General features: G+C 33.9%; 5 protein-coding genes and 3 long non-coding RNA genes across 31 annotated transcripts in view; 1 reads left to right on the top strand and 7 right to left on the bottom strand.

Moving 5' to 3' along the window:
* LOC102620195 (putative disease resistance protein RGA3) overlaps positions 1 to 5,633 on the bottom strand; it is a 15,926-nt gene extending 10,293 nt beyond the window's left edge. For all 14 annotated transcript variants that reach the window (XM_052444585.1, XM_052444590.1, XM_052444588.1 and 11 more), the window contains exon 1: positions 4,434 to 5,633. In XM_052444585.1, coding sequence (XP_052300545.1) covers positions 4,434 to 5,451 — 1,018 coding nt within the window. In that variant the 5' untranslated portion in view covers positions 5,452 to 5,633. The remainder of the gene's footprint in view (positions 1 to 4,433) is intronic.
* Positions 5,634 to 25,859: 20,226 nt separating this feature from the next.
* On the bottom strand, positions 25,860 to 28,085 carry LOC107176477 (uncharacterized). The gene is made up of 3 exons (XR_008050635.1): positions 26,812 to 28,085; positions 26,488 to 26,718; positions 25,860 to 26,338 (listed from the first exon to the last, which is right to left on the bottom strand). It is a non-coding gene; the product is annotated as an uncharacterized LOC107176477 (long non-coding RNA).
* Positions 28,086 to 28,923: 838 nt separating this feature from the next.
* LOC107176400 (putative disease resistance protein At3g14460) lies at positions 28,924 to 30,420 on the bottom strand. Its single transcript, XM_015528849.3, has one exon. It carries the CDS (start codon positions 30,418 to 30,420, stop codon positions 28,924 to 28,926), a length of 1,497 nt encoding a protein of 498 aa, XP_015384335.3.
* Positions 30,421 to 30,743: 323 nt separating this feature from the next.
* Positions 30,744 to 31,910, bottom strand: LOC107176401 (putative disease resistance protein RGA3). The gene has a single exon (XM_015528850.3). It carries the CDS (start codon positions 31,908 to 31,910, stop codon positions 30,744 to 30,746), a length of 1,167 nt encoding a protein of 388 aa, XP_015384336.1.
* Positions 31,911 to 33,943: 2,033 nt separating this feature from the next.
* On the top strand, positions 33,944 to 36,348 carry LOC102622599 (uncharacterized). The gene is made up of 2 exons (XR_008056720.1): positions 33,944 to 34,326; positions 34,814 to 36,348. It is a non-coding gene; the product is annotated as an uncharacterized LOC102622599 (long non-coding RNA).
* A 2,452-nt stretch (positions 36,349 to 38,800) lies between these two features.
* LOC102622892 (putative disease resistance protein RGA3) lies at positions 38,801 to 44,582 on the bottom strand. Of its 7 annotated transcripts, XM_025098699.2 has the most exons (7): positions 41,237 to 44,582; positions 40,549 to 40,762; positions 40,359 to 40,430; positions 40,080 to 40,224; positions 39,857 to 39,961; positions 39,514 to 39,729; positions 38,801 to 39,418 (listed from the first exon to the last, which is right to left on the bottom strand). In XM_025098699.2, the coding sequence occupies exon 1, from the start codon at positions 44,145 to 44,147 to the stop codon at positions 42,153 to 42,155; it is 1,995 nt and encodes a 664-aa protein (XP_024954467.2). In that variant the 5' UTR covers positions 44,148 to 44,582; the 3' UTR covers positions 38,801 to 39,418; positions 39,514 to 39,729; positions 39,857 to 39,961; positions 40,080 to 40,224; positions 40,359 to 40,430; positions 40,549 to 40,762; positions 41,237 to 42,152. The 7 variants fall into 7 exon arrangements, with proteins under 7 accessions (XP_024954467.2, XP_024954466.2, XP_006465037.2 ...); XM_025098698.2 differs by having other exon boundaries at positions 39,814 to 40,224; XM_006464974.4 differs by having other exon boundaries at positions 39,857 to 40,224.
* On the bottom strand, positions 41,259 to 41,876 carry LOC107176402 (putative disease resistance protein RGA4). Its single transcript, XM_015528855.1, has one exon. It carries the CDS (start codon positions 41,874 to 41,876, stop codon positions 41,259 to 41,261), a length of 618 nt encoding a protein of 205 aa, XP_015384341.1.
* Positions 44,583 to 56,314: 11,732 nt separating the features above from the next.
* On the bottom strand, positions 56,315 to 60,355 carry LOC102623369 (uncharacterized). Of its 5 annotated transcripts, none has more exons than XR_008050654.1 (11): positions 59,741 to 60,355; positions 59,394 to 59,462; positions 59,064 to 59,230; positions 58,854 to 58,979; positions 58,621 to 58,706; positions 58,418 to 58,519; positions 58,170 to 58,334; positions 57,146 to 57,804; positions 56,861 to 57,049; positions 56,689 to 56,762; positions 56,315 to 56,548 (listed from the first exon to the last, which is right to left on the bottom strand). It is a non-coding gene; the product is annotated as an uncharacterized LOC102623369 (long non-coding RNA). The 5 variants fall into 5 exon arrangements; XR_008050655.1 differs by having other exon boundaries at positions 56,861 to 57,012; positions 58,170 to 58,317; XR_003065408.2 differs by having other exon boundaries at positions 56,861 to 57,012; positions 58,170 to 58,249.
* Positions 60,356 to 72,089: the final 11,734 nt, after the last annotated feature.

The following is a 72,089-nucleotide window of genomic DNA, read 5'->3' as shown; positions in this document are numbered from 1 at the left end:
TAAATAGAGGATCCAAAAAATAACAGTGTACTCCTGTTTATTAAAACAAGCCACCGAAATTAAATTCCTCTAATATAAAGACAAATATCAAAACTAAAGTCTTGTAAAATTGATCTAGTCTTTCAATTGATATAAACTAGCATGTCCTCAACTGCTGTTTGATGTTTTCTTCACTTAATCTCTTGGTTTCCTGAAAACCAAATAAATGAATTACAAATAAGATTAGTTATCTCAGAATTCATTATTGTATGATGCAATAGAAATCTGAACTAATTAGGAAGCTTAAAGATTTCCTATACCTGATTTTAATAATCTTAGGACAATCTTTCTTCCAGTGACCCTTCTGTCCACATTTGTAACACTTGCCTTTTGGCTTGCCACTTCTTTTAGTGGACAGTTTGCCGATCCCAACTCTTGCTTGCTCATTTTTGTCTTTCGACTTAAGCTTTAAAGAGAATCCTTTTTCAGGAAGTTTTCTGCTATGATAAAATTCTTCTATAGCATGTAGTTCGTGCATTAATTCAATTAAGGTCATATCTTTATTGTTTAAGATATAACTGACCTTAAACTCTTTGAATGTATCAGGTAAAGATTCAATCACCATGTTAATCTTTGATTTATCATTGATTTGAACACCATGAATCTCTACCTCATTCAAATAGTCTATCATTTTGAGGACATGATCACGAACTTTTGTGCCCTCTTCCATCTTAGTATCCGTAATACATTTCAATGCTGCTTCTCTGGCAAAATGGGTATTTTGCCCAAACATCTGATGAAGACTAGCCATTATTTCAGTGGCTGTTTCCATGCTCCGATGTTTCTTATGCAGTTCCACAGAAATCGAAGCCAATATATAGCGCTTAGCCATTTTGTTAGCTTCGCACCATTTCTCATAAGGCTCCCTCTGATTTCTATAATCGTATAACGATGGTTCAGGAGGGCAAGGCTGAGTCAAAACATATTTGCTTCCCTTAGCAGTGAGAATATTAAATAGATTGCGTTTCCAATCTAAATAATTTTCGCTAGTGAGTTCATTTTTAACAAGGATAATTAATAATGGGTTGATGGAAGACATTTTCTGAAAAAAAAAAAAATAGACATGCATAAATACTTTGAAACAATATTCACAATAAATGACAAAAATGCAAAAAACCATAAATGCATTTTAATTTATTGTAACGACAATCTAGTACCGCTTTGACAAGCTATCCGTTGGGGAAGTCATGTCTACACTTACTAGACCCAATTATCCATTAGATTATTTACTTTCATGTAGAGACATGATAAATAATTATCGTTATCCCTTTAGGCCTAAATTTGTTAACAGAGCTTCGTTGGGAAGGTTAATAACAAACTTTAGTTGAGTGTATAACCATTGTTTCAATCTACGTATTTTTCATATCAATAGTCACCGTTGGGGTGAACAATCGATTAAAAAATATTTCAATTTTATCTTTGAAGAAGTTCATCAAATAAAATATCTAATATATATACCCTCCGAAGGGAGCATCACCGTATCATGAAGTCGAGGTATATATATAATTTTATTATTGAACTAACAATGGAGCCCGTGGGAAAATTATCTTGAATTTTCCCTCTCCCACTCAATATTTTAAAATTGGTTTTTTTTTTTTAAAACATACATATTGTTAATTGCATGCTTCCTATAATATTATCTAGATGATATCAAATATTATTAAGCATATGCAAATTTCAAACAATATAATGAAATTCATTATTAATGAATGACATGTATCATTATGCATAGAGTGGCACTTCCTATTCTATATGACATGTTATCATGGCATATTATCATCCAAAACATAACATATAGAAAAATAATTAAATAATCTTAATTCATGGCTTTCCTAATAATGAAAAATACATTAACCTAAGCCTAATCTTCATTGGGCTTCTTGTCAATGTCCATCTTCCATAATCTTGTCTTTGTTAATGGACTAGGGGAAATTGGACTTTTAAATTTATAATTGGTCCAATTTTACTTTTGAAAGAAAATAAAAAAATTTTTTTTTATTAAAATAAAACTTTTAGACCAAAAATAAATTTAATGTATTCAATTTTATCTATGCATTTTAATCCATTAAGCCCAATTAAAATTGGGCCTAAAACTAGGATTCATTAAGCCCAAAACTGTTTTTAGACTTAAATGCAAAAAATTAAAATTTTCTGCCCAAGTGAAAACTTATGGAACCATAGGGACCTCCATGATAAAAACCATGAAACCCTAAATCCATATTTTTCTTTCTTTCTTCCCCAGCCGCCATCTCCAAAAACCTCCAGCCACTGTTCACTGTTTCACACCGGACAGCCGCCGATCTCCGACACATCTCCAACCGCTGCCGCCTCGCCGGAAACGCATCAAACCCGCGCGTGCAACTGGAAGCCCTTGCTCACGCTGCTGGTTGCACGCTGCAGTTGCTGGTCACAGCGTGCTCTGCGGGCTTGCAGCGCGCACGTGGCAACTGCTGGGCGTGCAGCGCGCGCTGCTGCCCATGCGGGCCGCGCGCTGCTCGCGCAGCAGCGTGTGCTGCTGGCCGTTGCTGAAATTTCCGTCCTCCATTGTTTGCGCTCGTTTTCCAGTGATGATGCTTCGGTGATTTACAAATTTTCAATTACAGTAAAATAAATCAAGAGGGAATTATGGTGATAAAAAGCCACCCCTCTTGTTACAGATCCAAACGAAAAATACAACGGAAAATCTAACCATGAATTAAGACAAATCAAAACATGCTTTATTCATATATTAAACAATTAATATATATCTGAATAAATTGTGTCACTCTAATACATAAATTTCAAGAATGATTTCATACGAAATTCTTATATATTAATATGAGATGGCTCTGATACCAATTGTTGGGGAAAAATTAGGTTTTTAAAATTTTTATAAAACCTTTTGAAGATCGCTCTCATATAATATATAAGAATTCGTATTCTAGAAATCGTACCTTGAAAATCCGAGTTGGCTTTTTCCGCTGAAGTGATTTAGGCTCCTAGATCACGATCTGCCACCACCACTCCTGTTAGATCACGATCCGTCGCCACCACGCTTGCTAGATCACGAACTGTCACCAATGATCTTCCAGGTTATGACTCAGGTTCGATCTGCACTTGACGTGTGGGCGCCTTTATCACTACCAAAGCAACTAGCATGAGAAAATTTTTCTCTCAATAAATAGAGAGAAAAATCTTTTTCTCTGATCTGTATAAAGTGGCTTCCGTCTGTTTCTTTAGAGAAAAATAAGCCTTTTATATCACCCTTTAGTGAAAACCCTAGGCTCCAAATAATCAAAAAACAAAACCCACGTTATTTGCTTTTTCAATAGGGGACCTACCTTGTAAAATAACATAAGGCCCCTTATACAAAAGCTAATTAAATGGAGCCTCCCACTAAATGATATATTTAGACTTTTGACCCAAATAACTAGTTATCTTACTTATTAGTCCAGTAGTGGTGCAGTCAATTAAATGAGCTAACCCGAGGATCATTTGGGAACATACAATAGTGGCTACAATAATTAGGCCTGTAATTAAACTAGCCCAATTATTTAATTCCAAATCTACTCCACTAAAAGATTGGAACTGACTTCCATAATTGTATGCTCGAATAATAATTCGTCCCAAGCCACATTGATTTCTTTACTGCACAATCCTTTGTACCACATCGTTAATTAAATTGATATCTCAACTGTCCAATCAATTTAATAACATCTTATTCCTTGATCCTTACTGGTTTTCTCTAATGATCATTTTCAACATACTAAATATGTCGACACACTCTGGCCAGAGAATTCTATGATCAAGTGCCGAAAACCCATCAAGAGATGTGTTGTACAAATTCTATATTGTTAATCCATAACTCCAATACTCATAATTGCTCCCACCAAGATACCGGGTAATCTTGACCACAAGGATGTGTCGTGCCCATTGGTAACTCAAATGGAATAACAATTACAATCATGAAATCATAATTAACTCAAGATTAAGATTACAGTAAAATCAACGCCTATGAGATTTAATAAGTCTGACAGTTATTACAAAGTTAATTAAATCTCATATGTGATCCTGTTCAATGTAGTCGTACTACATCAATAAATTCATACATGATTAAGACAAATCATTCAATGAATTTATTACAGTCTATACCTAAATAAAGTGCCCAACTTTATTTATCAACTGCGAACTAAATTTATTTAATCATAAGATAACTTGTATTTATGTCTTCTGTGAATCCACATGGTGATCACATAAATACATATAATATGATTAAATGGACTTTAATACAAGTATTAATGCAATTAAGATATTTGAATAAAATACCTCATTTATTTTATTAATCAGAAAAATAGTTTATTACAATTAAATAAACACATATGCTTTTAAAGAGCATATTTTCCCAACACATTCTGGTTCAGACAATTCTTCAATGGAGATAACATAAGTGGATCCAATCATTCGAGCAACTGTCTCCTTACGGGTGGTAGCTAAAATCTTACTTCCACGATGTCCATTTATTAGACAACGTTGGAATGATTCCCATTTATTGCCATCTTCTGTCCACACATCATCTAAGACGAGCAAAACTTTTTTCCCCGCAATAGAATTATTAATGCGTTGATGAAGTGAATTCAGTTCACCTAAATTAGGAGTAGAACCTTCTAAATTTTCGATGATGGCTTTCGCAATTCGAAACTCATCGAAAGGGTCCGAAACACAAACCCAGATCCTAACATTAAAATTGTTGATTACATCTGCATCGTTGTAAGCCAATTGAGCAAGAGTTGTCTTTCCGATACCACCCATCCCTACGAGAGAGATGAGTTGGATGGCATTTGGTTGTTCAGCAGTCTCACTTAACAACTTGCCCTTCAGAGCATTTTTCTCCTCATTTCGACCACACACTTCAGACACATTAATTAAGGCAGTACTTTGCGTCCTCTCAGATTTATCCTCCTTACTTCTAGTGACACTCAAATTAAACGTATCTTTCTGTCGGGAAATATTATCTAAAGTTTCATTCATTTCTTTTATCTTTTTAGCAATATCACGACGCAGAAAGAGTTGTTCGAAACCAAAGCAAGAGGCAGCAGGAAAGAAAGAGCTGCATAACTTCTGCAGGAAAGAAAGAGCATTATCAGCATCAACTCCCTCGTTTTGCAGTTTGCCCCTGGCAGTATTCCACTCATCCAACACATCATCAATGTCGTAGGATGCTTGTTTGAGCTTGTCTAACCAGAGTCTCACGTGTTCCTCCTTCACTTGCCTTCGCTCTGCATCAGCCAGCACAGCTTGAATGGCTTCTAAATTGTCTTGCAGCCTTTTCACTTCTTTTTCGACGCCCGTTACCAGCCTCACCTGTTCTTTTGCCTCTTCAACTGCCGTTGAATTCAGCTGCTTTAAGACAGCGGACACGATCGCATCAACCATTTTGAAAGTTGGAAGCTTAAAGATGAGAGAATGAAATTTGTGAGTTATAATTTCTGGACTTACATGTATGCAGGAGAAGACTTAGATAACATATAGGTGAAAAACAATCGGAGTTGACTCCGAACAATCGAACTGATCGCTTGAATGGGTTCGGTTTGGTTCGGTTTGCTTTCGTTTCAGATTACGAAATAATAAATTAAATAAAAATAATAGTAAGATAAAATTATTATGAAATAATTATAGTTATGTGAAATGTTCATTAGAATAAATTTTTTATTTCTCCACTAAATAATTTTTTTCTCTTATAGTTTTTTATATTTCTTACAAATTTATGATCAATGATATATTTATTTTTAATTATTTACTTCATTTTATTTATGTGTTATAAAAAATACTTATTTCTTTATTTATATAGATAAAAATTATTTTTAAATTATTGTTGAATCTATTATTTATTTTTTTTATTTTTTATATTATATTTTTAATTGATAAATAATTTAATAAAACTATAAATTTTAAAGAAAAAAATTTAAAAAAACCGAATGATCTGCCCAATTAACGTCGCACAAATATCCACATTTTCCTTCACATAATTAAGTGTTGCATCAACTTTTGTTAAAAATTCTCCCCTTGCGACTAAGTAGGGCCCATCGCCTAAGCCGCCGCATCAATTATTAACTTGGAATGGGGACGTGTGGATAAGCACGAGTATCCAACGCGTGGGGACAAGATTATATAATGCATTGAATTATGTCGATGTATACAGTACCGGCTCTTTCCTTACTGGCTGTTGCTTGTTTTTCTTTCATCTCTCTTGCGTTTTCCAATTGATTAATCTTATCATGCAATGGGGTTTCTACATGTATGATCATCTTTTTGAATAAAAAATTCTCAGGAAAAGAAAGAAAAGTCAAATAGTTTGTTTTTAAAAAAAGAAAAAGAAAAATCAGGGGTTTCAGCCCCTGCTAGCTTTGATGTAGCAACGCCACTACATACAAATATTTTAAAAAATGTTGAGATTTTAATACCATTAATTGATTATAAGGTGATTAAAATTGTTGAAGGATATGATGTTAAATAAGTTATACTAAGGTTAAACATAGAACCTTCATATATATATTGCAAGAACACAAATTTTTAGTCAAATATTTCAAAATTTTGCATTAAAGCATAAATTTATATGTATAACAATATACATAGCGGCTATAAGATATCATGCATATTTCTAAAACTAATTGCATTATATTGATGACATAACGCAATACTCTCTTTAATGAGTGTTTTATATTTACAGAGTTTCAAGTGGGTATATTATTAATAGGATCTGTCTATTATATTTAATGTAATTTGCAATAAGATAAAATTTATCTACTTACTCATTTCATTTTATTATTCTATTATTCTTTTTTGTACTAAGAAAAATTAATTATAAGTTACGATAAATATAAATTAAGAAAGACCGTTACTGATGTTATTAATATATTACGAGGCATATGTTGTTTCTCTTCCTATCGGTCTAATGTGAACTGCAAAATCTGCAACTGCAGTATTAATGGCGTTGAGTGAACAAGTCCCCACATGTCACCCTTATCGGGTTCATTTGCATGTGATGATGTTTATGTCACATCAACATTTATAACATTGCTTTTTGCTCTTTAACTTAACTCTAATTTATGGCCAATTAATCATAAATAATTCGACTGGGTATATATTATCGACGGTATATTCTTAAACTATATTTATGGCGTGTTTATTTTTTTAAATGTAACTTAAAAAAATCCAATCGTTTAAAAATTTGTAAACGCAGTATCAATAGTATTGAATGAACAAGTTTCCAAATGTTATCAGGATGACAGAATAACTTGAACCCGAATGAATTCGGATAATTTGGGCCAAGTTGAACTCATACCAGAGCATAAAAAAATTCAAATCCTAAATAGATTTTAATGACCCGATATATCCGAGTCCGGTTTTAAATTTGGATAACTCCAAATATACAGAACCCGGACCCGGACCCGGATTATTTTATTTTAATATTTAATTAATTATTTTTAATTATTATTTATGAGTACAAAAAGAAAAAAAAGAGAAAAACTAAACAAACCCTACATCCCACAGCCGTCGTATCTAGTCCTATTCATTCCCCAAAATTCAACAAATAAATTCAACATCATCACCGTCGCCTGATTCATCATCACCGTCGCCTGATTCATCATCACCCATCAATCATTAGCAACACAACATCGCCACTGTGGCCACACGTCTCTGCAAGTTTAAAGAATGGACTTGACACCAATGCAGAGAAGTCAAGGAAGCAATTGAAGAAATGAAGAACATGGTCAAGAAGATCTGTGGTGTAAAGAAGACCAAGGCCTCAGATGCTGCCAAGAAGAAGTGAGCAATCCATTCTTTTGTGGTCTCGAAGCCTAACTTTATGTGATGGAGCTCTATGATAGTCTTTTTTGGTATAATTTTTGAAATAAAATATATTGTGTTGTGGATTTGGTTTTTATGTAGTAATATTTCCAGATTTTGAGTATTAAAAAAAATGGCTATATACTAAGATTTTGGTTGTTGGAATCATTGGGTTTTATTTCCAGTTTACATGATTCCCCATCTTCCTCATCTATTTCAAGAGCTTCTGCAACTGCTAAGCAGCCCCAAAAGCCGCATGCTTGATTTTCTTTTTAGTTTTTAATTTCAGGCATTCGCTACATCTATCCAAGTTGAACCCGTATTGGATCTGGAACTTAAAAATCTGGGTTTATATTCAGGTTCGGTTTGTTAAATTATCATCCGAGTCCAGAATCAGAAAGCCTAAACCCGGACCCAGTCCCAGATTTTGTCATCCCTAAATGTTACTGTTGATATTTATAGAATATAGTATTTTACACTAATGATATTTAAGGTGTTTTAATTTTTAAATTTCCAATCACGTGACTTTTTTTACTAATTTATTAGATATCCTTTTAGACAAGAAAATAAATCCGTTAATGGTAAGGATATTAAAAGGTTTGCATTTATAAATACTCCTCTTATTTATTTATTTATTTTTAATCACTAAAGCCTAACAAAAAAAAAAATACAGTAAAAAACACAAGAATAAACCCTACTTTTTTTGGAATAGGAAGAAGAGAAGATTTTGATTGTGTTCTTGTTTTCTATTAAAGAAGTACTTGAGTTTTGATTTAGTTTTGAAGGTAGGCAAATATTTATAATCTTTTAAACTTCTATTTTTATTTATGATTTTATGTGATTGATTAAATGATTTTGTGTGTTATATTGATAAAATTATGAAATCATGATCATGTATTGATTTATGTTGTTATTGAGTGGAAGTTGTGCTATTGTGTTATCCTAAAACCTATGAATAGTATAGATATAATGTTATACAACTACTGCTTTCATTGAGTTTTATACACTGCTAGGGATATATGTTTGTGGGGAGTGGCAAATGTAGACAATTGCGGTAATAATGGTGGAATTATAATAAAATAATATATTAACTACTCTGTAGGTACAAAGAAATTGATAGTAATTGATAAACTACAGAAAGATAATGTGTATTTCAAGACACGCTACAAATGTCGTTTTTCTTAAGACGTTATTTGTCATCATCAATTAAGTGATGCACATGGGTTAAGCAAATATGCCTTCAGGATACAATAAAGCACTTATTTGTTTGCTTGCATTGCACATCAACGAAAGCAATCTTGAACGTTGCATGCCTGCGAAGAATCAATATATTGTTCTTGTATATAACAATATATTGGATATTTTATGCATAAAAAATAGATGTTATATGATGAAATTCGCCCTAAGAAAGAGGGCTAAGAAAAGAGTATTGTAGGATCATTATTTTCATGTCTAAATGACTCAAACATTGCCTCTATTTATAGATATGCTTGTAACCCTCTATTTAGATTGTCGTCTTTCATGATATCCCTTCATTTATAACTATTGGATCAAGATTTGATTTTAATTAATAGTCCTAATTGAACAATTACCATTTCAAATGAAATGTCACCATGAAAGGATATATATCCTTAAGTTAAAAGATACCTCTTCTATAAGGCACAATTAATTGGACATGTCTTTACAATAAGAGACTATTTATTTTAAAAATTGTTCCAACAATCCTTCACCATTTTCAAAATAAATGAATTTTGAAAAATTATCTCGCGCAAGCTTGGAAAACGTATGCATAAATGAAGGTGTCTCTTAGACTTTAACCTTTACTTAATGACAACACATCAAAATTAATCAAGGTGGCATGGTAGACAAAGCTTTGAATCAGCGACCTTATTAGACTAACTGGATATATCTTATACAAAAGTTTTCAAATTCTTAAGTATTCTTTAGCTGGCATGTGGATTGGCTCTGTGTTTATATCCTATTTTTATGAGCGCTTTAGTAACCAACCGAGTTACATAGGAAGTGACACCACCTTTTACACTCACTTAGGTAGACTTATCTAGAATGTCCCCATCACTAAAATATTTATAAGTATATTAAAAGCTAAGTATCTTAACCTTTCTCGCATGTTATAGGTATCAAGCACTCATCTTTGAGACACATATTAAAATATTATAGTGCTTGCTATCACAATATATGATGTACTTTTGCTCATTGAACCCTAGATCTTAATATTTCATGTGTTGGGTTGAGTTTCAATCATTGTTGATAAGATGATGCTAGCTTCAGTCCCATCCCCTTAGTAGTTTTTAATACAATGTCCCCTCTAAACGTTAAGGAGTCTAGAAAAGTTTGGCATGATCTCTCAAAGTCAATTGTGATTACTCAATTTTTAAACAATTGTTTCACATAACTATGTCTTAAACCAATATGCCTAGAATTTCTATTATAGATTTGGTTGTATGCTCTTGACAAAGTTGCCTCACTGTCACAATGAATGGAAACATGAGGCATTGGTTAAGACTAAATAAGAATTTCTATAAGAAAATTCTTTAACCATTCAGCTTTCTTACTACAAGAAGTCAAAACTACCAATTCTATAGCCATAGTGTAACACCCAAATTCACCCAAGAACACCAAGAGCAATTTGGAATGAAACCTCATAATATCAATCTTATTACTATTTCCAAAAGAAAATTAATATTGTCTATAGTCAAAATATAGTCTCTAAAATAATAAATATAACAATAATTTTCCACAAAAATTTAGCTCTAAGCAATAACTAAAGTAACAACAATTTATTCATCTAGAAAACGCCAAAATTTTTCAGGTAATAAAATCCTCTTCTCTAAACCAAAAAGCCCACATCTCTATAATCAATCTGCAAAATATTAGAAACGAGAGGTGAGCCATCAACTAAGCAGACTCATGCATAAGGTTAATAACAACGATAAAGTATATAATAATCATCATGAAGTATCATAAATTAGAAACCAATAATGATTTCATAATATAATACATATGTACAGTAAAATTCATAATCAATTAAATCATAACGTAATAATCATTTTCAAAAATAATTATTTAAGAAATCATTTATCAGTAAAACCTTTCGTTTGTTTAATTGCTCATGCTATATAGTGTCAATTGTATTCTTGGTGATCTGGCTAGTAGTTCAATATGTCATCTGTGATTCCGGTGACTTGCCAATAGTTCAATATGTCACTTGTAATTCTGGTGACTCGGCCAATAGTTCAATTAGGATACTTTACCCCGCAATAATCATCAATAGGTGCACACAATATAATTAGCTATTCTGTCATTTAAGTTAAAGTAACTATGGGCAATGAGCCAAAACTTTAATAGTGCGTTTACTTCATAGAATGTGAATGAGGTGAAATGAGAATGAGCTGGAATGTGAATGGGGAATGTGAATGAGGAATGAGAATGAGATTCTAATGTTTTCTTGGTAAAAAAAAATTGGAATGAAAATGTGCTGGAATGTTATTGATGTGTTTACTTGGCAAAAGAAATGAGAATGAGGAATGCAAATGAAAATCAATTTACCAAAATACCCATAATATTAAATAATATAATTTTCATTGACTAGATACATGTATAAATATTATTATAAAAATTATATTAATTAAAAAATAAAATTAATAATTATTATTATTATTAATAATGATAAGATTAATAAAAATAAAAATAACAATAATTAATAATAACTAAAACAATAAAGTTAATAAAATTTAATAATAATAATAATAACATTTAAAATAATAAAATTAATTGTGATTTGAACGAGATAATTTAAAAAATATGAAAAAATTAGAGAAATACAAAAGTCAATTCAGGGAATGGGAATCGACATTCCCATCCTTCTCCCATGAGAATAAGATTCCCATTCCTTATTTCCAAATTGTGTGGAACCCATACATTTTATTCTAATTCCCAAATTACATCTTGCCAAGTAAACATGTGTTTCATTCTCATTCTCTAAGCCCTCAAGTAAACACACCATAAATATAGTTTTTAGACTTTCAATATCAATCATTAAGTAATATTTCAATAAAACGCTCTTATAAGACAATGAATTGGCAGGGCCTTATAAATATTTTTAAGGAAAACAATTTATGGTAAAGTCATTTTTAAAACAAATTTAAGAAAACATTTTAAATAAACTTTTAACCAAAATATAACTCTTTACCATAAATTATTACCGTAAAATAACTTCAAAACTAAAAAATGCCAATCCACATGAAATATTTTCATACATATTTACATCCATACATGTAATAAACATTATGCATGTCGATTCAAAAAATTAATAATAACCAAATCACACAATCTCACTCTTGGCCTACAATTATCAGGACACGATTATTATCAATATTTTATTCAATTCTAAACTTGTTAAGAAAACCTAAAAACTCTAAAACTATTAACTCTTACTCAAGCACATCAACTCACTAACCTACACTCAACCATCATACAAGAGATGATTTTTAACAAGTTATAAATATATTAGAAAAATCATAAATATCATAAATAGCTACTGTGAACACGTTTACATTCAATATAAAATTTCACAAGATTAATCAGTGTTCATAATCATCACTGAAAACTAATTTCCAACAAAAACATCAAAATTTTCCCGTGCTGATATAAACAAAGGATTGCTGATTCAAAAATTCATAACTTTAGTTATATATGCTCCAAAATAATGATTCAAGTTTTGACAATTAGAGGAAACAATAATAAATTAGAATTAAAATTATAAGACATTTACTATTGAAAAAGTAACCCAAACTGACTTCAATATCAGCCTTGGCAATTCTAGAGTTTCCAGTATTGCGGTAGCCTAACTCTATGATTTTTAATGATTTTTATATAAACCCAAAAATTACAAATTTAAGTATACCGAAACTAGACATATATGTGCCCAATGATAAAAATTTCCAAAATTTTCAGAAGTCATTTATGTTGTAAAGAATTGAGAATTATGGCTAAAAATCAGAATTTTCCAGCACTAGTGTTCCAAATTCAAAAAATCATTACAATTAATATACAATGAAAACATATGGATAGAAAGATAAATATGTGTAGTTTAATAATTTATAATGTTTTATGCATGATACTAATTAAAACAACAATCATATGGCATTCGATCTACATTGTTCACAGTTTACAGGATAACATAATAGCACTACTTCCACTCAAAAACAACAAAATCAATACATGATCATGCTTTCATAATTTTATCAATATAACACACACAAAATCATTCAATCAATTACATAAAATCACAAATAAAACTAGAACTCCAAAGGATTATAAATTCTTACCTACCTTTAAAATAAAATCAAAACTCAAGAACTTGTTTAATGGAACATAGAAACACAATCAAAATTTCCCCTCTTCTTTTTAAAAAACATGACTTTACTCTTGTATTTGCTATTGTATTGTTTTCTTTATTAGTCTCTAGGTTTTTAAGAAACAAAATAACGTAAGAGGAGTTTTTATAAGCCAAGCCTTTTAATACCCTTACCCATTAAGGAATTTATTTCCTTTTTTAATAATGTGTTTAATAAATTGGCAAAACAAATTAAGTGATTTTAAAAGTGAAAAATTCATCATCAACCTCAAACACTATATTCTATAAAAAAACAAATAAAACAAAATAATACTAATAATGAAACAAAATACGGTTGTTACACATGGTGGAGTTTGCTATGCAAGTTTGCCTCTTTGAGCCCCATAGAATAGCTCCTCCACCATGATTAAATATCCAATCACTTATGAATGTATGATCATATTGATCAGTAATCTAACTATCATCTGAGAATCCTTCCAAAAATGAAGAATATCTATTGTAGATAATACTATAATCCATTGTCTATTTTAAATATTTTAGAATTCTATACATTGCTTGCCAGTGTGCTTTACTTGGATTACTAGTATATCTAATTAGCTTTCCAACAACGAAAGCAATAAGAGGCCTAGTACAAGTCAGAGCATACATAAGACACTTGATAACACAAGCATATTCCGATTAGGATATTGCTCTTCCAGTGTTAGGTACAATCTTTTTAGCTACTCTATTTTGTTGTGGTGTATATGCAATACTAGTTTCATGCACAATGCTAACATATTAAAAAATTCAGGAAATTAATATTCACCTCTTTTATCACTTCTGGGGCACTTAATTTTAATGTCACAAAAATTCTCAACTTTATTTCAATAAATTTTAAATTAATCTGACACATGATCTTAGAATGTAAATACACATAGCAATATTTTGAAAAATCATCAATGAAAGTTACAAAATATTTTTTACCTCTTTTAGTAGGATTACTATATATATCACATACTTCACTATGAATCAAATGCAACAAAGAAGATTTTTTTTTCTATTTTTGGAAAAGAGGTTCTTGTGATTTTAGTCTGTGCACACACTTTACATTTTTCATGCATATCATTTTTATGTTTAGGAATAATTTCTAAATTAGTCATATCATGCAATTTTCTAATATTCACATTTCTTAAACAATTATGCAACGAGGATAATGGGTCATCATGTAAGCAGAAGAAACATTTATTTTATTAATATTGAATTCCAACATTCCGTCATACATGTATCCTTTCCCAATAAAGATACCACCTTTAGATAATACAAATTTGTTTGATTCAAATACAAGTTTGAAGCCTAACTTAGTAAGAAGGCTATCAGATACAAGATTTTTCCTAACTTCAGGTACATGAACTATCAATAACAGTTAAGATTTTTCTAGAAATGAACTCTAGTTGCACATTGCCTTTTTCTTTAATTATTATAGCGAAGGGATTTCTCAGGTATAGAACACTTCCATTATCCATGGCGTTGTAAGATGTGAAAAGGCTATAATCCTTGCACACATGCTCGGTTGCACCAAAATCTATCCACCATGCTTTATCATCCACGATAACATTGATCTCGGATATCATGGCCACAAAATTTATGCTTGGCCAGGCTTTCCACAATGGTAGCATGTACCTTTTTTTTTTAATTCTATTTGGAATTGAACTTTTTCTCATGATTATTCTTGGGGTGATTAAAATACTTAAACTCCTCCCCCTTCTCCTCCTCCTCCATAACATTAATTTAAAGGACATAGCAGCTTGTTCCTTAAGATTATTAAGCTTGAGTTCCTCTTTAATATGAAGACTTTGGCCCATGCATTCCAGGCTAATTTCCTCTTTGTTATGTTTAAGACTTTTCTTATAGTCTTTCCAAGAGGGAAGAAGTTTATTAATAACAAAAGGAATAATAACAGACTCTTCTATTTTCATGTTGTGTTGGTTGAATTCATAAGTATATGCAAAATCTCATTATATTGTTCAACCACAAGTCTATTATTAACCATTTAATAATTAAAAAATTTAGAAGCCATGATTTTCTTATTTGTGGCATCTTTCATCATGTACGTAGCCTCTAATGATTATCATATTTCTTTTGCTGTGGGTTTGTTGTGGTACTGATCAAACAAAGTATCATCTTGCTCCCACTTCCACTGCACTCTAGTTTCTGCTAGTGTCTCATCCTCATGCTCTCGAGGCTTTGATGTTGTGAGAACATAGATCACATTGAGGGTCATTAACAAGAAACACAAATTTTTTCTACCAACGTATACAGTTGCCACCATCGAACCGCTCCAATTTGACAAAATCTACTGCAAATTATCGAAGAGATGAACTTGGTGCCATCGTTTCAGAAATAACCTCTTAAGATTGTTAAGGATATATATTCGTGGGGACAATTGCAGTAATAATGGGGGAACTATAATGAAGTAATGTTTTTACAACTCTGTAGGTATAAAGAATATAATAGTAATGGGTAAACTATAAAAAAATAATTTGTACTTCAAGGCACATTATAAATGTCATTTTCTTAAAATGTCATTTGCCCCACCAACTGAGTAGTGCACATGGGTTAAGCAAATACGCCTCCAAGATAGAATGAAGCACTTATTTGTTTGCTTGTATTGTGCATCAACGAAAGCAAACCTGAATACTCTTAAATGTTGCAAGCCTGCCAAGAATCAATATATTGTTCTTACGTAAAACAATTTATTGGATATTGATGAAGAGTAGGAATCCATATTATACTAGGATTAGTTTCCTTATTAACTAAAGTTTAAGACTTTTAAATTCCTTTCTAATTTAGAATTTTGTTTCCCTTTCAATTTAGGATTTTGTTTTTACTTCATGAATTAGGATAATTACTACTACTACTATAAATAGCTCCCTCTTGTAGCCTTTGAAGGTAGAATTTTGAGTTCAATAATATTTCAATTTTCAAATCTCTTTGTGAGTATTTGAACAGTTAATTCTTGGTATTCTGCGGAATCAACGAGTCTTAATCCCTAAATTCGCGGTATTATTTTGAATCAACGTGAATTTAGTTCTTCTTTTGTTCCGGTATTCTTTAGAATCAACGGAATATTTTGAACATTAAACTTTCGCTGCATTAGCTTGGTATCAGAGCCAAAACCTGGTATCACGAATCTAACTCCATTTACCACCACCATCAGTCCATTCCTTTCCATCAACTGAACCTTTCCCACCATTCCTCACTGACGATTGACGCTCAAACCACCGGAAACTGAAGCCCTCCAAAATCGCCAGCTTTATCTACAATTTCCGACCAAAACACCACTTTTTCAGACACCACCACCACCATCATACTTACCAACCCAAAATCTTTCAGATCCACCCATCCTTACTCGATTTTTGACCACCGTCATCGGAAATCTAAAACTTTTGCTTAATTACAGTTTCGGCCTAAAATTTTTATTTACTTTCAGTTTAGTCCCACTACTTTTTTAAACCCGAATTTGAAAAAATGCCTCCAAGAAAAGCTCGTGACGCTCATACTGCAACTTACAATCAAGAAGATGTTTCGAAAGATGAAGCCCTAGCTAGTATGACAGCCAGAATTGATATGTTAGCTGCACAAATGGCACGAATGGCAGAGTTACTTGACGAACGCCATCGTACTCCAGAACGTGAAGACAAATCAAGTGGAAGCTTTGCTAACCCATTCTTTGGGCATCGACCTAGAACTGAGTCTACTGATGACAGAAGATGGGAATTTGGGTTGAGAATTGACATTCCCGAATTTCAAGGAAGTGGTCTACCTGAAGAATTATTGGATTGGATTAACGCCATTGAGGAGGTTTTCGAATACAAAGAAGTTCCTGAAAATAAACTAGTTTCGCTTGCTGCAACTCGATTTCGTGGAAGAGCAGCAACTTGGTGGCAATAAACTAAGCTCACAAGGATTAGGCAAGACAAAAAGAAGATTGATTCTTGGGAAAAGTTCAAGAAGCACTTGCGTGGAGCATTCTTGCCTCATAATTACGCCAAACTATTATACCAACAGCTACATAATTTAAGGCAAGGTAATCAATCAGTGGATGATTACACTATAGAATTCCATTGGTTGGTGGCACGCAATGACTTGACAGAGACAGAAGAACAACAGGTTTCCCGCTACATTGGAGGCCTACGATCTCAATTTCAAGACCAATTAAATTTACTTGACTCATACTTTGTTTTAGAGGCACACCAACAAGCTTTGTAGTTGGAAAAGCAATTTAGTCGACGTACTAATGATTCAAGCTTTCGGGGTGCTCGAAGTGTTGTTCGTGATAATTCAAACCCGACTTCCTAATTTCGTACTTTCACTCCTCCAAATCCTCTAAATAAAACTAGTAAGCCTAGTGAAATCGGTCAAAGCAGCAAAACCCAATCCTCGGGTTCGGGATTACGCTGTTTTAATTGCGGAGAAAATGGGCACCGAATGACAGAATGTGAAAAGGGAGGAAAATATGGTAAAGGCTTATTTGTAAGCACAGAGGAAAGCGAAGACTATCAAGAGGAAGAAACTAAAGAGTTTGCTGTAGAGCCAACTTTTGATAGTAGTGGTAGCGCTCAATCTGTTAAAGAACATGGTGATAACGGACCAATGTTGATCGTGAACCGTGCATTCTTCATTCTTAAAGGTCAATACAAAGACAAGTGGCTACGACAAAATATCTTTTAGACTACTTGCACAATTGGGGGTAAAGTATGTCGTATGGTCATAGACTCCGGCAGTTGCGAGAATGTCATTTCGGAAGAAGCCATAACAAAGCTAAATTTAAAGACAAAACCTCATCAAACTCCATACAAGCTCACATGGTTGAAGAAGGAAAATCAAGTGACAGTATCGAAACGTTGCTTAGTTTCCTTATCCATTGGTTCAATTTATAAAGACAAAATTTGGTGTGATGTTGTGGCTATGGTTGCTTGTCATCTATTACTAGGTAGACCTTGGCAATATGATCGAAATGTAGTGCATGATGGGAAGAGAAACACCTACAGCTTTATGTTTAACAACACCAAGTTCGTTTTCCTACCTAACAAGGAGTTTACTCTCCAGCAAGACTTGGGTAATTATTTGTTAGGCAAGAAACAATTTACAGATGTTGTAGCAGAGACAAAGAGAGTCTACATTTTATTGGGAAAAGAGAGTAACGGTGATTTGAAGATTCCTAAAGCTGTGACACCTATTCTGGCGGAATTTTAAGATTTGTTCCCCAATGAGCTACCATAGGGTTTACCACCTCTTCGGGATATACAACACCAAATTGATTTGGTACCAGGTTCTACATTATCAAATCGACCTCATTATTGTATGAGTTCTACAGAACATGAAGAATTAAGGCACCAAGTGGAAGAGTTACTAGAAAGGGATTTATCCGTGAAAGTCTTAGTCCCTGTGCAGTCCCTGCTTTATTGACTCTAAAGAAAGATGGTTCTTAGAGGATGTGCGTGGACAGTCGAGCTATTAATAAAATTACAGTTCGATATCGTTTTCCAATCCCTCGATTAGATGACTTGTTAGATCAACTCAGTGGAGCAACAATTTTTACCAAACTTGATTTGAAAAGTGGCTACCATCAAATTCGAATACGACTTGGAGATGAATGGAAAACAACTTTTAAAATTCACAAAGGCTTATACGAGTGGTTGGTAATGCCGTTTGGCTTATCCAATGCTCCGAGTACTTTTATGCGAGTCATGAATCAAGTTCTTCGCCCTTTCATTGGAAAGTTTGTGGTTGTTTACTTCGATGATATACTTATATATAGCATTAGTCACGAGTTACATCTACAACATTTGATAGAAGTGCTTTCAGCCTTAAGAGCAGCAAGTTTATACACAGCAGTAAACAAGTGTATTTTCTTGACAGAGAAAGTATTATTTTTGGGATATATGGTGTCGAAAGATGGTATATCTGTTGACCAATCAAAAGTGGATGCTATTCAAGATTGGCCTCCGCCAACTACTTTATCCACTACCAGAAGTTTCCATGGATTGGCCTCTTTTTATAGGCGATTCATTCCTCATTTCAGTACTATTATGGCACAAATCACGGATTGCATGAAAGGAGGATAATTCTCTTGGACAGAGGCAGCTACTAAGGCATTCAAGATTATCAAAGAAAAGTTGATTACTGCCCTAATACTTGCTCTACTAGATTTTTCGCTCACTTTTTAGGTATATTGTGATGCTTCTAAGGTCAGCATTGGAGCTGTTCTTAGCCAACAGGGTAAGCCTATAGCTTATTTTAGTAAGAAGTTAAATGGAGCAAAGGCACACTACAACACTTATGACGTGGAATTTTACGCAGTAGTCCAAGCATTAAAACATTGGCGACATTATCTAATTCATAAAGACTTTGTTTTATACACTGACCATGCTGCGTTAAAATACCTCAATAGTCAAGACAAGCTCTCTCACAGACATGCCACATGGATAACATTCCTTCAATAATTTACTTTTGTGGTGAAGCATACCTCTCGTGAATCCAACCGGGTAGCAGATGCACTTAGTCGATGGACTTCTTTATTGACACAGATGCATAATCAAGTTCTCGGATTTGACACATTTCGAGAGTTATATGCTTATAATCCTTTCTTTGCTCCGATATTAAAAGACGTTGTTGCAGGGTTTCGCTCAGATTATCATGTACATGACAAATTCCTTTTCAAGAGTAATCAGTTGTGTGTTCCTGACTCAAGTTTAAGATTGAAAATCATTGCAGAGTTACATAACGAAGGGCACATGGGTCGTGACAAAACTCTGGCTCTAATAGCCAACATTTATTTTTGGCCTACTATGAGGCGTGAAATCTATCACTATGTCGAGACGTGTCGCATTTGTCAAGTTTTGAAGGGCGCAGCAACTAATGCTGGGTTATATATGTCACTGCTGATTCCAATACAACCTTGGGCTGACATTAGCATGGATTTTGTTTTGGGATTACCCCGCACTCAGAGGGGTATGGATTCAATATTTGTTGTTGTTGATCGATTCTCGAAAATGGTTCACTTCATTGCTTGCAAGAAGACTACAGACGCTTTGACTGTTGCTCGCCTATTCTTCAAAGAAGTCTATATGTTGCATGGTTTACCAAGTTCTATAGTATCTGACTGGGATACACGATTTCTTAGCCATTTTTGGAAGACATTATGGAAGTTGACTAACACTCGCCTGAATTTTAGTAGTGCTTACCACCCACAAACAGATGGTCAAACTGAAGTTGTCAACCGCTCTTTAAGAAACCATCTACGTAGTCTAGTTGGCGATAACTTGAAGATGTGGGATCAAAAGTTATATCAAGTCGAGTTTACTTATAACCGTGCAGTTAAGCGTAGTACTGGTTTAAGCCCTTTTCAGGTGAATTACGGATATAATCCACGAGCTCCCATCGACTTGGCTCCAGTTCCAAATTTAGTTCACAAAAGCGGTAAAGCAAAAGACTTTATTGAGCAGCTTCAAAAGATTCATGAAACTACGCAAGAGTCTTTGAAGCAGACGACCAAAGGTTATAAAATTATGGCAGACAAAAAACATCGAGCTTTGGAATTTCAAGTGGGAGATTTTGTTTGGGTTGTCCTAACTAAAGATAGATTCTCAGTTGGTGAGTACAACAAGCTTTCTGCTAGGAAAATCGGCCCTTTGGAGATTATAGAGAAGATAAATCCTAATGCCTACATATTAAAGCTTCCTAGTCATATCCGCACTGCAGATGTATTTAATGTTAAGCATCTTATTCCTTACAGAGGTGATCATGATGAAGATGTTGTTGCTGACAATCCAAATTCGAGGGCGAATTCTCTCCACCCGGGGGGGAATGATGAAGAGTAGGAATCTATATTATACTAGGATTAGTTTCCTTATTAACTAAAGTTTAAGACTTTTAAATTCCTTTCTAATTTAGAATTTTGTTTCCCTTTCAATTTAGGATTTTGTTTTTACTTCATGAATTATGATAATTACTACTACTATAAATAGCTCCCTCTTGTAGCCTTTGAAGGTAGAATTTTGAGTTCAATAATATTTCAATTTTCAAATCTCTTTGTGAGTATTTGAACAGTTAATTCTTGGTATTCTGCGGAATCAACGAGTCTTAATCCCTAAATTCACGGTATTATTTTGAATCAACGTGAATTTAGTTGTTCTTTTGTTCCGGTATTCTCTAGAATCAACGGAATATTTTGAACATTAAACTTCCGCTGCATCAGATATTTGATGCATAAAAAATAGATGTTATATGATAAAATTCCTTTGAGGAAAGATGGCTAAGAAAAGAGTGGTGTAGGATTAATATCTTCATGTTTGAATGGCCTAAATATGGCCTCTATTTATAGGTATACTTGTGTCCCTCTATTTAGGTTGTCATCTTTCATGATAACTTTTTATTCGTGGTCATTGGATGAATGTTTGATTTTAATCAATTTCTAGATTGAACCATCGCCATTTTAAATAAAATGTCGCCATCAAGTGTGTATCTTCAAATTAATGAAATGCCACCATGAAAATATGTATCCTTAATTGAAAGATATTTCTTCTCGAAAACATAATTAATTGGACATGTCTTTACTATTTATTTAGAAAATTATTCCAACATACTCAAAACTTTAGTTTATTAAACTAGATATCTTTCTGTTTCTATCCATATGTTTATTGTTAAAAAACTCATTATATATTAATTATAATAATTTTTTGAATTTGGAAAGCTGATGCTAGAAAATTATGATTTCCAACAACAGTTCTCATTTTTATAATTTATTTCGTAACTCAAATGACTTTTGAAAATTTTGGGATATATATACATTAAAAATAACAAAGTTGGGTCGCCACAATCCTGAAGATCATTTTCCAGACTTGCGAAGGTTGATATTGAAGTCAATTTGAGTTACTTTTTCATCACTAAATGCCTTATAAATTCTTATTCTCATTCCTTATTGTTTCCTCTAATCATCAAAACTTAAATTACTCTTTTTGAACGTGTGACTAAAGTTATGAATTTTTTAATCAATAGACCTCTATTTATATTATCACTGGATAGTTTTGACTTTTTTGTGGAAAATAAGTTTCTGGGAATGTTTTTGAACTCTAATTACTTTTGTGAAATTGTATATTGAATGACAACATGTTCATAGTAGCTATTTGTAATATCCATGATTTTTCCAAATATTTGTAACTTGTTAAAAAATCAACTATTATAAGCTGTATTAGGAAATATGTGTCCTTTTTCAATAAGGATTTCCTAGGGTATTTTTCTCTTTAGTAGAATTCTTATTTAAGGAATAAGTAATTTCTCCTTTTGAACATAACTTATCCTATAAGAAATAATCACTATATATAGGAAAGTTGAGTCTACTTGTTTGTATAATAGAGCAATTAGTTCTTTACAAGTAGACAGTTTCTAGTGTGAGAGAAATGATAGGTCTATTGAAAGATAAGATGTTATTGTGGTTTTGTGTGTAGGAAAAAATATTAGAGTGATTACAATAATTTTTCACATAGTGAATTGATGATGCTAGCTTTAGTCGTATCCCTTTAGCAGTTTTTAATACAATGTCCCCTCCAAGGCCTTTAGTTAAGTAGTCCTTTAAAATTTAGCCTGATCTCACAAAGTCAATTGTGATTACTTCATCTTTAAGCAATTTTCTCACATAACTATGTCTTAGACCTACTCCATCTTTAAGCAGTTGTCTCATATAACTATGTCTAAGACCAATATGCCTAGACTTTCCACATAAATTCTTATATTATGTGATTGGTTTTATCCTTCATCTATTTTTTGTTTATTATTTTTTTTTGGTAAAATCTTGGGCAAGATTAAAATTCCCCAATAAGTGGTATCAGAGCTAAAGATTGTTCTGCAAAGTAATAATGTTTGCATATAAAATTTCAAACCCTAAAAAGATTGAGATTTAATTGGAAGCGATTAGACTTAAACTTGAAGACAAGGACAACTTCTTACAAGCATTTATTGCCTACTTAAATATATGGGAAGGAGACTATAGATCTTGAAGAAGTTACTATTACTTTACTTTCAAAAGAAAGAATGTTGAGTGATAGAAGTAATGAAGTTTCTAATGATTCGACATTGCAATTGGTAATTGGAAGAAAAATAACTTCAAGAAGAAAGGAATTTGTTGGGTGTCAGGATAATCAAGACCTTAAAAGGGATTGTCAGAAAGTAAATAGAGCAAATTTGGCAAGTTGCTCCAAGTCAATAAATGAAGATACTAATAGTATAGTTAGCGAAAAGTCTCTCATCATTGTGGAAGACAACGTTTTCCTGTAATGGATGACTAAGAAATCTTCATGTCAAGCCTTTAGTGCCATGAAAAGGATGTGTTACTGCTAGAGGTCCATAAGATTTGCACACAAGGTATGGTTTGGCATTTATGCAAGTTCTATGGTGGAATTTTTATATCGATGGCCATGGACTCTCAAGGAAGCCAAACATCAGAGTGGGTATTGTTTTAGCAAGATATTCGACATGTGCCGAATAGGTGTACTCTAGATAAGGTGGAGTATGATGATTCTCAATATAGAGAATTATGCCTGCTAGATAGCAGAGAAGATTTTACCTATGGTGAAGTGATTCTCATAAGCCCTATGTGAGTGTGGTTTTAGTGAAGTAAAGAAGATAGAGATGACATGGTTGTTTGGATACATAGTAGATCACGTTTTATCGCCTAATTGGAAAAATCTTGCTAAGGTGGAAATTTTTAAAAAATATGTCTCTTTTTTAATAATGATTTCCTAGGATATTTTACTCTTCAGCAGGATTCTTATTTAATGAATAAGTAATATCTCCTTTGGATTTGATTTATTCAAGGAGGAATACAGGTAGAATAAGAAAATGAATATTTCTCCTATAAGAAACAGTCGTATACAAGTTAAATTCACTTATTTGTATAACACATCAATCATTTCTCTAAAAGTAAATAGTTTCTATCTGAAAAAAACAGTAGATTTATTGAGAGATTTGGTGCAATTGGGGATTTGGGTGTGAGAAAAAAATACTAGAGTAATTATAATAATTTTTCACATAGTAAAATTTTTCTCTTGTCGTCCTTGGCGGCTGTGGTTTCCTTCAGTATAGGAGTTTTTCACGTAAATTCTTATGTTGTGTGATTAGTTTTATTTTCTATCTTTTTTTTATTTATTATTTGTTCGATAGTTTTGCTTGCAAAATCGATGGGCGATATTAAAATCCCCTAACAGGATGGTCGGGTGTAGTTTAGTAAATTGATATGCGTAAGTAAGAGATTATGGTTTGAGGATGTTATGTTTCCTATCAAGGTCATAATTGAATATAATATTGATAAAAATCTTGTTTTGATAATTACGGGCCAAGAGTAAACTCATGTGGTTGGAGTTATTATTGATTGCTTCAGATTGAGGTAAGTGAATTCATGCATAATGTTTATTATAAGTATATATGTAAGTATTAATGAAAAGAATAATGTTGTTCAAATGGATTGGCATTTATGATTTTGAAATAATTTTACCATTATAGTTTATGATAATAATTTATATTTTGGTTAAAAGAATTCAAAATGTTTTCTTAGATTTGTTTTAAAAAAGACTTTAAAATAGTTGTCTTTCCTTTATTTGTTTTCCTTCAAAGTATTTGTAAAGTTTTGGTAATTAAATGTCTTTTAAGAGCATTTTATTGATCGATTATTGAATGATTGATATTAAAAAATTGAAAACCACATTTAAGGTTTTAGCTTATTATCCGTAGTTACCACTACTGATACGACTGAACAATTAGCTGTATTATACACTCCTATTAATGAATATTGTGGGGTACAATACCTGATTGAATCACTGGCCGGATCACTGAGAGTAAAGGTGACACTATGTGGCATGAGCAAATGAACGAATGAAAGGTTTCATCGATAAATGATTTCTTAAATGATTTATTGAAAATTATTATTACATTATGACTTAACTGATTGTGAATTTTACCATACATATATAATAGATTATACAATGATTACTAGTTTTTAAGTTATGGTACTTCATAAATGATTATTATGTACTGTATCGTTTTTAGTAACCTTATGAATGAGTTTGTTTATTAAGTTGATGACTCACCCTTGTCTCTATGTGCTTTTGGGTTTAGAGAAAATGATTTGTTAGCTGAAAACTTTGACGTTTTCCTGATGATTAAATTGTTGCTACTTTGCTATTGTTTTATTTATTGTTTTAGAGACTATCTTTTGACTATGGAAATTATTGATTGATTTGGGATAGCAATAAGGCTAACATTATGAGGTTTTATTCCAAATTGCTCTTCAGATAATTGGGCGAATTTGGGATGTTACAGTGTTCCTGTTTTTCAAAAAATATTTGAGTAATATTTGATTTAAAAGTATTTGTATCATGTTCGAACACTATTTGTATCAGCTCGCATTTTAATTATCAGAGCCAACACGTAACGAATTAGATTCTCCAGCCATAATATATGTAACAATGTATCCAATGTTTCAACATTAATATAGTTAAAATCCTTAATTGATGAGGGTTAAAAGAAAGAGCTAGAAACCAATGATTGCCACATTCAAATCATATATACAAGAATCAAGATGAAAAATTAATGTATTAATAGAAATTCAACGATTCCCAAATAATTCAATTATTGTTGGTCATGATCACTACTTGAGCTCATGTGATCTGAAGCAGAAGCTAAGTGGTACTCTGGACGAAAGAACAACCATAATACCGGCCAGTGTTTCACTAGTAAATTTCCACGGGACACTGTTTCATTGGGTTCTCTTCCTCCAATGCCCTAAAATGTTCCTTCAGAAGGCATGTGATCAACCCACTTGTAATTGTGTCCCCTCAGTTTTGTCTATGTGCCAAAACTTTTGCGGGCAGCGGAGGGAGAGACCCCGAAAAAGTGGATCAATTGAATCATCCTGGATTTGTTCAATCAAGTGGTTGATCAATCATCAAAAGAGTTTGTGACTAGGCTGATGAATGATGTACATAGTGTTGATTGATTAAGAGGCCCCAGGTGAGGATGGTGAGAATTGCAGAAACAGGTTGGAAAGAGTGAAATTTTTCCCTGCAAAATTTAACCACATATACATCAATATTTCTTGGACTAATTTATCAGAGTCAACCAACATTTCATAATGCAAAGTAACATGTATAAAATAATAAAATTCCAATTTTACAGAGACAAAAGTTTAAGTATGAAAAAAATTAACAAACCTCTCGTTCAGTTTTGAGCGGCATTCTGGTGCTGAGTTCAGGATGATCGTTTGCAGCATTTGTTCTTTGTTTCCCTTTGCTCATTTGTTGGCACATGATTCTAAGTTGGCAGCAATGAAATCAGTCATGGTCATAGATTTCAGCAATGAAATCAATATCCAACACTTTAGCTTCGGCCAGGTTCATGTCACTTGTGTGCCGTCCTCCAAACGCAATGTCATCTGAATTCACCTGAATTTACAAGCATATTAAATTGAAATTTGAACTTAATTTAGAAACAATTATGAAAAACTATATCAACCATTGTCATTCTAACGCAATTACCTTTGGGAGAATGCTTTCGAATGTAACAAAGAAGCCAAGAACACCCTAGACCACGAGACTCATCAACTGCTCAGATAAGCCAAACAGACTGCTATCTGAGGCCTTTCAACAGTAACTGGGTTAATCATTTTTCTGCAGACACTTCGAAATTTATTGAGAAAGCAAATGAATCACAAAGCCATATCAGTATCAATTTATCAAAAAACAACAACAGTCATAAAGCAGTCATTAAAGTAAGAAATCAAATCTTCTTCTCACCTCAAGTTGGTCACATCACAAGAACCATGCATACCACAAACAACCACAGCCGCAGTGATCAGTTGCCATCCTGTGAAAGATTAATTCATATAATTAACGAGTAAACTTGAAATGATACACAAATAACAATCTGATAAGTGTTTGTTTGTATACTCCCAATAGAAATCAGATTAATATATTTGTAGATTGTAACAATTTCTAAAAGTAATAGTCAACTAGGAATGGTTGAATCAAGTGATTTATCATCATCAAAACAATATGTGACTAGGTTGCTTTCTAGTACTATAATCTATAGAAACTTGAAATTTCCTGCCTTGAGACCTGACAGTACAGTTGTTGCGCTGCAAGCTCTTGTTGACTCGATGCTTCAACAACTTAATAGAGTCAGAAAGTCCAGAAAGCAGAGAAATTAAAATTGTTCAAAAATTGAAGAGATAAAAGATTATGCAATAAACAAACCTCTCCTTCAGCTTTGAGCTGGCATCCTGTGCTGAAAGCATTATGTTAGATTCTGAAAAATGAAAAAATGACACACTTCCCATAAAGCAACTGGGACTAAATCTTCAGCTTTGACGTCATAAAAAATCCATGGAAGGTGTCCTGATAAGTTTTTGATGCCCTGCAGGCAACAAAAATTTCAAAAATATGTGATCACTACAAATGTGAGACGAATGTTTTTATTGAAGAAAACAAGTGCTGCTACATTTCAATAGTATGGAGGAAATTAAACCAACTGCAGTGCATTTCTATTGAGCTCGCGAGTGTTGAAGTTCAGGTAATGCTGAAATCTCCAGCTGAATTTGACTAGTTCAAAGAGAGGGAAAAAAAAAGAAAAAAATCTGAGTACAAGCACCCCAGTAGAATTAAAACTGTTACTTTGAAGCAAACAGAGACCATTTGACTAACTCACATGTCCTTGGAATGGTCAGGTTTGCAAATGTTTTAGGCAGAACTGGTATTGTTAATCTTTCATACTGGCTACACCATCCAACTTAAACACAACCTGCCACGCACCAGCCTAAAGTCTGAACAATACTCGTATTGTGCATATATTAAGCATCGCAGAAGAAATTCTTAATTGCATCTTAATCAATCGATGAACATTTAAAATACCAAGTCTAAACCATGTATTCTAACTTGCAGGAGCTTCAAAGAAAGCAGATTGCCTATATCTCATTTGGTATGCGCCTTTTATATTGTTCCTCAGAAAATCGCTGGCAACAAAATAGCTATTGAGATAAAACAAGAAGTGATAGCTCGGTGAGTGAAATAGTTGTAGATTTTCATCGCGCAAAATTTGATTTCTACTTGGTAACTATACAGACAAACCTCACCTCTAGCCATCAGATGATGTGATGAAGCTAGCGGCAGCCTATTTGAGTAACTCAGGATTGGGTTCATCTGAATTTACCAGCAAATTGAATTGGATTTTGATATTAATTTAGAAGCAGCTAATCAAAATTAACGACAACCCAGTTCATTTTAACAAAATTACCGTGCGCTTCCCTATTCATCAGCCGCCTGGATCATAGAGAAAGCAAAAATACATTAGTCCGTGCACGATAATACCCATTGATTGTATTAGATAAATGCACAAACTGTGCAGTCATTGGACACTTCAACATTGTTGGCCATAGCAGCATGCAAATATAAACATAGTTAGGAGAGCCAACAAGATTAATAGCTCTTTTGGGAGTGTGGTGGGGTAACTGGGCTGCCAAAGCCTAGTTACTAAAGTATTTGGTAACACTTGTAACTAGAATTTGATAGCTTAGTAAATTTTTTTTTTTTAACTTCTACTCCACAGCTGTAGCTTTTATTTCACAGCAGCTACAGCTTAAAAGCTACAACACCTCACTTCCAAACACACCCTAAATAACAAATCAAAACATTCATCATAGACAGGCAGTCAGAAATTAACCTTGCCATTAATGTAAAGAATCCAGGCCCTCTTTCATAAATTTGGATGTCAGGAATGTGAGAGATCTTCGACCGATCCTTTTTGAAATGTTCTTCTAAAACACGACAACGATTAATCCTTAATGTCTTCAGTGTTGAGCTCTGAAGAAGTTGGTCTGGCAGTGACTTCAACTTATGACAACCGTAAATGGACAAGGAATTTATTTGGGGCATTATTGTGATATCTTCTTTTCTAAAATCCCAGTCTTCCCATTCTTGCAGACCCGAAAATTCGAGTTCTTTTAATTTAGGAAAGGCAATATTATTAACTGATGAAGATGAAGGCGCACCATGATCACCATTGGCTATTCCTAAGGATTCATCACCCACTCTTTCCACGCTCGTCATATCCTTTATGAGGAGTATTTCAAGGGAAGGCAATTTTCCTAAAGGAGGCATAATCTCACACGTTGGGCAATTTAAGAGTCTTAACTTCTTCAGCATGTTTAATGAAGCCATCCAATTAGTGGATAACATCATCTTCCTTCCTCTAAAGCCTGCTATTTCTAATGACTCTAGATTCGGAGGTGGCCATAAGGCCTCACAAATTGCTTCATGTTTTGCTGCATTTTCATTGCTTATCGCCTCTGGCCATCTTTTGACAGCTTTATCTATATCTTTAAACCTTAAAATCAAACGAACGAGATTCTTCTTTTTCTCAAGATGTGCATTTTTAACCTCATCAACATCTGCCACATTCCCCAACCCTCGAACTTTAAGAGACCCTCTTAAGTGATTCAAATGTCTGAGACCTTCAAGCTTACATGCTTCACTACCATATCTGCCTCCACCACTTGCAACAACAAACTCACTCAATGTGCGAAGACTAGTTAATTTCTCTATTCGTTTTGGCATGTATTCTAAAAGATCCTCAGTAAATATTAAATGCCTCAAATTGATTAACTTTCCTATTCCCTGAGGAAATCTTTTGAAATGGGAAGAATTTTCAAGCTCTAAGGTTTGCAAATTTAACAACTCGCAACATTTTTCAGGTAAATCCCCAACCAGATTCAATTTAAGATATCTTAAATGTATCAGTTTTTCAACCCCGTTAAGAATTTCATTGGTTTGATCTTCTTCCAACTCCCAATTATCCGTTCCCTCTATTCTCAATGCCCTTAAGCAAGTCAGTTGATCAAATATTCCTTTTAGGACCGGTAACATGGCATCTAGATTTGGAATCCAATAAAATAAAATTAGGCTACGTAACTTGATGGCATTAAATATTGAAACAAGAGATGGAGCCTCGTAGCCGAGCACTAACATTAAATGACGAAGTTTCTCCTGACAAGTATTAATCAACAACATCGGCTCTTCAACACCTTCAACTTCTACTGCAGCACATTCCTTTTTATTGAGAAATAGTGCAAAATCGTGCACTATATCATGCATTTTACATCTTTTTACATCTTTTTACAATACCTTCTTCATCTCTTTGAAACTCTTGGAAGAGAGATCTCGTGGCTATGTAATCAAAATATCCCCCAGCAATAATCTCCATCTCCATATTTTCTTTTTGCCCAATATAACCTTGAGCCATCCATAATTTAACCAATTCATCTTTCTGTAGAGTGTAGTCTTTTGGAAAAGATAGCACAAAATGTGAAACAACGTTTTATTGTGGGTGGCAAATCATTATAACTTAATAGTAAAGGGGCCAAAAGACCTTTTTCAAATTCTTCTAGTTGCCACATCTGACTATCTAATATACTTTGCTACTCTTCTCTATTTCTTTTAAACCGCAATAGACTCCCAAGAGTTTTGGCAGCAAGTGGCAAGCCCTTACACTTGCCTACAATTTTTCTACTAATTTCTTCTAATTTTTCACATTCAGAAAGGGGTCTATTGGCAAAAGCAAATCTTTTGAACAATGACAAGCACTCTTGTTCAGACAGTTCCTTGATGGAGATAACATCAGCTGACTCCATCATATGAGCAACTGTCTCTTTACGAGTGGTAACTAAAATTTTACTTCCATGAAGTCCATTCATTAGAGAATAACGAAATGGTTCCCACTTATTATAATCTTCTGTCCACACATCATCTAAGACGAGAAGAAATCTTTTTCCTGAAATAGATTCATGTATGTGTTTTATAAGTGAATTGAATTCACCTAAATCACGGACAGAACCTCCTAAATCTTCAACGATTGCTTTTGCAATCCTAAACTCATCAAAAGGATCTGACACACATACCCATATTCTTTTTTCAAAACTATCAATCACATCTTTATCATTGTAGGCAAATTGAGCAAGGGTAGTTTTGCCAATCCCACCCATCCCTACCAGAGAGATGATTTGGACGGCATTGTGTTGTTCACTACTCTCACACAGCAACCTGCTTTTAAGAATATTCTTTTCCTCATCCCGACCACGTACTTCAGACACAATAATTAAGGAAGTACTTTGTATTCTCTCAGATTTCTCGGTAGTACTTCTAATGACATTAAAATTAAACATATCTTTCTGTCTGGCAATATCATCCAAATTTTCGTTTATTTCTTTTATCTTCTGAGCAATATCCCGACGCAAGAAGACTTGTTTGACACCAATGCAAGGGGAGACCAAGAAGGAACATACCGGCTTCTTAGGAGCAGGAGCCTGATCAATTCGCAATTTGAGCCTGGCAGTGATCCACTCATCCAACGCATCCTCCATGTCGTAGGATGCCTCTTTGAGCTGATCCAACCAGAGTCTGACACTTTTCTCCTTCACTTGCCTTTGCTCTGCATCATTCAGCACAGCTTGAATAGCTCGAAGATTGCTGGTGAGCTTTTTGACTTGTTTCTTAACACCGATAACAAGCCTGACCTGTTGTTTTGCCTCTTCATAAGAGATTGAAATCAGCTGCTCCAAGAGAGGGGACACAATTGCATCAACCATTGTGAATTCTGAGTTTAATTAGGTGGAATTATTTGTTTGTGTTTATGTTGTGAAATTAAATGCTACCAAGACCATGGTTCCAGTTCTTCATATACTAGTTAATTAACGAATATTTCACGTGATACGCAAAGTGAAAATTTAAAAAAGAAAGAAAAGTCTGTAAAGTAATTGATATAACTAGAATTGGTATACATGGGCGCAGGCTTTAAAACAAAGCTAAGAATTTTAATTCGGTTGATACCAAACGTACGTCGTCGTAAATCAATTCGCTTGTGCTAGGTTTACTGAATTTATTTGGATTCGCATAGCACTTAGCTTTTTTGATTGACAGTGTATCATTGATTTTCTGTTGGACAATTTATTTGTTTAGAATTTCCGGTAAAATATGGGTAGTTTCTATGGAAAATTACGCTAACAATATGTAAATGAAAATTAACAATTATATGTTCCAAAGAAATTTCTATTAGGAACCATTCCTTCTTTTCTATGCAAAAAATTTGCACACAGTGTAAGTGCTATAAATCAACAATGTTGGGATCATATAAAATCTCTAATTCTATTAATTAAAAGAGAATTAACTAATTGATAAATTAATAATTTATTAATGGAATTTTATGATTTCCCCTTACTGAAATCAATACAGGAAAAAAGATACCTACATCATTAAGGTTTGGAAAAATGATCAAGTAGATATCTAAGCTTTCTATAAGGAATACTAAGATCCCCTTTTATTTATAATATCCTTAATAAATAGAAACAAAAAAATTTGACATTAAATTATTTTAATAAATATAAATAAATTTACATAGCTTAATTAGTCTAGTAGACTAAGAATATTAGAATATTTTCTAATATATAAAATAATTTTTAAAATGTAAATTATTATATTTATTTTAATAACATATTTGTATTTATCCTAACAATTTAAATAAATATTTGGGTTAAATAGATTTTACAATTAATAAAATATATCTCATGTACTAATATTAAAATTATTTTATCTAATATTGAACAAGTGGGATCATGTGTTTATGTTTGTGTTGTGAAAATGCTACCAAGGACGATCATTCTTGTTCTTATTGCATACAAGTTAATTAACGAATATTTTACGTACGCAAAGTGAAAATTTAAAAATAAAAGTCTATAAATAATTTATTTAATTAGAATTGGTGGCGCAGGCTTTAAAACAAAATTAAGAATTTTAATTCAGGAGATACCAAACGTCGTCCTAAATAAATTTACGTCCAAACTTCTCTCGGCACAATATCCAATCTAAATGACACAACCTGACCTCCAAACTTCTCTCAGCACAATCTCTAATCTAAATGACACAACCTGACTTCATGTGTTGCTCGTGGCCAAACTAAGAAGAAGATTTTCTTCTTCTTCTCTTTTTCTTTTCTTTTAATTTATCTCTTATTCTTTCTTTTTCTCAACTGATCACTATCTCACTCTCTCTCTCTCTCTCTCTCTCTCTCTCTCTCTCTCTCTCTCGTGTTAATGGGAAAGACAAAATATTTTATTCTTTTTATACTAGGGTACGAAGATTACTAAGAAATTAAAAAAACTAAAATACTCTTAGGAGAATTAGGGTATTACAGTGTCCTAATGTTATTAAATCTATTATCGTGTGACTAATCAAGTTATGAATTAACATACTCATTGTGTTCTTTCGTGTTTCTTATTAGATATTTCATATCTATATTTAAGTAACAATTATATTTTTATCTGAAATTTGAATGAGTTTGAATTTTTCTAAAGTCTGAATGAGTTTGAATTTTTCTAAAGTTTCAATGGGTTGAATAGGAATATTAAAATGAGATGTTTGTGTGTTTTTTTTAAATATCTAAGTATAAGTGACATCATATTTATTTTTATAAATAAAAATAAATAAATAAAATTTTTAATTAATTAATTAATTTTTAAAATAAATAAATTTTTTAAAAATTTAAAAATAATAAAATTTTAGACTTCAAACGCTTAATAAACAAGCACCAGATTTTTGACGCGCATAAGTGAATGATTAATTTTGTTATATTCTACAATTTGGTGTAACAATAATTTAGTGAAAACAACAGGGTTTAAACTGAAACAATCCATCTCGCTGAGTACAAACGTTTATATGCTGCTGCAGAACAGAAGTGCCGAAAGAAAGTGCTGAATTTAATAATATTAAGCAAAATCGCTCTCATAACTTAAGCAAATTATACGAGGAAAATTACTTTTATCTATCTCTGTGGCAAGTCACATGATGGTATGAACTCAAATTCAAGGGGCTATCTTTTACAGCAAATTTCCGATGTGAACAAAATATGTGTAGTGCGCGCCACCCGTTCGTTTAAATGTCTCCGCGAAGCAGTTATATGTGTTTTGTTCTTGCTGCAGTTTTGAAGTTGGACAGAACATCATGTTGCTGGTATGTAAGGATTTACGCATAAGAAGTATTCTGTATATGAGTTTGCATTTCTTGTTGAAGCTATTTTGCAGTAAATGAAATTTGAACAACTTTATTTTTTTTTTGGGGAGGGGGGGGGGGGGGGGGGGGGGGGTTTACACGAAAAGAAAAGGACAATGGGCTCTGTGGGTTTGTTGAAAGTTTGCAAAAAAAAGAGAAGCTCATTCCAATAGTTTCAATATGAGGACTGTTGTGGGTAAACTTATATTTCTTTATTGCAGTTATGTATGTGCTAAAAAGCATTGCATCATTGGACTGTGTAAAAGTCCTGAATATGATAATGTTTGAGATGGGTTTAGTCTTTTATATCTGCTGAGTCTAGTGAGTTAAAGAATTAGAGTAAAGCTTCTGGGCATTCTTTCATGCATAACTAAAAATCTTGAAAATAGTTGGCTTTGAGTGATCAAGAAAAAGAGATATGAGGCTATCACTTCAAATTTTCATGTAGGTGGATATGGATCTCATTCCAAGCTGCGCACTTGGTTCAGGAGACAGATAAATGACAATGACCTGAATCATATGGTTGACAGTAAGACTGGTCCAAGAGTTCACACTTACCGTTTCATGGATGAGATGTTTCTTGCTGTTTCTAAATCTAGAGAAATTGCTCAAGCCTTCAAGTCTTATATTGTAAATTATTTGCAGAATTCTTTACACTTAAATGTTGATAATCGAACAGAAATATTACCATGTGAGGGGCATTTTGTAGTTTGCTTTGTAGTCACTTTGGCGAGAAGACAAGTGAAAGAGAGCCCTGCTATAAAGGCTATTCACAAGTAGAAAGATAGGGTCAAGTTGTTTGCTTTACAGAAATGAGAGACTTGGGATGCTGGGACGGTTAGAATTGGGAATAAATGGTTGGCTCATGGTTTAAAGAAGGTTAAAGGATCAGAGATCAAGCATTTAGCCGCTAGTGATTCTACTTTGTGCCAAATTTCTAGCTTTCGTAAAGCTGGGATGCAAACTGACTAGTGGTACAATTTCTTGTTAAAAGTATGGATGCAAGACATTAAAGCCAAAGCAGCAGAAAGTGAGGAATTAATCTTATCTGAGTACATTGCAGAACAAGCCCTTCCTCAAGAACTAAGAGAATCCTTTTATGAATTTCAGAAGCACGTGGAAGAGTATGTTTCTTCTGAAACAGTGGCTACTCTCTCTCTTTTGCTAAATTCATGTTCTTCCGCCAAATCTGTCCCCGTTACCAAAACTGTTGCCTCTGTCAATGCTATAAAAAAGCATCTGTTACGGTATGGATTGTTTACGTCTGAAGGATACATCTGTACGAATTCTCTGCTCATCTTGACAGCCAAATCATTGACTGGTTTTCAGGAGTAGTTCGGCATTGGTGTGCATGGTATAGAGAGTGTGACAACTTCAGTGAGATAAAACAGTTAATTTCTAATGAACTTAGGATATGGTGTATTCGTACTCTAGCTGCAAAGTACCGAATTCGTGAAAAAGAAATAGGAAACCGGTTTGATTCAGAACCGAGCAGAATTCCCCTTACACAGGAGACAGAGCTTGAAGTGGCAGATGAGACAGCTGAAGCATTTACTGCTAATGAGGCATTGATTTATAGATTTCCTTACAATGGCTTGTGCTTATTGTCACTAGCAAGAATGGTAAGCCAGTCCTGGCCTTGCAATTGTTTTGTTTTTGGGCGCTCAGAAGCAGCACCCAGTGTTTATTATACTCTTCATGTTATGGAAAGGCAGAGATTTCCAGGCTGGAAGACAGGTTCTCAAGTTGAATTCTTCCTAGTTTGAATAAAAGGGGAATTGGGTTGTGTACGCACCTAAAGGATTTGTATCTTGGTCATATATCACTTCAGTCAGTTGATTTTAATGTATGGAAATGAGGGGCTCCTGTCAGTTTGGAAAATCACTCTATTATATAGAAACCATGAAACCTGCCATCAAAGCTTTAAGTTGTCAAAATACTTTGTAAATATGCACAAGGGAACATATGATATGATATTTTGCACTCCTGGTTTCATTTTTCTTGCATGAAAAGCTTTTTGAGGATCTTGCTTTTCTGGTTCATATTCTAACTGTTGTTATAAGCACTAAAATGGTATATTTCTGATCAAACGTCTTCACAATTAATGGTTGGTAGCAAAAATATTAGAGATTAAAGATATTTGCACATTTTGAAATTCCAAAAATATTTTAAATAGTGGGTACTCTATTTGTAGTGAATAATGTCGAGGATGTTTTCAGTAGTGTAAAATGTTGATATTTACTCCAACTGCATTGTCAACACGCCTCCTAAAATGGTAATGTCTGCTGACTTTAACCTTCTTGATCGTGGCTTTAAGAGAGCTTCTCCGATGTACTGTTGGTTGAAGCGGCAGCTGTTGAATTACACTGGTACATTTTTTTGTTTGTCAATTTTTGGACTACCCACTAAACAGCTTCCAAAAGATGACCAGTAGTTCAAATGTTCAAAATACCCTTGACATCTATGAGAGTTGCTATAAAGTCGAATATGGCGATCTCGATTAATGAGCTTTACAAAATATCAGTACTAGGAAACAGAGCAGATTTAAGTTCATGCTTCTATTCCAGTGGTATTTCATGAAAGGATTCATAGCCTGTAATGCAGTCTAATTATGTTGTTTTCTTTCTAATTTCTCTGTTCCATGAGCTTAGAAGTTTTAATTTGAAACTTAAATTAAACTGAAGCCGCTATTCTGGCCTTGACAGTGAAGAGCTATTCTGCTTCTTCCTTGCTCTGGTAGGGTACTAATTAATTTATCAGTTGAAGTTAACGGTTTCTCTGTTTGATTTTTCTTCTTTTATCTCCTAATTTTAATCCAGATATGACTCTTTAAATGTGTCTGTATGTTTTCATGAGCATGTTCATATGATATTTGCAGAGTTATGTTCTGGGTCTGTACAATATGTAAATAAACTTGTTTGATAAAGACTTTAAAGATTGATATGATTTTCTGATTAAGGAGTCATTTGTGTGATTGAGTACCGTTTTAGTTAATTGCTTGACTTTTCCTTAAGAAGTTGAAATTACAGTTATTACTTCGGCAAGGACAAGAGATAAGAACTGATGTCAGCAATTAAGGGTAAATGTTTACTCTCACATGACCGCAGCTGTTAGGTGCATGATAAAAACAGAGGATTCTCCAGTTTAATTTTCTTTCAGAGAACAATTGCAAGAAATTTTTGTTAAATTCACGAGTCTTGAAGTTCAGGTAATGATGAAATCTATAGTTGAATTTGACCACTGATTGAATTGTGATTCAAATGACTGCAGTTGAAGCAAACAACCCTGAATAGTTTCTTTCAAAGATAGCAATGTAAGCTTGTGCAGAACAGACAGCTCCATTTTTTACGGCTGCAAACACCAACAACATTAATATAATATCAGATTTCGTACTTACAAAATTGAGCTTGATTGAAATCAAATATTAATATGAGTAGTGCAATATTTTCTCTGTATTGAACTTTATTGCAACCAAATAATCAGTAAATTTGAAAGTTCTCTGCTGCAAAATTTTCTGAAAAATCTTTCCTTAATCTAATCCATGATTAAAAACAGCAGCGGTAGAGGTGGCAAAAATACCCGCCCGGTCCGGACCCGGACCATACCCGGGCGTTGCGGGTCGGGTAATACCCGGTCTGGGTATGAAGCCGGGTCGGTCTTGGGAATCACATGATAAACCCGGAACCCGGATTTTATTAAAAAAAATTATAAAATATATATTATTTTAAATATTTTATATTTATTTGACTTATTTATTATACATATATAAAGTTTTAAACACTTAAAGTTTATATTTTCATGTCAAATTTTATTGAAATAAATTTAAAACTTATAAAATTACCAAAAAATAAAAAATATATACACATAAAATATTAAAAAATATAAAATCCGGGTACCCGGATTAAAACCCGGCCCAGACCCGGACCCGGACCGGTTGCATCCGGGCAGGGTCCGATCATGGCAATACCCGGACCCGGCCCGGGGTTTTGCCATCTCTAAGCAGCGGCTTCCAAATGATATCATGCCTTAGAATTTTGTATTATTTAAAATTCAATGAGTTCAAAAAACAAATAAATTAAAGAAGGGAAAGGCGGGAAAAAAAACTGTAGCAAAAAGGAGGAGAAGAAAATAGCTGAGAGTGATGGTAATTGCAGTCATTTGCTTGCGAAGACCATATGCAAATAGAGAATTTGTCAAGGCATGTGCGAAGCATTGTCCTAAAGACCAATTTTCGCTCCTCTAAGGAAGATTTCCCGGCCCAAATTAAAAACTTCTGCTCATACCTGCGAAAGAGTTGCATTCATTTTAACCGAATTGAACTTTTTGCATCCTACCACATTAAAAAATCCGAAACTAATTTGTCTAGAAATTTCTGAAGCCCCTTCCAAACTATATGATAGAATTTGATCCAGATTTTGTTACTTTAACTTGTTAGTTTATAAAAGAAAATAATAAATTAAAGAAAGAATGGAAGAAAATACCAGTGGGGGTAGGTAAATGGCAGCTCATTGCTGCTGTGAAGAAGATAAAAACAGAAGCTAAGTGAACCTATAGCTAACAGAAGATCTGTAATTAAAATGAAACATATTCTTGTGAAAAAGAAAGAAATAAGCCAGAAGACAGATCTTAATCTTTGCTTCTTGATATCAAAAGTTTAGACGACCTTGTAATATATACAGAGTAAACATATGTTCAGGATTCGTCAACAAGAGTGATCTTTGGCTATAGATACGATATCTGCTTGGCTGGACTGATTCGAAGTTCCTGGAAGTATTTCAGAATTTGCCGTATTAAGCTTGACTGAAGACATGGCATGTTCTTTATTGTGTTGACTTGGTAGTTTGAGGGAGAATCTGCTGAGATGGATCATCTTGGCAAGACCCGCACAAATTGCCATGTTTGACTCTGATGGCCGTGTGTGCTTAGTTTCTGTTGCTTAGACTTGCTTATCAGTTCCTACACCACTTTTCGCCTTAACAAGTTCTTCACTTGTTATTCTCAGGGGCCAAGCCCTCAGAATGTTATATGCTTCGACAGTGGAATTACACCGCGGCTGAAAAGGGAAAAGTCCAGAAAAATTCTCCACGTTAACCATATCCATTAAGCGATCATATAAACAAAGCGGGATTATGCAATGAATTAACGAACCTTTCTCCTTTAGCAAGAAGAACCAAATCTAAGATGATGGGAGCAGCCAAGAAATAGTGTTGTGCCAACAAAAATACCCGTCACGACAAGAGTGATGGAGACCGCGTCATCAATGACATTGCCTTCGTAGACCTCCTCGCAGCTGAAGGTTTTAAGGGCTGTGAGATTCTCCCCATCATTGTTTCCCACGTAAATATAGCTCATTATTGATGTTGGCTGTGTATCAAACATATCATCATAATCACCCAATTCAACCAGTCAGTATCATCATTAAATAAGAAATAACTACTTCATACTCACACTCAAAAATCAATTTCTCAGTAAAGGCGTAAAGCTAAACTACATGTATGCCTTGATAGTTGATTCCAGCCACAAACTGAGAATCAACCAAAGCAGATTTCATATCCACCAATTGAATTTTTCCTTCTCACAGCCAAATCAACCAGCCCTGCAGACAAAAACCCAAGTTAACAAAACAAAAGCAGTCTCATACCATTCTACAAATCTTCAACTGAACCTACAAAGCTATTTAAGAGAGAGATCAATAAATTTAAGAAGCTGAAAACCAAGTCATGCTTATTGTGAAGCTGGATTTAGAAAAATTGGGCGTGCATCATGATGAAATTTCTCTAAGCAAGTCACAGTGACCAAGTCTGGTTTCCAAACTTCTAGTCTTTTATACACCTCCTGAATTATGTGACCACAACATATCTGCCAATATTGTCTTGCATCAGTGATAATGAATACACCGCGGCAAGGACTAGATCTCATAGCCATGCTTCAGAAAAAACAAAAGACAGTAAAATAGTTGTTAAATAAGATGCTTCAAGGAATGGGGAACATACAAAATCTTCAGCCTTGGCATCTTAGAAAATTCTGGTGCGAGATGTCCTGATAAGTTGCGATCATCCAGCTGTCTGCGAATTTTCAGAATTATGTGATCACCGAAGCTGTTCGATGCATGATAAAAACAGAGGATTCTTCTGTTTAACTTTTTTCTAGAGAAAAATTGAAATAATTTTTTGTTGAACTCACAAGAGTTGAAGTTCAGGTAACGCTAAAAGCTGTTGTTGAACTTGGCCACTGATTGAATTGTGATTCATATGACTGCAGTTGAAACAAACGACCCTGAATACCAGCTAAAATAGTTTCTTTCCATCCAAGAAACAGCATTTGATTTACTCAGAAGTGCTTGGCATGGGTCAAATTTGCAATTGTTTTAGGCAGTGATAGTTGATTCCAATCTTACCTGTAAAAGAAGAATAGTATTATAAATGTTAGTTCTTCATACTGGCTTCACCAATCAAAAGTAAAACCATGAAATTTTAACTTATAGGAGCTTCAAATATATCAGTGTAAGCTTGTGCAGAACAGACAGCTCCATTTGCCACGACTGCAAACCCCAACAACATTAATGAAATATCAGATTTCATATTTACAAAATTGAGCTTGATTTAAATCAAATATTATCATGAGTATTGCAATATTTTCTCTGTATTGAACTTTATTGAAACCAAATAATCCGTAAATTCAACTCCTCTCATATCATTGAATGCCATCTCAGAAGTGGAGCATAATCAATTAAAACTAGAAAAAGAAAAAAAAACCGTTGCATATTCTACCAGATAACAAATATGATACAGAATTTCATGCTATTTAGTTTCTGCATCTCAATTAGATTAGAAATAGCAAGTAGAAAAAAGGATGAGGGAGAAGAAAATACTTGAGGGTGATGGTAACTGCAGTCATTTGCTTCTGAAGACTATATTCTGAATTTTGATGTTTGGAATGTGAGAGATCTTTGACCAGTCCTTTTCTGTGCGCCTTTTGAAACTTTCTTGGACAATAGGAACCCCAAATATCGTCAGTGACTCCAGCGTTGTGCTTCGAAGAAGAAGTTCTGGCAGCGACTTCAGTTTCTCACAATAGGTAATGTACAAGGACTTTATGTGTGGCATGATTGTAATATCATCGTTTCCAAAATCCCACTCCTCCAATTCATCCATACCAGTCAACTCGAGTTTTTGTAATTTAGGAAAAGCAATAACCGAGGAAGATGAAGATGTGCCATGAATATGAATATGATCACTTATTTCCATTCCCAAAAATTCATCACCCACTCTTTTCACACTCCTCATATGCCATATCCTGAGTATTTCAAGGGATGGCAATTTTCCTAAAGGAGGCATAATCTCACACTTAACGAAGCTGTTGAGAGTTAACATCTTCAGCTTGTTTAATGACCCTATCCAATTGCTGGGAGTCCTGCCTTTAAACACCATTATTTCTAACGACTTTATATCTGGAGGTGGCCGTAAGGCTTCACAAACTGCTTCATGCTTTGCTTCCTTTTCCTCATTCATCTCCTCTGACGCTTTTTCATCATCTGATTCTTCTCGTTCATTAAAAATTAAAATCAAATCAATGAGATTCTTCTTTTTCTCAAGATGTGCATTTTTAGCCTCATCAGCATCTGTCACATTCCCCAGGCCACTAATTTGAAGAAACCCTCTAAGGTGATTCAAGGGTCTCAGACCTTCAAGATTACAAGATTTACTACTATATTTGCCACCAACCCTGGCAACAGCAAACTCGCTTAATGTCCTAAGACTAGTTAATCTCTCTATTCCATTTGGCACCTAAGCTAAATTACCCGCGTAAAAAATTAAATGCCTCAGATTGATTAATTTTCCTATTCCTTGAGGTAATCTTTTCAAATAGAGACAATCTAAGGTTTGCAGATTTAATAACTCACAACATGTCTCAGGTAATTCTTCTACCATAGACAACTTAAGATATCTTAAATGTATCAAATTTTCTAGCCCTTTAGGAATTTTAATCGTTGGAGGCAGATCCTCTATTTTCAGTGCCCTCAAACATGTCAGTTGATCAAATAACCCTTGCAGGACTGGTGACGCAGCCACTTGATTATTGGAACTATAAACTAAAATTAGGCTGTGTAACGTTTTGGCATCAAATATTGAAAAAGGAAACTTAGCCCAGAAGCCAAGCACCAACATCAAATGACGAAGTTTCTCCTGACAAGTATTTGTCAACAAGAAGGGCTTTTCATCACCATCAATTTCTATTGCAGCAAATTCCTTTCTAGTGAGATATTGTGCAAAATCATGCACTATATCATGCATTTTACATCTTACAGTGCCCTCTTTCTCTTCGTCAAACTCCTGGAAGAAAGATCTCGTGGCTAAGAAATCAAAATACCACTCACCAGTCATCTCCATCTCTATATTTCCTTTTTGCTCAATATAACCTTGAGCCATCCATAATTTAACTAATTCATCTTTATCTAAATTGTAGTCTTTTGGAAAGACTGCACAATACAAGAAACATCGTTTTATTGCAGATGGCAAATCATTATAGCTTAATAGCAGAGGGGCTAAAAGACCTCTTTCAAACTCTTCTAGCTGCCACATCTCACTATTTAATATTATGTGCCACTCTTCTCTGGTTTTTTTGAACCGCAATAGACTCCCTATTGTTTTGGCTGCAAGTGGCAAGCCTTTACACTTGCCAACAATTTTCCTACCAATTTCTTCTAATTGTTCACACTCAGTAGGAGATCTACCGGAAAAAGCAAATCTTTTGAACAATGACCAACATTCTTGTTCAGACAGTTCTTTGATGGAGATAACATCAGTCGACTCCATCATTCGAGCAACTGTCTCCTTACGGGTGGTAACCAAAATCCTACTTCCACAAAGTCCATTCATTAGACAATTATGGAATGGTTCCCATTTACTGTAATCATCTGGCCATACATCATCTAAGATGAGAAAAAACTTTTTTTCCTTAATAGATGTATGTATGTATTCCAGAAGTGAATTCAATTCACGTAAATTTGGGAGAGAACCTTCTAAACCCTCAATGATTGCTTTCGCAATCCTAAACTCATCAAATGGGTCTGAAACACATACCCATATTCTTTTGTCAAAGTTTTCTATCACATCTTTATCATTGTATGCAAATTGAGCAAGAGTGGTCTTGCCAATCCCACCCATCCCTACTAGAGAGATGATTTGGACGGCATTTCGCTCTTCATTGCTCTCGCATAACAACTTCCTCTTTAAAATATTCTTCTCCTCATCTCGACCACGTACATCAGAAACATTAATTAAGGCAGTACTATGTATCCGCTCAGATTTCTCAGTACTACCTCTAATGACATTAAAGTTAAACACATCTTTTTGTTTTGCAATATCATCCAAATTTTCATTTATCTCAATTATCTTCTGAGCAATATCCCGACGCAAAACAACTTGTTTGAAACCAATGCACGGGGAGAGAAGGAAGGAACATACCGGCTTCTTATGAACGAGAGCATTCTCATCAACATCTTCGATTTGCAATTTGAGCCTAGCAGTGATCCACTCATCCAGCACATCGTCAATGTCGTAGGATGTCTCTTTGAGCTGATCCAGCCAGAGTCTGACACTTTCTTCCTTCACTTGCCTTTGCTCTGCATCATTCAGCACAGCTTGAATTGCTCGAAGATTGCTGGTGAGCTTTTTGACTTGTTTCCCAACACCGGCAACAAGCCTGACCTGTTGTTTTGCCTCTTCATAAGAGATTGAAATCAGCTGCTCCAAGAGAGGGGACACAATTGCATCAACCATTGTGAATTCTGAGATTAATTAGACGGAAACTGTAGGATGCCTCTTTTGTTTGTGTTTATGTTGTGGAATTAAATGCTACCAAGACCATCGTTCCAGTTCTTAATATACTAGTTAATTAACGAATATTTCACGTAATACGCAAAGTGAAAATTTAAAAAAGAAAGAAAAGTCTGTAAAGTAATTGATACAACTAGAATTGGTATATATGCCCTGCCGCAGGCTTTAAAACAAAGTTAAGAATTTTAATTCGGTTGATACCAAACGTACGTCGTCCTAAGCCATTTCGCTTGTGCTAGGTTTATTGAATTTATTGCATCAACCAAAGTGAATTGCGAGTTTAGAGATTGACAAAGTGGAATTACGTGTACGTGTTTGTGTTGTGAAAATGCTGCCAAGGTCCATCCTTCCTGTTCTTATTGTACAAGCCAATTAACGAACATTTCGCGTAGCTCGCAAAGTGAAAATTAAAAAGGAAAAAAAAAGTCTACAAAATAAATTGATTTATTTGATTAGAATTGGTGGCACAGGCTTTAAAGCAAAGTTAAGAATTTTAATTCAGGTGATACCAAACGTCGTCCTAAATCAATTCGCACAGCATTTGCTTTTCTGTTGGACGATCTATTCGTTTACAATTTCTTGGGTTGGGAGCATACAAAATCTATTAATTAAAGAGGCATTAATTAATTGATAAATTAATAATTTATTAATGGCAGATTGTCAGTCTCCTTAGTGAAATCAATATATACCACTTACTACATATTATTTTCACAATATCTAAAATCATCCTTGGCATAAAAAATTTAAGAGAAAAGATCGATAAATGAGTCATTTACTTGTATTTATCCTGATAATATAAAACAAAAAGTACAAGACAATATCTTATTATTAATTTTTTATTCACACTAAAACCTATGTTTCTTATTTTTAGTATTTAAATATTTTATTTTTATTTTTATTTATATGATTTATTTAATTCATAATCAATATGAATAATAAAAGTGTATTTGAAAATAAGCGTAATACTATAAAATTATGGTGCTAAGGGTTATTGGGTATTATAAAAACAATAGGGGATAAATGGTATATATTGATTTGAATAGGATAGAAATCTCCATTTACTAATTTATAGAGTGCACTTACAATTCAATGAACATACATTTAAGTAATTAAACATTTATTATATAACCAATCTATTCAATTGAATATGAATTAATCCACTTCATAAACATTAAATAAACTAAAAAATAAATAAATAAATTGTACTTACATACTTAATTACCTCCTGGATTAACCTATTTAAACTGATATAAGTTTAGAGGTTTCAAGTTTAGATGAAACTGATACTAACATCTTCGAAAATATTGAAGTTCAGGATGATATAATAGCTGTGGAGCCAGTTATGCGGCAAGGAAGCAGTCAAATAATCAACAACACTTCAAAATTTAATTGCAGTTCAAGAATTCAATTTCAAAACTTCTAGATGCAATGAGAAATATTAGAGATGAGATCCAGTTAGATTTAAATTTCAAGAAAAAAATGTAACAATAGATTCATATTGTATTCAATAAAATATCACATTTAATTAAATATTGTTAATTTTAATAAATTATTAATCTATGATATGAATGGAACCGGAAAGGTAGATAAGGATTTTTTTTAAAAATATATTATCTTATTAATTTATTGAAATTTATTAATTTCCTTTCCGTTCTTATTGAACAAGCTAATTAATGAACATTTCGGGTAACTCGCAAAGTGAAAATTAAAAAGTAAAAAAAAAGCCAAAAAAAATAATTTATTTGATTAGAATTGGTGGCACAGGCTTTAAAACAAAGTTAAGAATTTTAATTCAGTAGATACTAAACGTCGTCCTAAATAATTCGCTTCTGCTTAGCTTGCTTTATTAAATTTATTTGGATTCGTACAACACTTTGCTTTTCTGTTGGACGATCTATTTGTTTACAATTTCTTGGATTAGGAGCATAACAGATCTATTAATCAAAGAGGCATTAATTAATTAATAAATTAATAATTTATTAATGGCATATTGCCAGTCCTCTAAGTGAAATCAATATATGTACTTACTCATTATTTTCACAATATCTAAAACCACCCTTGGCATAAAAAATTTAAGAGAAAAGATCGGTAAATGAGTCATTTGCTTGATATTTATCTTGATAATATAAAACAAAAAGTACAAGAAAGTATTTTATTATTAATTTTTTATTCACACTAAAACCTATGTTTCTTATTTTTAGTATTTTAATATTTTATTTTAAATTTAATTTATATGATTTATTTAATTGATAATCAATATGAATAATAAAAGTGTATTTGAAAATAAGGGTAATACTATAAAATTGTGGTGCCAAGGGTTATTGGGTACTATAAAAACAATAGGGGACAAATTTTTTTTTTTTTTAGAAGTAGGAGATAAATGATATATGTTGATTTCAATAAGATAGAATCTTCATTTACTAATTTATAGAGCGCGCTTACACTTCAATGAGTATACATTTAAGTAATTAAACATTTATTATATAACCAATCTAATCAAGTGAACATGAATTAATCCACTAAATAAACATTAAATAAATAAATAAATTGTACTTACATACTTAATTACCTCCTGGATTAACCTAGTTAAACTTATATAAGTTTAGAGGTTTCAAGTTTAGATGAAACTGCTACTAACATCTTTGAAAATACTATAGTTGAGGATGATATAATAGCTCTGGAGCCAGTTATGCGGTAAGGAAGCAGTCAAATAATCAACAACACTTCATAATTTAATTGAAGTTCAAGAATTCAATTTCAAAACTTCTAGATGTAATGAGAATATTAGAGATGAGATCTAACTAGATTTGAATTTCAAGAAAAAATGTAACAATAGATTCATATTTTATTCAATAAAATATCACATTTAATTATATATTGTTAATTTTAATACATTATTAATTTATGATATGAATGGAACCAGAAAGTTAGATAAGGATTTTAAAAAATATTATCTTGTTAATTTATTGATGAAATTAATAATTTAATAAATTGATCCAAGTCAGGATCGCAAAAAATTATATATAATAGAGGTTATTAATTTATCGAGTATTATATTATAGAGGTTGTACAATTACATTTACAATTACATAGATCGTGGGAAGAGTGGAAATAGTTACTGTTATGCATTAACTTGAGAGTCCATCATGCATAATACTATATAATTCTAGTGAGAAGATTGTCTTTTTTCTTTGAAATGGAATCTCTAATTTTTTTTTGTTGCCTTCTACTTTTGCAAAGGTCATATATGTACTTCAACAAAATGAAGCAAACTGTTCTCTCTTTGATTAATAAAGAGGTTTCAAGAAATTTGGGCAGAGTCACAACTGATTTGATTTGGAAGTAAATTCTAATATAACATAATGTTATTATGAAAATAACTTAGTACTTTTTATAATGGGATAAAATTCAGATACGCGACTAATAATACTTTCCTAAATAATAAAAAGGTAGGATATTTCTTCCCCACATAAACTGTTAAAAAATTGATGGGTGAAACAGACACGTAACTAAAATGAAATTGGGAGAAAAATAAAGAACAAGTACAAAAGAGGACACTAGAAAATTTTGTGGTTCGGCTTTCAGGCTACGTCCACGGGCGAAGACAGAAGGAAAATATTTTACTAGTAAAAAGGAGTTACAAGTATTGTAGTATTTTAGCTCACTTCCCAAAACTCCAATACACCCAAACTCTCAAAACACTAAAACAAGAGCTTATAATTTCAAGCTCTCTAAACTCTCTTTAAATACAAGAAAACTCTTCTCAAAATTGGATGAGCAAATGAGGGAATGAGCCCCTCTATTTATAGCCAAAATCTTGGCTACTATTCACATTTTTTTTATTATTTTTCAAAATTCAAAGTTCAAAGTTCAAAGTTTGATATTCAAACTTTGAATATCTAGAATTTTGAATTTGATATTCAAAGTTTGAATATCTAGAATTTCGAATTTGATACTCAAAGTTTAAATATCTAGAAGAGACACCAATCTTGACATTCTCCTACTTGGAGATTTGATTGAAACTAATTAATCTCCACACCATCCTTTCTCCTTCGTCATAGTCATGTTGCTTATGTTTCTGCTAGGCCACAAGATGATCTAATCTAGACAAACTTGTCAGTATTGATTGGCTTGGTCATAACATCTGCTAGGTTCTCCTTCGTATGGATTTTTTGTAAATCCACACTTCCGTCTTCCACTACTTATCGAACGAAATGGTACTGAACCCCTATGTGCTTTGTCCTGAAATGAAAGGCTGGATTCCTTTCAATGTGTAAGGCACTCTGACTGTCACAAAACACAAAAATTTTCTCTTGTTTGTGCCAGAGCTCCTCCAATAACCTTTGTATCCAAATAGCTCCCTTGCAAGATTGTGTAGCTGCCATGTATTATGCTTCTGTTGTATATAAAGTCACAACGGTCTGCAATTTAGAAACCCATCTTATAGCTGCTCCCACAAGTGTAAACACATAGCCAGTAGTGGATTTCCTTTTATCAAGGTCTCCTGCAAAATCTGAATCCACATAGCCCCTGACAGTAAACTCTGATCCTCCATAACATAATGCAACATCTGAGGTTCCTCTGATATACCTCCGAATCCTCTTTACAGCTATCCAATGCTCTCCACCAAAATTTGTCATATATCGACTGACTGCTCCCACTGCTTGTGCAATGTCTGGTCTAGTACATATTATAGCGAACATCAAACTTCTCACTGCTGATGCATACGGTACTCGAGACATCTCCTTCCTCTCGGCTTCATTGCTAGGACACATACTTAAGGATAACTTGAAATTAACAGGAAGTGGGGTAGAAATTGGCTTACAATCTTGCATGTTGAAGCGCCATAAGATTTTCTTCAAGTAGTTCTTCTGAGAAAGCCAAATCTTCCTGTTATTTCTGTCTCGGTGAATTTGCATCCCCAGAATCTTGTTTGCTGATCCCAAGTCCTTCATTTTAAACTCTTTAGCCAACTGTGCCTTCAATTCTTGGATTCGATCTTTGTTGGGGCCTGCTACCAACATGTCATCCACATAAAACAGAAAAATAATGAAATCATTATTTTCAAACCTTTTGTAATATGCACAATGGTCTGAACTGAGTCTGTTGTATCCAAGGCTCATGATGAAGAAATCAAATCTCTTATACCAACATCTCAAGGCCTGTTTGAGACAGTATAGAGATTTGTTTAACCTGTAAACCAAGTTCTCTTTTCCCTTTTTAGCAAAACCTTCTGATTGGAGCATATAAATTTCTTCTTCAAGTTCTCCATGAAGAAATGCAGTTTTCACATCTAACTGCTTTAGATGTAAGTCAAATATAGCACACATCGCCAAGACTTTTCAATTTTTTTCTGCATTGCTGTCATCCAGAAAGTAACATCTGAGCTGTTTAAAACTTCATGGAAAGCTGATGGCTCTCCATCCTCTGTTAGAAGACAGTATGCAACGTTGATCTTTGTGACATACTCCGAGTGCCACGTTGGAGGTCATCTCTCACGAGTTGATTGAAGAACTTCTGGAGCCTCGGACTCAACTGGTTTTTGTTCCTCGTGCTCTGGTGCTGCTTCAGAAGAATCAGAATATTCTTTTTCCAGATTATTTTTCACATACATCGGTACAGTCTCTGACTTTTCTTTTATAATGCTATCATCCTTATCTCTCCTTTACAGTTGATTTTCTACAAAGATAACATCTCTGCTGATGACGATCTTGTGGGCAGTGGGGTCCCACAGATGATACCCCTCTACTCCATCAGCATACCCCAAGAAGATACACCTCCTAGATTTTAGATCTAACTTTGTTCTTTCTTGGGCATTATACATCACATACACAGGACATCTAAATGCATGTAGGTAGAAGTAATCAACCGGCTTTCCAGTCCACATCTCCATTGCTGTCTTCAACTCAATTGCTATGGATGACGACCAATTTACTATATAACATGCAGTTTTAGTTGCTTCTGCCCAAAATGAATTGGGTAGACCAGCAGTCCTCAACATAGCTCTTATAATTTCTGTAAGAGTCTTGTTCATCTGCTTTGCCACTCCATTTTATTGAGGAGTGTATGCTACCGTGAGCTGCTTTTGAATACCTTATTGTTTACAGAAAGCAAGAAACTCGCCGTCTGTATATTCTCTACCATTATCTGTCCTCAAGCACTTGATTCTTCTCCCGGATTTAAGTTCAACCCACGCTTTATAATGTTTGAACACTGAAAATACATATGACTTTTTCTTAATTAGATACACTCAACATCTCCTGGAATAATCATCAATGAAAGTCACCATGTACTTTACACCTTCCATGGACATATCCGGTGATTCCCAAACATCAGAATAAATCAAGTCTAAAGTGCATTTACTTCTAGCAATAGATACACTGAACTTTAATCTATGCTGCTTACTTATAACACAATGCTCGTAAAATGGTAAACTTACAGATTTGAGCCCCGAAAGTAATTTTCGCTCAGAGAGAATCTTCAAAACTTGTTTTGACATATGGCCAAGTTTGAGATGCCACATCATCGTTGACTCTTCTCCATTTGAAGCGACACATGCATCAGCCTCATGTAGTGTTTCTCCTTTAAGCATGAATAGATTAGCACCGATCTATTCTGCCTTAATCAATACAAGCGCGCTTTTAACAATCTTCATAATTACATTCTCCACATGAGTTTTGTACCCATGATTGTCTATTTGTCCTAGAGACAATAGATTCTTCTTTAGGCCATTAACATGTTATACCTCCTCAATTGTGCGAATTATACCATCAAACATTTTTATTTTGATAATACCAATACCAGTGATCTCCAAGGCATGATCATCTCCCATATAAACATATCATCTCGAGATAGGTTCATATGTGTGGAGCCATTCTCTCCGAGAGGTCATATGCCAGGTAGCTCTTGAGTCTATAAGCCAGACATCAGATAGTCATTTTCTTCCTTCTGAAACAGTTGTTGCCTCACTGTAGATAATTTTGCCATCATCTAATGTACTTGCTACACACCCCTGAGCATTTGATGACTCAGGTTCTTTGCCCTCTTTTCTCTTTTGGTTACTCCAACACGCTTTCTTAACGTGCCCTTTCTTGCCACAGTTGTAGCAGTTGATATTCTTCTTACTTCTGGATTTTGATCTACCATGATTGTGACCCCCACTGGGGCCACGTTTTGTTGATCTCCCTCTCGTCACCGATAGCTCCTCCGCTTACTGCGAACTTACTTGTCTGTTTTCCTTATTTTTCTGCCTGCTCTCCTTATTTAATACGGAGACTGTAACATCGACAAAAACCAGACTGTCTGCTAAATTATTGTTCGTCAGGTTGATGATGAGTTGATCATACGAATCTGGTAGACTTTGAAATAGAAGCTTTGCACGTTCATTTTTCTCTATATTATGACCCAACGTTGTGAGTTATGAAAATAAAGTCTTCAAGGTGTTGATGTGGTTGGTCACCGTTGTAGATTCCGCCATTCGAAGAGTATAAAGTTTCATCTTTAAAAAGATTTTGTTGTGTAGTGACTTGACTTCGTACAATTTTGTGAGAGTATCCCATATTTCCTTTGCTGTATTTTTCTTTGCCACACTGGATAATACTCCATCCGCAAGTGCCAAGTGTAGATCAGAAATGGCATTGCCATCTATCTCGTTCCACTTGTCATTAGTTATCTCCATGGGCCTTTCTCCAATTTCTGCCAAGCAATTATTTTTCCTCAATACAGCTTTCATCTTCATTTTCCACAACGAGAAATTTTTCTCGTTAAACTTCTCAATTTCATACTTTGCCACCATTTTGTTGATAAATACCGTACACAAGCTAATATACCACCCTGGATAGTTGTGAGTATGTGTGAGAATGCACACCAGGAAAGTTCCCAGGAAAGACTTAAGGGGTCATAATGATTCCATTTAAAACCCATACTCCTTAAGCTCTTATCGCTTTGTGACAGAACTTTCCTAGACACGTACAAAACCACACAGTTGCTTTACTCACACCATTATTCTCTGCTTGGCACGGTAAAATTCTTGGATCGCTCCCACCGTTTCTCGTGAACAGTACCGTATATATGAACAGTGTCACATCAAATGGAGAAGAGTCAATGATGATGTGGCATCTCAAACTTGGCCACATGTCAGAACAAGGTTTGAAGATTCTTTCTGAGCGAAAATTGCTTCTGAGGCTCAAATTAGTAAGTTTACTATTTGGCGAGCATTGTGCTATAAGTAAGCAACATATATTAAAATTCAGTAGATCTATTGCTAGAAGTAAATGCATTCTAGACTTGATTCATTCTGATGTTTGGGAATCACCGGATATATCCATGGGAGGTGCAAAGTACATGGTGACTTTCATTGATGATTATTCCAGGAGATGTTGGGTGTATCTAATTAAGAAAAAGTCAGATATATTTTCAGTGTTTAAAGAATACAAAGCGCGGGTGGAACTTGAATCTAGTAAAAGGATCAAGTGCTTGAGGACAGATAATGGTGGAGAGTATACAGACGGCGAGTTTCTTGCTTTCTGTAAGCAAGAAGGTATTCAGAGGCAGTTAACGATAGCATACACTCCTCAACAAAACGGAGTGGCGGAGCGGATGGACAAGACTCTTACAGAAAGGATAAGAGATATGTTGAGAACTGCTGGTCTACCCAATTCATTTTGGGCAGAAGCAGCCAAAATTGCCTGTTATATAGTAAATTAGTCGCCATCCACAACAATTGGGCTGAAGACAGCAATGGAAATGTGGACTGGAAAGCCAGCTGATTACTTTTACCTACATGTATTTGGATATCCTGTGTACGTGATGTACAATGCCCAAGAAAGAACAAAGATAGATCCAAAATCTAGAAGATATATCTTCTTAGGATATGCTGATGGAGTAAAGGGGTATCGTCTGTGGGACCCCACTGCCCACAAGATTGTTATCAGCAGAGATGTTATCTTTGTAGAAGATCAACTATAAAGGAGAGATGAGGATGATAACACTGTAAAAGAAAAGTCAGAGACTGTGTCGGTATATGTGGAAAATAATCTAGAAGATTTAAATTCTTCTGAAGCAGCACCAGTGCACGAAGAACAAGAACCAATCAAGTCTAAGGCTCCAGAAGTTCGTCGGTCAACTTGTGAGAGACAACCGCCAACGTGTCACTCGGAGTATGTCACAGAGATCAATGTTGCATATTGTCTTCTAACTGAGGATGGAGAGCCATCAACTTTTCATGAAGTTTTAAACAGCTCAGATGTTGCTTTTTGGATGACAGCAATGCAAGAAGAAATTGAAGCTCTACACAAGAACAAGACATGGGAACTTATACCACTACCACACGGAAGAAAAGCCATTGGAAACAAATGGGTCTACAAGATCAAACGTGATGACAATGATCAAGTGGAGCGGTATCGTGCAAGATTGGTGGTGAAAGGATATGCTCAGAAAGAAGGTATTGACTTCAACGAGATATTTTCTTCGGTGGTTCGACTTCAACAGTCAGAGTAGTCTTGATAATGTGTGCTATATTTGACTTACATCTTGAGCAGTTAGATGTGAAAACTGCATTTCTTCATGGAGAACTTAAAGAAGAAATTTATATACTTCAACCAGAAGGTTTTGTTGAAAAGGGAAAGGAGAACTTGGTTTGTAGGTTGAACAAATCTCTATACGGTCTCAAACAAGCACCGAGGTGTTGGTATAAGAGATTTGATTCCTTCATTATGAGCCTTGGATACAACAGACTCAGTTCAGACCATTGTGCATATTACAAAAGGTTTGAAGATAATGATTTCATTATTTTGCTGTTGTATGTGGATGACATGTTGGTAGCAGGTCCCAACAAAGATCGAATCCAATAATTGAAGGCATAGTTGGCTAGGGAGTTTGAAATGAAGGATTTGGGACTAGCAAACAAGATTATAGGGATGCAAATTCACCGAGACAGAAATAACAGAAAGATTTGGTTTTCATAGAAGAATTACTTGAAGAAAATCTTGCGGTGCTTCAATATGCAAGATTGTAAGTCAATTTCTACCCCACTTCCTGTTAATTTCAAATTATCTTCAAGTATGTGTCCTAGCACTGAAGCGGAGAGGAAAGAGATGTCTCGAGTACCGTATGCATCAACAGTGGGAAGTTTGATGTTCGTTATGATATGTACTAGACCGGACATTGCACAAGCAGTGGGAACAGTCAGTCGATACATGGCGAATCCTAGTGGTGAGCATTGGATAACTGTGAAGAGGATTTTGAGGTATATCAGAGGAACCTCCGATGTTGCATTATGTTATGTAGGATCAGAGTTTACTGTCAGGGGCTATGTGGATTCAGATTCTGCAGGAGACGTTGATAAAAGAAAATCTAATATGGGCTATGTGTTTACACTTGCGGGAGTAGCTGTAAGCTGGGTTTCGAAACTGCAGACCATTGTGGCTTTATCTATAACAGAAGCAGAATACATGGCAGCTACATAAGCTTGCAAGAAAGCTATTTGGATACAAATGTTATTGAAGGAGCTCAGGCACAAACAAGAGAAAATTTTTGTGTTTTGTGACAGTCAAAGTGCCTTGCACATTGTAAAGAATCCAGCCTTTCATTCCAGGATAAAGCACATAGGAGTTCAGTATCACTTCGTTCGTGAAGTTGTGAAAGATGAAAGTGTGGATTTGCAGAAAATCCATACCAAAGAGAACTTAGCAGATGTTTTGACAAAGCCAATCAATGCTGACAAGTTTATCTGGAGTAGATCCTTTAGTGGCCTAGTAGAAACGTAGGCAACATGACAATGGCGAAGCAGAAAGGATGATGTGGAGATTGATTAGTCCCTAATCTAATCTCCAAGTGGGAGAATGTCAAGGATCCACCAAAAATGGCAAAGAAAAGAAGAAAGAAGACAAAAGAGGAAGAAGAAAAAAGGAAAGAAAATGAAGAAAAATGGGTGCCGACATTGACATTTTGATTTGGTGATTGCCGACCATGGACAAAATGAAATGGAGGTGGTTGAGTTAGGTGGCTGTCAAACCTAACTTGTGGAATTTGTTAGTCAACAATTGGCTATATAAAGGGAGCCATGCAAATGAGTTTTGCATCCCATTTTGAGTGCATCCGAGAGCTTATAAAAGAGAAAAAAAATAAGTTTCTCTTTATAAGGATTTGTTTTCAATATTTATTACTCTTGTGTAATTAGTGAATGAGAGATTGGGTGTATTGGAGTTCTGGGTAGTGAGCCAAAAGATTACAATACTTGTAATCCTCATATCACTAGTATAATATTTTCCTTCTGTCTTTGCCCGTGGACGTAGGCTAAAAGCCGAACCACGTAATTTCTGGTGTCCTTTATTGTGCTTGTTCTTTATTTTCTTCCAATTTTATTTTAGGTGCGTGTCTGCTTCACCCACCAATTTCTTAACATCAGCAAGGGCAAAAGATGTCAGCAATTAAGAGTGAAAATGATTACTCTTACATTGATTTTCATGTACATCATTATTTTTCAAAGTAGATATGAAAATACGAGAAATACAAGGATTAGACGATTTATGTGTTACCGATATGGAAATCAAATTCAAATCCATCAATAGCTCGTCGGAGATCGTGCATAGCCAAAGTAAAGACCAAAAAAAGAAACCAAAAAGTATGTGTGGGAGGCATAACTAAAACCACTCTAAAGGATAAAATTGTACTATGAGCTCAAAAATAACATCAGAACCCACTTGTCTACCCTCAGTTTTTTCCATGCACAAAAAACTATGAGCTCCCTGCGAGTTTGTAGTTTCAGGGAAATAGATGGAAGAGACAGTAGATCATCACTAATGATCAGCAGCATCAAAAGAAATTTTGACCATACTGACGAATTATGTACATGGTGTTGATTGGTTAAGAGGGGCCACAAGGAAGAAGAAAGAGGGGAATTTTCCCTGCAAAATTTAACCCCATGTCAATAATATTGTGCATTAACTTGAGAGGCAATCTTGCATAATACTGTATAATACTATAATTCTTGTGGAGAATGATTACATGACTAACATGGTACCTTTGTTATATTCTAGAATTTCTTTTTTGAAAAAATTGTAGAATACTTATGATTTATTATAATCAATTGATGCACATATGACATGTATAATTAAATTTAATATAACTATCACTGGTTATGGCTGATCTAATAACATATGCACCATTAATTTTGGTGCTACGAATTTGGGAGATTGTTGAGTCCTCTCATAGTCTCCTCTGTCTTTTTCGAAATGTTCTTCTAAAACAAGACAGAAGTCAATCACTAAATCCTCCAATGTTGTGCTACAAAGAAGTTGTTCTGGCAGCATCATCAATTTGCTAAACTCTATATTTTCGAGGAACTGAGATATTTGTAATGTAGAAATATTAAGCCCAACAAAATACATATTGAGGAAAAACAACAAATGGTAGCTCAGTGATTGAAATGGTTGAACGTTGATGATTTTGAAATGCACATCAACTTTATTTCGATATGACTTACTCAAAATATCGTCATAATGGAGACCTGCACAAGTTCCTCCTCATAGTCAAATCAATCAGCTTGCAAACAAAAACCTAAGTTAACAAGACAAAAGCACAATCACATACCACTCTACAAATCTTCAACTGAACCTACAAAGGTAATTAAGAGAAAGGTCCAAAAATTTAAGAACCTGAAAACCCAGTCATGCTTATTGTGATACTGAATTCAGAAAATTGGGCATGCATCACGATGAAATTTCCTAGACAAGTTACAGCGACCAAAACAGGTATCCGAGCTTCTTAGTCTTTTATACACCTTCTGAATTATGTGACCACATCATATCTGCCAATATTATCTTGCATCAGTGATAATGAATACACTGCGGCAAGGACTAGTTCTCATAACCATGCTTCAGGAAAAACAAAGGACAGTATAGTAGTTGTTTCATAAGATGCTTTAAGGAATGGCGACGTACAGAATCTTGAGCGTTGAAATCTTAGGAAACTCGGATGCAAGATATCCTGCTAAGTTGCCATCGTCCAGCACTTTGCAAATTTTCAGAATTATGTGATCGTACAACAACTGTTAGATGCATGTGAAAAAACAGAGGATTCTCCAGTTTAACTTTATTAAAGAGAACAACAGCAATAAATTTCTGTTCAAGTCACTAGTGTTGAAGCTTAGGTAATGCTGAAATCTGTATTTGAATTTGACAAATGATCGAATTGTTGTTCATGTGACTGCAGTTAAAAGAAAGCATCTGCAAATGCATCAAAAATAGTATAAATATAGTTGTAGTTTCTTTCCAACAAAGAAAGAGCATTTGACTAACTCAGCAGTGCTTGGAATGGATCAATTTGCAAATGTTTTAGGCAGTGATAGTTGGTTTCCACTCAATAAATAGTAAAAAAAGAATCGTATTTCAAATGTTAGTTCTCATACTGGCTTCACCTGCCAAAATTAACGCAACCTACCACTGGCCTAAAGTAGAAACAATACTCAATATTAACTAAATGAGCTTCAATTGACAAATGAATATTTGACAGCAACTCTAAATTATGAAATTTTAACTTAAAGAAGCTTCAAATATAGCATTGTAAGCTTGTTCAGAGGAGACAGCTCCATTTGCCACAACTGCAAACACCAGAAATATTAATGCAATGTCAGATTTGATATCTATAGTTCTTGAAGGCCATGACAGCTCAGACTTAACAAGAAAACTGAACTTTATCGAAATCAAATAATCCATAGCTTTGGAAGGTCTCTGTTGCAAAATTGATATTTCTGAAAAAACTTTCCTTAATCTAATCCATGATTAAAAACAGCAGCGGCTTCCGAACTATATCATGCCATTGAATTTATTGTTATATATACATGTGTCATGAATGTGTGTGTTAAGAGTTTATTTCAAATCATCTGAAAATATCATCTCTTAAAAATATATATATATATCTCAATCATCGTAAGACAGAGCAGAGAGCTGAAGATATAAGCCGTACCGTAACTCAAAAGTAACAAATCAGAAACTTCTTCTCCTCGCAAGTCGGCCACAAAGCACAATCATGTATGGCGCAATCCACTACAGCCGCCATGACAAGAAGTTGGTCGTTTGTAATATTAATTCTCTCTTGATAATGTGCAAGCAAACTTGAAATGATACAAAACTAACCATCATGATAAAAATAAGTATCAATAAAATTTTCCCATAACACATTACTTGTCCAGATTTCACATATAAACATCATACATGCATGAATCAGTCAAGAATAGCAAGTCTTGCTTGGTGTGACCCTAGATTTGGACAAAATTGGGCGTCCTTGAGAAGATTTCTTCTTTTAGCGGGAAAAACCTGTAGAATGATTAACCAAACAATATAGGAATATTAGGCCCAAAAGATTTCAGCAATAAGTTTAATTAATTACATTCTTTACCAATGGGAAAACCACATACTTCCCAGAAGGCAGATTGCCAACTGCTCTTCATGGGTCAAATTTGCAGACGTTTGAGGCAGTACTAGTTGGTTTCCACTCAATAGCCTGCAAAAGAATAACAGTACAACCTGTTAATATTTCTTACTGGCTTCACCATCCAAATTAAATACAACCTGCCAAGCACCACCCTAAATTACAAATTAACAATATGCATTGTGTATTAAGCATTCCATAAGAGATAATTAATTACACCTTAATCAACCAGCGAATATTTGATGCCATCTTGAAACCATGAATTCTAACTGAGGGAGCTCCAAACAGAGCAGATTGCGCATCTCTTTTAGTATTCTGCCGCTTATATTGTTCCACATAAAGTACCTGCAGACAAAATACATATCAAGGAAAAACAATAAATGGTCGAATTTTTTCAATGCAGAACAATTGTGTTTCTATATGACTTACTCAGACCATAGACCTGCCCAAGTTCAGGAATCAGGAGCCAGCTTTCCAAAAATGTTCAATATTAGCGACCAAAAATATATTTGTCCATGAGAATCCATGATCTATTTGATCAGTGCAGTCTTAGTACACTTTAATATTGTTGATCGTATGCAAAGTTAAGAGAACCGCTGACAATTCAAAACATGAATTATACAGAAACATTAGTTTGACTCCTCTAATCTCAACGAATGCCGTCTCAGATGGGGAGCATAATTAACTAAAATTAGCAATATTAAAAGCTGTTGCACATTACAATAGAAATAAAAAGTCGCAAGCAGGAGAAGAAAGTACCTGGGAGTGATGGTAACTGCAGTGATTTGCTTGTGAAGACTCTATTACGTTGAAAACTTCTGCTCATACCTGTGAAATAAAATCATAAAAGTGGAACATTAACATGTGTTTGGCATTCATTTCTACATCCGATATTGAACTTTACTCGTGACCTATCACATTATGAAAATACGAAACTAATTTATCTAGAAATTACTGAAGCTGCTTCCAAACTATATCAATGATGTGCTAGAAATCGATACAGATTTTGTTATTTTAACTTGTGAGTCTATATTATATAAAAAAAAAAACAATTGCTAGCTTATTAACAAAAAAATATTAATTAAAGAAGCAAGAGAAGAAAATACCGGTGGGCTGGGTAAATGGTAGCTCATTGCTGCTGTCATCGAGATCAACGAGAAGGGCCTCCTTGTTCATATCTACGAGAAATTAGGATGTTTGGAATGTGGGAGATCTTTGACCAGTCCTTTCCTGTGTCTTTTTTGAAATTTTCTTCGACAATAGGCACGTCAGTAATCTCTAGTGATTCCAGTGTTGTGCTCCGAAGAAGTTGGTCCGGCAGCGATTTCAATTTCTCACAAAAGAAAATGGATAAGGACTTTACTTGTGGCATGATTGTAATATCTTCTTTTCCAAAATCCCACTCTTCCAATTGTAGCATAATCCCTAAGTCGAGTTTTTCTAATTTAGGAAAGGCAACAATTGATGAAGATGAAGATGATGAAAAGGTGCCATGAATATGATTATGATCGCAAATCCCTATTCCTAAAAATTCATCACCCACTTTTTTCACACTCACCATTTCCTCTATTCTGAGTATTTCAAGGGACGGTAACTTCCCTAAAGGAGGCATAATCTTACATCTAGGGCAGAATACGAGATCTAACCTCTTCAGCTTGTCCAATGACGCTGTCCAATTATCTTTCAATTCCAAGTTAGAATTTATGCAAAACTAACACATAACGAATTAATTTATCTTTTCTATCTTTTTTTATGAAAAAATATTTAAGAGCAACATGATTTATAAATATAATTATTTTATAACTAATGAGATAAAATTAAAATTTCTCTAATACAAATACTATTACTAATATTTCTTTTTCAGTGGTTGAATAATTCAACTGTCCATCATTCAATGTCATACTAGCATAGTAAATAACATAGAGAATTTGATCAATTTTTTTTCTTAATACTGCTCTTACTATATAATCAGATGTATCACACATGAGCTCGAATGATAAGCTCCAGTTTGGGGGCTGAATGATGGGTGATGATGTCAACAACTATTTTAGTTTTTCAAATGCCATAAGACATGAATCATCAAAGATAAAAGGTACATCCTTAGTAAGTAAATTACAAAAGGGTCTAGAAACTTTGCTAAAATCTTTAATGAAACGTTTATAAAACCAGCACGTCTAAGGAAAGATCTTACTTCTCTGACTATTTTAAGTGGAGGAAGATTGGAAATGATATCCACCTTGGCTTTATCAACCTTAATACCTTTGCTCGAAATGATATGATTGAGAACAATAACTTGTTTTACCATAAAATGACACTTCTCCCAATTTAAGACCAAATTGTTCTTTGTACATCTCAACAGAACTAGTGTTAGATGATGTAAACATTGATCAAATGAGCCACTAAAAATAGGGAAGTCATCCATAAAGACTTCAAGAAATCGTTCAACTATATTAGAAAAAATGCTTCATATGCATCGTTGAAATGTAGCAAGTGCATTACATAATCTAAATGATATCCTCCTATATACAAAAGTGTCAAAATGACAAGTGACAGTGGCCTTCTCTTGATCTTTTAGTACTATGGGAATCTGATTATATCCTCAGTAGCCATCTAAAAAGCAATAAAATTCATGGCCTGTTAATTTTTCAAGCATTTGATCGATATGGTAAAGAAAAATAGTATTTACGTGTGACAGAATTTATCTTTATATAATTAATGCATACACGCCATCCTGTAGTCACTCTAGTGGGTATCAATTCATTATCAACATTGGTAACTACTGTGACTCTTGACTTTTTGGGGACAACTTGCATAGGACTGATACATGAACTATAAAAAATAGGGTAAATGATACCTGCGTCTAATAGTTTAAGGACTTCAGTTCTAACAACTTTTTTCATATTAGGATTTAACCAATATTGTATTTTCCTTGTAGGTTTAGTATTTTTATCAAGGTGAATGTAATGCATGTAGTCTACTGGGTTTATACATTTTATGTCAGCTGTGGTCCATCTTAATGCTCCTTTGTGCTCTTTTAAAATATCCAACAACTTACCCTTTTGTTCATCATTTAGGGATGATGAGATGATTACTAGGAGAGTGCTTTCTTTTCCCAAAAACACATATTCCAAAATATTGGGTAATGGTTTGAGCTCGAGTTTCGATGGTGATTCTGATAATGGGTTGAGTTTCTTTTCTGATGGTGCTAGTTGTTCAACTCTTGACTTCTATTTATTAATGTCCATGGATGGTGCTGAGTCAAGTAGGGCGTTGATCTCATTGACTGATATTTCAATATCAAAATCCAAATCAAAGTGAGTTGAATATGTTTGTAAAGGACCATCGCTAAGGTTTGAAAGAAAAGTATTATCAATTAATGCTTCTATTAAATCTGCATTAACAATTTCATCATCTGCATTGTGAGGTTGTTTGGCAATATTGAAGAAGTTTAGCTCTATAGTCATATTACTAAAGGACAACTGTATATTTCCAGTCCTGCATTGAATGTGAGCATCCACAGTTGCCAAGAAATGTCGGCCTAGGATAATAGTGATGTGCTTCCTTGAATCATAGATTGGTTGAGTGTCAATTACAATGAAATCAACAGGAAAATAAAACTTGTCTACCTAAATAAGCATGTCCTCCACAATACCACGAGGTATTTTCGTGGACCGATTTGCAAACTGTACACTACTGGAGTTGGATGTAATTCTCCCAGTCCAAGTTTCACAAATACTGAATAAGGCAATAAATTTACACTAACTTCTAAGTCCAACAAAGCATTCTCAATTGTGTGGTTCCATATACTACATGAGATAATGGGGGAGCCTAGGTCTTTGTATTTTAGACGAATTTTGTGTTGGAGTATGGAGCTAACATTTTCTTTTAAAAATGCATTCTTTTGAATGTGAATGTTTCTCTTTTTAATACAAAGGTCTTTAAGAAACTTGACATAAGATGACACTTGTTTTATAGCATCAAGCAAAGGGATATTAACACTTACTTGTTTGAAGATTTCAAAAATCTCACCTGTGGATTTTCCCTTCTTTCCTTTAACTAACCTCTGAGGAAATGGAGCTTTAGGAACGTATTCTCGTGGGTTGGTTTCTTCTTTCTCATCTGATGATGAGTCCTCAACATTCACAGGTACAATTTGAGTCGTTTTTGTCACTGCCATCTCCACCTTGTTGTTGACTTCTTTCCTTTTTCGCAAGGTCATGACAGCTTTGACCTCTCTATGCTGCTGTGGTGAACTGGTACTTGCTTCATGCACTTCTTTAGGATTAAGCACTGGTTGACTCGGAAATTCGTCTTTCTTAACAGTCATTGCCAAAGTTTGAACTGAAAAAGCAAGCTGTCCCACCATCTTCTAGAGGTTTAAAAGCCTGCTCTCATCTCATTTCGTAGTTCATCAATGGTGCGGTTCTGTTGCTCAATCGTGGAGTGAGTAAGATTCTTGAAATTTTGGAATGCATCCTCCCATGGTCTAGGTTGAAAGTAATTCTGGTTCTGATTGTATGGTTTAAATGGTGGCTGAGAGGCTCGGGGAACTTGAGGAATTAGTTGCATTGGTGGAGCTGGAGCTGTTGATCCATTCTGTTGGAATCCTTGAGACCATGAAAAATTATGGTGGTCTCTCCATCCAGGGTTATATGTGTTGGAGTATGGGTTGTAACTTGATGATTTTCTCATTACACCTATGGCATTGGCTTGATCTAAGTATGAGTCATGGTCATATAGTTCTGTTGATTTAACAGTCGTTAACAATGCTATTTGTTGGGAAAGACCTTCAACCATCTCTTTGACTTCTTTAATTCTCGAACTTGACTTGTCAATGTGAACCTCATTCACTCCCTTAATTCTTTTAGTATTCTTGAGTGATCGACTTTGTTGTTGGGAATTATCCGCTTGTTGCTGGAAGAAATCCCAAATCTCTTATACACTTTTTGACATTAGCTCTCCTCCACTTGTTGCCATTAGTCATTCTTGCACATGTGGCAATAATCCCTCCAAAACGGCATTGGTGCCATTTCTCGTACCCATGATGTGGACACTTCAAAAGTAGCCCATTAAATCGCTCTCATGCTTCCTAAAATTGCTCGTCTTCTCTCTGAGTAAACTCTAAAATTTCCCTACGAACAACATTGGTTTTATGCACTGAAAAATATTTATTCAAAAATTTTGCTATCATTTGTTCCCATGATATAATGCTATTAGCAGGTAATGTATTGAACCATGAACGAATTATATCCTTTAAAGAAATGAGAATAATCTGAGTTTAACATCATCATCCAAAAATTCTCATATTTAAAAGTTTGATAAACAATATAAAAATCATTCTGATGATTATATGGGGCCTCATTTTCTAGTTCATAGAATGTTGGGAGATAATTTAGCACACTAGGTTTTAACTCAAAACTCCTAACAGCTACATTTGGGTATATTATGCATGATGTGCTCAAAATTAGCTAAGGAACTGAAGTAATCCTTAAATGGTCTCTCCAGTGGTGGTGGTGATTGTTGTTGCAAATCAATTTCAATTTTATTTTTAATTGCAACGTGTTTGTGTGTGCAAAGTGTTTTTTCAAGTTCAAAATCTATTGGCTCAAGATTAGGTAATAATGATCTTCAACCATGCATGCAAAGAATATAGAAAGAAATGAGAACAAAATTAATAAAAATAAAGAAGAAGGAGAAATTACGGTACTAACTTTATCACAATGTTACAACCTTATTATGAAAACACACTAAAAAAATACGTGAAATAAATTAATTAAAATTAAATTAAATTAAATTAATAGATAAACGAAAAAAATTACAAAGAAAAATAACTTGAAAATTAAATTACAGAATTTTAAAGAACAAAAAAAAAAGAAATTCTTACCTTAAAATGCAGATTCATTTTTTTAATAAGAAAAAAATTACAAGAAAATAAAATTATTTACAAAAATTAATTCAATAAATTAAAATAACTTACCTCCCCGGCAACGACGCCAAAAACTTATTGTGCAAATTTTATTGAACTTGCAAGTACACGAATCTATTGTAGAATAGATCAATGGTGATGAATGTCGATCCCATAAGGAGGTGAATTTTAATTATATGTAGAATCAATTTTCTATGAGGATAGTTTGATTTGTAGTGAAAATGATTTGTAATATTCTAAAATTTAAATTATAATGGCGGGAATAAATTAAAGCAAAATCTAGTAAAATGAAGCACTTAGGTATCTGGATCTGCATCAACATGCACCATGGGCTAAATATTCGTTATTAATGCCAATTAAATCATGAAGGGGGTTTCCACTCCTCATGAACCACACTCTAATCAATATGGTACTAAGGGTTTATCGTGCCAAATAGTAATAACCTTGTACTAGAGAGCCGGTAAAATCAGTGCGGTATCTAGACAAGATTATTACTATCTGTCGACGAAAAGTCAAAGCATCCATATTAATTAAGGGGGAAGAGAAAGTAAATTTATCAAATAAAGCCCATGACACATGTTAAGACTTTACCTTCAACCCAAGATTGAAAAAAAATTAGCTACTCATAATTGAATTAGGGGTAAAATGAGAATTTATTAAAACACGTAGAAATACAAGATGGAGAAGGAATTACAAAAATGAAACTCAAAAATGAATTCAGGGATGTCAAATTGAGGAGGAGCCCCCATTTTATAGATATACTGAGTAAATCATGACCATCGGATTAAAAATAATTTAGACGCTCAGGATTGCACCACGTGTCAATAGTACGCGGTTTGAATAGTGACACGGTATGAACAGTGCCATTTTTTCCTTTTTTTTTGCTCCTCCTAAGGTTTTCAACTGTCCTGAGTTCAAAAGTGATGTCCGTTTTGCTGTCTGATCTCTCATTCGTTGTAAAATAACCATGATACTCCTAAAATACATAAAATACTTAATTATAATACAACACACATAATTAAATCGCAAGAGACTTAAATACATAGAAGTATGGATGTTAGTGAAACTTAGAGTGTAAAATGATAATTTTCTCCTTTATAAATATACACTTTTTAACACTCAACATACTTCCATGCTTCTGACAGTACTCATCAAACTCTTTGTTGCAAAATTCGAGCCCATTATTAGTTCTTAATGCTTTTGACTCCATTCTAGTTTGATCTCAACAAGAGCTCTCTATATTTTGAACTTCTCAAAAGTTTGATCTTTAGTCTTGAGTATGTACAACCAGACCTTCCTTGAAAAGTCATATATGAGTGTCACAAAGTGTCTGTCACCACTTAAAGATGGCACTTAAGCAGACCCCCATAAATCAAAGTGTGCATCATCCAATACATTTTTGCATTTATGCATCCCCCTTTCAAACTTCATCAGTGAGCCTTCCCAATGATACAGTTTTCACAAAACTTCAGCTCTTTAACCTTATCTCTACATAGCAGCCCCTTTTTACTTAATTCTTGTAAGCCCTTGGCACTTATGTGCTCAAGTCTTAGATGCCACAATTTGGCTCTATCTATATTAGTATCAACATGCAATGCAGACAACACAGGTACAAATAAGCCTTCTAACACATACAATCCATTCTTCTTAATTCCATTCATTACTATATTAGAGTTTTTCATTATCTTTAAACCATCATGATCATATTTAAAGATATAACTTGAGCTATCTAGCATGCTTAAAGAAATCAAATTCTTCTTTAATCTAGGTTGTTGAGCAAATTTTATTAAACTCGCAAGTACACGAATCTACTGCAGAATAGATTAATGGTAACGAGTGTCGATCCCACGAGGAGTTGGATTTTAATTATGTGTAGAATTAATTTTTCTATGAGGGTGATTGGATTTGTGGTGGAAGTGATTTAAATTATCCTAAAATTTAAATTGAAATGGCAGAATTGAATTAAAGAGGAAATTATTATGATTGAAGCGCTTGGGTATCTGGATCTGAATCAACATGCACCATGGATTAAATATTTCTTATTAATGCCAATCAAATCATGAGGGGGGATTCCACACCTTATGAACCATGCTCTAATCAATATGGTGCTAAGGATTTATCGTGCCAAATAATAATAATCTTACACTAGGGAGCCGGTGAAATCAGAGCGGTATCTAGACAAGATTATTACTATTTGTCGATGAAAAGTCAAAACATCCACAAATATTAGAGGGGAATAGAAAATAAATTTACCTAATAAAGCCTATGGCACATGTTGAGACTTCACCTTCAACCCAAGCTTGAAAGAAAATTAACTACTCATAATTGAATTAAGGGCAAAATGAGAATTTATTAAAATACATAGAAAATACAAGATGAAGAAGGAATTACAGAAAATAGAGCTGAAACATGAATTCAGAGATGCCAAATTAGGGGGGGAGGCCCCCTTTTTATAGATACACTGAGTAAATCATGACCATCAGATTAAAAAGATTTTGGACGCTCAGGATTGTGCCACGTCATCAGTCAACAGTACGCGGTTTGAACAATGACACGGTTTGACCACGCAGTTTGAATAGTGACGCGGTTTGAACAGTGACGCGGTTTGGTTGAAAATAATCCCATGTATTGCATGTACTGTGCGCGCGATTTTTAGTCCACTGATATGCTGCCACGTCACCATCAACAGTACATAAGAATTTCAGTCTAATAAAATCGTGACACCTCATCAGTCAACGCCACATCATCGGTCAATACCACATCATCGTTCTGTATCTGTGAACAGTGTCGTGAACAGTAACATGGACAATACCGTACATGTGAATAGTACCGTACATGTGAACAGTGCCATTTTTCCTTTTATGCTTCTCCTAAGGTTTTCGACTGTCCTGAGTTCAAAAGTGATGTCCGTTTTGCTGCCCGATCTCTCGTTTATTATGAAATGACCATGATGCCCCTAAAATACATAAAATACTTAATTAAAATGAAACACACATAATTAAATCACAAGCGACTTAAATACATAAAAGTAAGGGTGTTAGTAAGACTTGAAATGTAAAATGACGATTTTCTCCTTTATAAATATACACTTTCTAGCACTCAACATAGGTACATGCTTAACATGCTCTAGAGTTCTTGTGGTTTCATCATACATTTTGATTTTAACATAACCAATACCAACAATTTTACAAGCATTGTAGTTTCCCATTAAGACTACCTCCATCTATCGCTTCATACTCATGAAAAAGGGTTTTATGAGGACTCTTATAGAAAGAACATCCAAAATCAAGAACCCATTGACCTTTAATCTTTCCATTTGATGCCATCAGCAGGTCTGCACTTTGATGGCCTCCATCAGAAGACTCATCAGATACTACAACAACATCAATTGATTTTTCTTTGTTGTCTCACTTTTTCTCAGCACAATCTCTAATATAATGGCATGTCTTCTTGCATTAAAAATTTTTTCTTCTTTTCATCTTTCTTTCTCAGACTCATCCTCTTTCTTGGACTAATTCTTTTTTTTTTCTTCTTGTCTTTCTTCTTCTCTACTTTTGCCATTAACCCTTCACCAGGGTTTAGATCCTGATCCCCTGAGTGCCTCTAAATTTCTTTTGAACACATGGAGGCCTTCACATCTTCTAAAGTAAGATTTATTCTACCATATAACATAGTATCAACAAAACCTTTATAGGATTTTGGCGGTAAACTCAACAAGAAGAAAGCCTTATCTTCATCACTAATCTTGATGTTTTTCGCTCCTTCGAGATAAAAAATAATCTTGTTAAAAACATCAATGTGCTCCTGTATTGACACCCATTTTTTCATAGAGAAAATGCACAAACTCTTCTTTAAGAACAGCTTGTGAGAAAGTGATTTTTTCATGCACAAGGCCTCCACTTTGTTCTAAATGCCAAGAGCCGTCTTTTCATCTGAAATCTCCCTCAAAATTGAGTCACTATGACTCAAGATCAAGGTACTATGGGCTCTGTTTTGAATCTGCTTTATCTTTTCATTAGATCTAGAGCTGCTAGTAATTTTTGGATCTACTTCTTCTTGTGTGGCCTCAAATCCTTGATGGACAAGGAGAGCCCTCATTTTCATCTTTCAAAGTGAGAAATCACCACCAATGGTGAATTTCTCAATTTCGGGTTTTAGAAGTGACCTAACTACGATCCCCCTAGAGCTCTGATACCACATGTTGATCTCAGATACAAAAGAAACCAAGAAAAATCTTCAAGAGCAAAACAAAACAGTAAACCAACTTGCAAGAATAGAAAACATATATTAATACGCCAATGTCAGGCAACGCAATCTGAAGGGAAAATTAGAACTTTTTTATTGCTCAAACCAATTACAAATCTACCGAATCTTGTAAAGGAAATTAAAAGCTTTACAGAGAAACTAGAATCACAAAATTTGGACGACAAATGAAAGAGAAAAGTTACACACACCAGATTCTACGTAACAACTTTGCTTATAATGCTAATTCTGGAAATTTTCCAGAAGCAGCTTAACAAACATAACGAACTTTAGCCACGTCAGCAACGTAATTACATATTGACCCATAAATTGAAGTTAATTTGCATAAAGAACACATAAGTCTTAACTCTTTGCATTTAACCTCCTAAAACAGAATCTGATTCTTCAGATTTTTGTTAATAAGAAATTTAACAATATGACATGTTGTTCCTGTATCCTTATATCTCTTATGTTTTTCGAGTTCTTTAAATAGAATGATAGGCATCCATGTACATTAAATCAAAACAGACTCTTAAAAAGGTACCTTTTGTGTTAAAGTGTTGATGACTAGATTCTTAAGTAAGTTATTAAAATATTTAATTATCAATCTTTCTTCGGTACACGACGTGATGTTTTCATCTTATCCCACAAATGATTTATTTCTTGCTATTAACATTTAACCATTTGGTCTTGCAGATATACTATATTACTATCCATTCTGCTTAGCTTTACAATGATCTTAGGTGGAATATTACAATGCCTCAAGGCTTTGAGGGAAAAATACATGTCAGATGCAATGAGGTTAATTATTTCAGACTAAATTTCCTTCTCCATTTATTAATTAGTATCTACAATAGAGCTAGGTTAGTTTGTTGTAATATCTATAGGTACAAATTATTAATTTATTTGTCTGTGAGCTGAAATTTGTTCTTTTGGCACTACAAATGTGTAGTAAAGGAAATCTGATCCACTTGGTTAGTTCTGTGCTTGAGGTCTCCTTATATGATAATTTTTACTGTTCCACTATTGACAAGAACTAGTTTTGCATCTTGATTATGACTGCTTATTTAATTTTTATGATTATTTCTTTTCTTTTATTTTCAATGGTAGTAGAATTAGATTAAAGTGATCGTTGTACTCTTCCATTAGAAAGTAAGAGAATTAGTGTGGCCTGAATTCATATGTTACTTTGAAGATAATTGTTAGGAAGTGAAAGGAAAATGTTATCAGTGCTACTTGATCAAACTTGTTTTCTTCTTGATGACTGAAATTGTGATTGCTGTACAATGAGCATGATCTCTGTCGCTAATGTAATTTTGTCAACTAGTCTATGTTGACTATCCAATATTATAGTAAACCAAGTTATCATATTTACACGAAATGTTGCATGTGGGATTGTGGGAATTTTCTATATGTTCCATCCTCTCCCTAAAACAAGTAACTTAAATATAGCAATGAAGTTTCTATGACAATATGGTAATTGAGTGTTTTTTTTCCTTATGCCTGTAAGATTGACTTAATTTTAATATTTATTTTTGTGTTGTGCACAACAAATGAAGAAGTTTTTTGGTTTCCTATCTTAAATAGAGTGCCCATAAACATAAAATCGAGATTGAACTAATCAGTGAAAATGTGATACTAGGGATTTTTTTAGGCTTTTCTTTTTTTATTTACTTTAAAAGCTAATTTGTTTAGCTTTACCTTTCAATTGAATTTTTCGTTTCTATTATTTGCAGCCAACCAATGAAAATGGGAATACTCGAGCTCCAATAAGTATTGATTTAACAGGAACCACATTGGTAAGCCTATTTGCAAGATAAGAACTGCTTTGCAAAGCATGTTATGTGTATAATTGTGAGCATTAAAGATTCAGTTTCTGAATAGTAAGCTTGCTAGTTGGGTATAAATGTTCCAAGTAGCAATACCATGTTATGTAAGCACAAAATATAGTCTCCTTTTTCTTTTTGGTGTATATTTGTTTGTATAGTTATATAATACTAGATTTCAATTTGAGAATTCATGTAGTACATTTTTTCACTATTAGGAGTTAGTTTGATCAAGATTATTTAAGTGCTAAACTGTTATAATTAAGCTTTATGTATTTGAGTACTTTATATGTAAATGATAATCATATAAATGTGTAATGTAAAATTGAAATTTGCAAATGTGGCCTCATTTGCAGATAATGGATGATAAAAGATTTATAAATTTTAGTTGTAGCGAAAATTTACTTAATTTGGGAATTTCCCAAAAACTTATTTGGAAAATTACTAGAACTCTTTATATGTAATAACAAATAACTCACTAGTTTGTATGACCATAGAGGATATTTGTAACCTATTTCATTTGTTCTAGTAGCTACCGTTCTAATTTTATTATTGCTGGGTGCCAAATCTAATTACAGTCTTAATTTTGGGACTCAAATTTTTTGAATCACTTTTATTTTGTTTTTGTTATGGAAATGAAGGGCATCATTGTTTCTATTGATTTAAGATTACAAGTGTAAGTAATTTAAAACACTTCAGCAATGTTCATGGGGTCTAATGGAAGATGACTGATGTTTTACTGATTTACATGCATTTGCAGGTTAATTTGTAAACACTCTTTAGAAGTTGTGGAGAAGAAACAATATGGCTAGTTTTGGGTCTGCCCAAATGGTGGTAAAGATTGGCACTACAGGCATGCTCTTCATCTTGGATATGTTTTAAAATCTCAAATGAAGGTCTGTTGAAGGAAGAAGCCGAGAAAATAACCATTGAAGAGAAGAGTGAGAATTAGGTAATGAAGTTTGTATTGCTCCTTATGTGGAGTAAAACTAAGCTGCCTTCCTTTTAGCAGTCGCAGTATGTTTTTTCTGAATACATGATAGGTAATCTAATATTTTAGCATCATTATTGTTTTTATTATCTACTCATTAAAACTTGCTTGTTTCTAAGTTTGAACTTAGGAAATTTGTGTTGCCCCTTGTATGGACTATGAAAAGTAGTTATTGAAGAATTTATAAGAAATTTGACGTGGTGGTTTTTTTTTTTTTTTTGCAGATGGAGAAAGTAATATTAAATATGTTGGTACAGTTTAGAATGTGAAAACAACTGTGTAAATTTTAATTTTAAAAAACAATTGAAGCATGGTAATTTTAAATTGCTATTTTCTTTATTTTTATTCATACAAATGATGATGGTTCTTATATAAGAACAGTCATCAAAGACTGATATAAGATGACTTTTATGATTAAATACAATAATTGAATGTCTCAAGAATACAATAAAAGATAATAGTTTCATTAG

The sequence above is a fragment of the Citrus sinensis genome, chromosome 7 (genome assembly GCF_022201045.2).
Source record: "Citrus sinensis cultivar Valencia sweet orange chromosome 7, DVS_A1.0, whole genome shotgun sequence".
Lineage (NCBI taxonomy): Eukaryota > Viridiplantae > Streptophyta > Magnoliopsida > Sapindales > Rutaceae > Citrus > Citrus sinensis.
This window is presented reverse-complemented; position numbering and strand designations above follow the sequence as displayed.

Bases quoted from the DNA above. Each gene is read 5' to 3' on its own strand.
- LOC107176401 (XM_015528850.3), bottom strand. From the start codon at position 31,910: ATGGTTGATGCAATTGTGTCCCCTCTCTTGGAGCAGCTGATTTCAATC.
- LOC107176400 (XM_015528849.3), bottom strand. From the start codon at position 30,420: ATGCATGATATAGTGCACGATTTTGCACTATTTCTCAATAAAAAGGAA.
- LOC107176402 (XM_015528855.1), bottom strand. From the start codon at position 41,876: ATGAATGAGGAAAAGGAAGCAAAGCATGAAGCAGTTTGTGAAGCCTTA.
- LOC102622892 (XM_025098689.2), bottom strand. From the start codon at position 44,147: ATGGTTGATGCAATTGTGTCCCCTCTCTTGGAGCAGCTGATTTCAATC.